We start from the raw sequence: 72,089 nt of genomic DNA, 5'->3' as shown, positions 1-72,089 counted from the left end.
GGTTGCTATGAGGGCACGAGGAGGTGCAACATCTCTTTCCAAACCAAGAGAGGACTAGAGACAGCAGGAGTGAGAGGTGTGTGTGTGTATGTGCACGTGCGTATATGCATGTGTGTAAAGATCACCCGTCCTCTTACGATCTGTGTCTAACGTGGCAGATGTTGGAGTGTAATATGAGAGGAGCACTGCGTTTCTCCCAGGGCTGCAGAGACGTGGGTCACAGTGGCAACAAGTCACATTGTGTGTGTGTGTGTGTGTGTGTGTGTGTGTGTGTGTGTGTGTTGTGTGTGTGTGTGTGTGTGTGTGTGTGTGTGTGTGTGTGTGTGTGTGTGTGTGTGTGAGTGAGTGAGTGAGTGAGTGAGTGAGAGAGAGAGAGACACTTGATAGGCGATTGGCCAGATGTCTGATTGAGACATGCCCAGTTGTCAGGGGATTCTCATGCCAATTCTTTAAATAAGGACCAGCTCAGCCAATGTTGTTGAATTCCTTGTGTTCTTCAATGAGCTTTACGTTACAGATTTTGTGAAACAATACACTTTCAAAGATACGGGCAAATAATGAAAAGGATGATGATGATGTTAATTAAAACAAAGTGGCAACAAAGTGACTCCCTTTTATTCATGCCACTCAAACATTATTTACAAACACGGTAGTGTGATAGTGAAAGCACGTGCTATACCCCCACCCCGCCCTAAAAAAAACACAACAGAACCACAACATCCCTCATTTTACCCTCCCCTGTGTATGCTGGCTGAGCACAAACGCCAGATCACACGTGAGCGACATACCGGCCCGGCCGCACAAACACGAGAACACACGCACACACCTGTGTGTCCTGCGAGGTCAGGTCACAAGACGGGGGAGATATAGAGAAACGTTTATGTTCACAACAGACCGACACGCTGACTGTTGCGCAAAATAGGACTTGTTATAAGGGAGGGTTGAGAGAGACATCAGAAAAATGACTTGGAGAGACAGGGAGAGGGAGAGGAGAGGGTTGAGGGAGAGAGTGAAGAGACAGAAAGAGAGAGTGTAACAGAAATAGCACTTCTTTAGCCCTGTCCGACAGTATATATAAATGTTTTTTTAAAGGCCTCATATATACTGTAAAGTCTTGAGATTTGGCCTAGGTGCCCTTAGCAGGGTCTGGGGTGTCCTCTCTCTGCCCTCCACTGTCCTAGCAGGGGGGTGTTCACCCGGATCCTTCAATCTACCCCCTATGGAGAGGGCAAATGTGAGGGTGCTATCTCCCCCAAACCATTCACCCCATTTTATCTGACCACCTCTCACCTCCTCCCTTCCAGCCTCACAGCCTGTCAGGCACGCAGACAAACTCCACACCTTTTGCATTAGCACAAGTCATGACCTGGGAAGTGCCGGTGGACCACATGTCACGTGTTGGACATTCGATACCGTACCACCCATAGCTTCTGGTGATGGGCTCATTCTCAGCCGGATTTGCCTTTGTGGTCTGTGATAGTCTGTAGTCGTTGCCACATGCGACCCGAGTCTGAGTTATCGAACAGCAGCTTTGAGTATTTTTTTCCGTCCTTAATGGATTTGAGGAGCTCGTTTCTGCTTGCTTTGTACGCACCGTGCGTCATCGAGTCATCAGGCTCTCAGCGGCACGGTATGTAGTAGGGTATGTTTGGATTGTTATTGTGGGTACAACATCATCAACACATTTCCTAATGAAGCCTGTGACTGACGACGTCAATTCCTCAATGATGTTGATGGATGAGTCCTGGGTGGATGAATCTTTGAACATTCAACGTCAGCAAAACCAAAGAGTTGACTGTTCACTTCAGGAAGCAGAAGAGGGAACATGCCCCGATCCACATAAACGGGGACCGCAGTCACAGGTTTTAAATTAACCGACGTCCACAACACCGAGGACTTGTCATGGACCAACAACACCGCCACTCTTGTCAAGCGGGGCGCAACAACGTCTCTACTTCCTAAGGCGGCTGAAGAAATTCAGCATGTCGCCCCGGATCCTCTCCAAATACTACCACTGCACCATCGAGAGCATCCTGACCGGTTGCATCATGGCCTGGTAAGGTAAATTGCTCCATCCACAACCGCAAGGCCCTCCAGTGGGTAATGAAGACGGCTCAGTACATCACTGAGACCGTGCTTCCACCTATCCAGAACATCTACTCGAAAACGATGCCTGAGGAAGGCACGCAGCACCACCAAGGACCCCACACACCCTAGACACAAGCCGTTCTCTTCCTTACCGGATATTTGAACTAGACTGACCACCTACTCTGATTCTCCGCACCTTAGCACACATGCACTCACTCATGTGCGCACGCACGCACGCACGCACGCACGCACGCACGCACGCACGCACACACACACACACACACACACACACACGTGAATATTCATGCTACACACACATAACAACTGTTGCTACCAGACTCTTATTATACTGCTCAGTTTATACACCCCCCCCCTCTTCCCCAATACACATGTAAATATATGTTGTGCCTTCCTGTATTATACTTATGCAAAAAAAAAGCTTTGTACTCTACTGCCATGTACTCTATGTTCTTATTCTTATACTTTCTTATTTATTACTGTTGTTTGCATTGTATAGAAGGAACCTGCAAGTAAGCATTTCATTGGACGATGTATACCATGTATATCCCGTACATACGACTAATAAAACTTGAAACTTCTCTGCGTTGACCAATCCATAGAATGTTCAGCACCAAGCCACACTCAGATACAGAGGGCTCCACCCTACTGAGAGACTGGTGGAAATATCCAGGAGCTTTCCCCTACTCTGCAAGTGGAAGACCCTTATTTGACTAATATAAAGCATACTGCTGGGAAGCATACTGCTTCTCCCCTCAATGTACCAAAGCCCAAGGGCAGTGTCACGCCCTGACCGTAGAGAGCCTTTTAATGTTTCTATTTGGTTTGGTCAGGGTGTGATTTGGGGTGGGCATTCTATGTTTCGTTTTCTATGATTTGGTGTTTCTATGTTTTGGCCGGGTATGGTTCTCAATCAGGGACAGCTGTCTATCGTTGTCTCTGATTGGGAACCATACTTAGGAAGCCCTTTTTCCATACTTTCTTTGTGGGAAGTTGACTTTGTTTAGGGCATATAGCCTTTGAGCTTCACGGTTTGTTTTTGTAGTGTTTATTGTTTTGTTCGGCGTCATTTTGATTAATAAAAAAAATATACGCTCACCACGCTGCACCTTGGTCCTCTCCTTTCAACAGCTGTGACAGATCTTCCCATCACCAAAGGACCGAGCAGCGTGGTAAGAAGGAGGACTGGACTTCGGAGGACATTTTAAATGGCAAGGGATCCTGGACTTGGGAGGAGATCCTGGCCGGGAAGGATCGCCTGCCCTGGGAGCAGGTAGAAGCAGAGAGGAAGGTGAAGGCAGCAGCTAAAGCGGAGCGGCAACGTTATGAGGGAACACGACTAGCAAGGAAGCCCGAGAGGCAGCCCCAAAACATTTTTTGGGGTGGGGGCACACGGGGAGTGTGCCAGAGTCAGGTAGGAGACCTGAGCCAACTCCCTGAGCTTACCGTGGCGGGCGTCGTATGGGTCAGACACCGTGTTATGCGGTAGAGTGCACGGTGTCTCCAGTACGCGTTTTTAGCCCGGTGCGCTTACATCCCAGCTCCCCGCATCTGCCGGGCTAGGGTGAGCATCCAGCCAGGACGGATGGTGCCAGCCCTGCTCTCCAGACCTCCAGTGCGTCTCCTCGGGCCAGGATATCCTGCACCGGCTCTGCGCACTGTGTCTCCAGCGCGTCTGCACAGCCCAGTGCGTCCTGTGCCTGCGCCCCGCACGTGCCGGGCCAAAGTCACCATCCAGCCAGGACGAGTTGTGCAGGCTCTTAGCTCGAGACCTCCAGTGCGCCTCCATGGACCAGTGTATCCGGTGCCTTGGCCAAGGACAAGGCCTCCTGTATGTCTCCCCAGCCTGGTGAGACCTGTGCCTCGGCCAAGAACTAATCCTCCTGTATGTCTCCCCAGCCTGGTGAGTCCTGTGCCTGCTCCCAGAGCCAGGCCTCCTGTGTGTCTCTCCACTCCAGTGATGATCCATGGCACGAAGCCTTCAGTGATGATCCATGACACGAAGCCTCCAGTGATGATTCATGGCACGAAGCCTCCAGTGATGATTCATGGCACGAAGCCTCCAGTGATGATCCATGGCAAGAAGCCTCCAGTGATGATCCATGGCAAGAAGCCTCCAGTGATGATCCATGGCAAGAAGCCTCCAGTGATGATCCATGGCACGAAGCATCCAGTGATGATCCATGGCAAGAAGCCTCCAGTGTTGATCCATGGCATGAAGGTTGTCGGGAGATTTACAATAATGTCCTCCCTGTCCCCTCTCACCCACCTCCTCTCTTTTCATCCCTCTCCCCGTAAGGAGAGCATCCTGCCCTACCCGTAAGGAGAGCTGTCCTGGGAGTCCGTCAGCGGGTCATCCTGCATCCCGTTATTATGTCATCCCTGAGCCCTCAGACCACAGCCCCAGGGGCATGTCAATCAACCAGTCATTTTTTTAAAACATTGAAAGTAATTTAGCAGACGCTCTTATCCAAAGCAACTTGCAGGAGCAATGTGGTTTAATTGCAACCTTTCGGTTACTGGCCCAATGCCCATGAAACAGGGTTTGTGCTGCCTCTACTTTTCCGTACAGACAAACACCCAGCCAGCCTAGTTAAAGCTTTGACAAGTATTCCTTTTGACAGAGAGTGCATTACTGAATATCTCCTATGTACAGCAGTCATTTTGGTTTGTTATAACCAAGCCCGAGGTGTATGAAACATTCCCCCACTGCCACAATGACAAACGTCCACACAAAGACCTCCCTACACAGAAACCTCCCCGCACAGAGTCCTCCCTACACAGAGACCTCCCTACACAGACCAGTACAGAGCCAAGATGGGTTAAGTGGCCATTTGGGTTCCATCCAAGCAGATGGCTGAGTAATGACACTGTCAACATGGCGCAGCATGCAGGTCTCCCTCTACAAACAGGCTCTTGAAAAAAAATCCTGTCTTTGTATTGGAGACACAAACAGAGTTCACCTGAGAAGTCAACCTGAAATGCACACATATCCCACTTTCCACCTCCCCTGGGGGGTTTATTTCCACCCAGAACTGACAACCAGACTCACAGTGTAATGCATACAAATGTGTTGGGTTCATCGTCTGTGTTTAAATTAGGACACAGTGTGTGAGTGTCTGTCGCCGTCTCTGGGGGTGTCTCGTTTGTTTATCTCTGTGTATTTATAAACGATATGAGTGTGTATTTCTGCTCTCTGACTGTGTGTGGGCGCGCGTGTGTATGTGTGTGTGTGAGGGGCAGCTGAGAGTGCTCTCATTATACCTGTTAGGGCATGAATAGTGTACCCACTGCATGACGTGCTTTAAATGTTGAATGCGTGTAGTGTGCTATATCCTAGAGCCATCTGTTTAGAAAATTGAGAAAACTGGAAACAATATGGGTTTTTATGTGTAGTGAATTGGACATGTGTACGGAATATTTAAATGTCTTTTTTGTGTTTTTTTGTGTGTGGGGGTTGGGTTGGGTGCATTGGGCATCGTTATGTTCTATGCGCTTAACAGACACTGAGTGGGGCAGTGAGAAGGGAGAGGTCAGGGGAAGGGAGTGGGCAGTAGGTTGACGAATGGCACACAGTGTCCTTCTGTCTCTCTGAAAGAGCCCTATTGACGGGAGGAATCATGGATGCAGATTAACATGGGGCCTTGCTCCGTCCGACATGTCGCTGCATGGAGTCACACTGCGCATCCAACGCCATCCCTGTCCCCGCCTCATCCCCTCCACTCTGTAGCTAGTTCCATAGCCCACCCCAAGACACCGCCCACCCAACAACCTCACCCAGCCTATTCATACCGGCCTACAGACACACAGACAAGCAACAGAGAGACGGATACACACAAGCAGAAAAACAAGTACACACACACACACACACACACACACACACACACACACACAGCAGACCTGCCCCCACTGGAGCATCGGTCTCTTCACCTGCCTCGTCACTCAACACACACACTGAGTGAATACGTTTTAAGCTAGAATCTGTATTTGGTGAAACAGTTCGCCCCCAGCACCTTTATTATTGTTTTTGTTCTGTTGGCGTAACGGAGGAGAGGAGCGATCGTCAGCGTGGTTAAAACCTTTTTGGAACAAAATAGCCTGCTGTTCTTTCTAGACCCACGTGTGTTTGACAGCAGCTGATAATGAGATACCAATGGCTGGAATCATCTCAATTGTGCATTAGATGAATCACTCTCAGGATTGGTGAGACCTAGTATGTTGATATTTGTTGCTCACTGAAATCGTTTTCACTAAACAGTACATTATCAATAGTATGCAGTATGATTAGTGCACAGTATGTTGTTTGAGTAAGTAGTAGGCAAGACCGATTTCAGACAAGGCCGTATGACTCTAATGCATGAGGTGCGTTACATACAGTTGAAGCCGGAAGTTTACATACACCTTAGCCAACTACATTTAAACTCAGTTTTTCACAATTCCTGAGTCAAAATTCCCTGTCTTAGGTCGGTTTGGATCACCACTTTATTTTAAGAATGTGAAATGTCAGAATAATAGTAGAGAGAATGATTTATTTCAGCTTGTATTTCTTTCATCACATTCACAGTGGGTCAGACGTTTACATATAGTAGTTTACAATTAGTATTTGGTAGCATTGCCTTTAAATGGTTTAACGTAGGTCAAACGTATCGGGTAGCCTTCCACAAGCCTCCCAGAGTAAATTGGATGAATTTTGGCCCATTCCTCCTGACAGAGCAGGTGTAACTGAGTCAGGTTTGTAGACGTCCTTGCTTGCACAAGATTTTTCAGTTCTGCCCACAAATTTTCTATGGGATTGAGGTCAGGGCTTTGTGATGGCCACTCCAATACCTTGACTTTGTTGTCCTTAAGCCATTTTGCCACAACTTTGGAAGTATGCTTGGGGTCATTGTCCATTTGGAAGACCCATTTGCGACCAAGCTTTAACCTCCTGACTGATGTCTTGAGATGTTGCTTCAATATATCCACAACATTTTCCTACCTCATGATGCCATTATATTTGTGAAGTGGACCAGCCCCTCCTGCAGCAAAGCACCCCCACAACATGATGCTGCCACCCCCGTGCTTCACGGTTGGGATAATGTTCTTTGGCTTGCAAGCCTCCCCCTTTTTCCATAACAATGGTCATTATGGCCAAACAGTTCTATTTTTGTTTCATCAGACTAGAGGACATTTCTCCAAAAAGTACGATCTTTGTCCCCATGTGCAGTTGCAAACCGAGGTATGGCATTTTTATGGTGGTTTTGGAGCAGTGGCTTCTCCCTTGCTGAGCAGCCTTTCAGGTTATGTCGATATAGGACTCGTTTTACTGTGGATATAGATTATTTTGTACCTGTTTCCTCCAGCGTCTTCACAAGGTCCTATGCTGTTGTACTGGGATTGATTTGCACTTTTCGCACCAAAGTATGTTCATCTCTAGGAGACAGAACGCGTTTCCTTCCTGGTAAGGGAATATTTATCATGTAATTTCTTGTTTATGTTGACGCCATCTTTGCGGCTGTGGTGTTTTTAGTTTTGAGCGCCGTCTCAGATTATTGCATGCTTTTCTTTTTCCGTAAAGTTTTTTTGAAATCTGACACAGCGGTTGCATTAAGGAGAGGTATATCTATAATTCCATGTGTATAACTTGTATTATCATCTACATTTATGATGAGTATTTCTGTTGAATGATGTGGCTATGCAAAATCACTTGATGTTTTGATGTAAACTCAGATTTTTTTTATATAAATATGAACTTTATCAAGCAAAACATGCATGTATTGTCTAACATGAAGTCCTATGAGTGTCATCTGATGAAGATAATTCAAGATTGGTGATTAATTTTATCTTAATTTCAGTTTTTTGTGAATGCTATATTTTGCTGGAAAATGGCTGTGCTTATTCTGTTTTGGTGGAGACCTAACATAATCGTTTGTAGTGCTTTCGCTGAAAAGCCTATTTGAAATCGGACACTTTGGTGGGATTAACAACGAGAATAGCTTTAAAAGGATATAAGACACATGTATGTTTTAGGAATTGTAATTATGAGATTTCTGTGGTTTGAATATGGCGCCCTCTATTTGCACTGGTAGTTGTCATATCGATCCCGATATCGGGATTGCAGCCATAACAGGTTTTAATGTGGAGTGGTTGAAAAACGAGTTTCAATGACTCCAACCTAAGTGTATGTACATTTTCGACTTTAAATGTACCTATTAAAATGTTCTACATGATTGGTAACAAATGTTGTAGATATTTGGGCATGTTTGCATGTGGCAGCTTGTATATTCAAAACCCCTCTACTCAACTCAGGGCCTGGATGGAGCAGACAGGTAGCGTGTACCTTTTCTGGTCAAAACCAACACATGTGGCATTAGAACAGCAAAAGGTTGTCAAGGTAGCCAATATAAAACTGGTTTTACTGTACTGTATTAATGTAATAAAATAAAATCATTAGCTGACAAGTCGAGGGTGTGTGTTTTATTGGACTCTGTACTGTACTGTATACTGTGTGTGTGTGTATTGTTAGATCAGCTGTTTTGGGAATGGAGACTGCACTGACAGTTATAAGGAGGCAGGGTATGTACAGGCCCTGAGTGATGTTAGGACCAGCTGGTGAATATAGTCACTGAGTAAACACACTGTCAGAGTCGGCCCAAATGAAAGGGAGAGATAGGGGGACGAGATTGTCAAAATAAGTGAAACGGTGGAGATTCCCCAAGACCAGCAGGATAACTGCTGTGGATCTACCGGTCAGCGAGGACACTGGATCATTGTCTTCCCAGGAGAGAGAGAGAGAGAGAGCGAGAGAGACAGAGAGTGACAGAAAGAGAGAGCGAGAGATGGATGTTGTGTACTATGGGGAACCTCCGGTGCTGAGACCGTGTTTGGGCTGGGCTGAAACACAAGGAAAGGATCACGGATGTCTCTTGACAGCTGGTCGTCTCATCACAGGGCAAAGGGAACCGATTTCTCTCTCAGCTGCTCTTCTTCCATTTCATGCTTACGAAGCCAGACACGAACCTCCAACTTCATGACATATGCACCCAATGGACCTCAGAGTCCAGCGAATCAAATAGAATAGAAGCACCGATGTAGAATGAGTAGTGAAGGACATAGACTGTTGCTCCAAGATGTCTTAATCATTGGCTCAAACCATCAGAGTAGTATCGAGCAAGCTTGAAAATAGTCTGTTTCAATGTATCAGATTTACGTCAGAGGGGTTACCATGAACCCACTCACAACAACATACAAGCGCACACACTGACCCATACACACACACACACACACACACACACAGGCACGCTCCTGTGCGCACACACACACACAGTCTCAGACGTACACAGCTGGCTTGACAGAGAGCCCAGTTGTTCCCCAGTTCCTCTCCTTTCCTCAAGTGAGACGCTGCAGGTTTACATTTCAACGGCCAAGGTCACGGTGGCCTGCATGTGTACACCAGGAAGTCAGACGCCAGGCCATAATGGGACCATAATGGGACCCGTGCCCCCTAATTGAGAGCAATTAGGGGGCACGGGTCCCATTATGCCTGGCAAAAACCAAACACTGCTTTCCACAGTAAGAACCTGATACCAACGGTCAAGCATGGTGGTGGTATTTCAATGGTTTGGGGATGCTTTGCCGCTCAGGACCTGGAAGACTTACCTTAATAGAAGGAACCATGAATTCTACTCTGTATTAGAGAATTCTACAGGTGATCTATTTCATCTGTCTTGTGACTGTCTCCAACCCCCACCAGGTTTCTCCCATTACCTCGTGTGTTTTTACACCTGCGTTTTCTGTTTGACTGTTGCCAGTTCGTCTTATCCCATCAAGTCCTGCCAGCGTGTTCCTGTGTTTCTTGTGCTCTAGTTTTAGCTTTTCCCAGTCTTCCCAGTTCTGACCTTTCTACCTGTCCTGACCCTGATCCTGCCTGCCATCCTGTACCTAGGAACGCGAAGCGAGGCGGCCATCTCTGTCGGCGACGGAAGTCAAATCAACAACATCTCCTCCCCGCTGATCCTCAACACTGGGGCCCCACAAGGGTGCGTTCTGAGCCCTCTCCTGTACTCCCTGTTCACCCACGACTGCGTGGCCACGCACGCCTCCAACTCAATCATCAAGTTTGCGGACGACACAACAGTGGTAGGCTTGATTACCAACAACGACGAGACGGCCTACAGGGAGGAGGTGAGGGCCCTCGGAGTGTGGTGTCAGGAAAATAACCTCACACTCAACGTCAACAAAACTAAGGAGATGATTGTGGACTTCAGGAAACAGCAGAGGGAACACCCCCCTATCCACATCAATGGAACAGTAGTGGAGAGGGTAGCAAGTTTTAAGTTCCTCGGCATACACATCACAGACAAACTGAATTGGTCCACTCACACAGACGGCATCGTGAAGAAGGCGCAGCAGCGCTCTTCAACCTCAGGAGGCTGAAGAAATTCGGCTTGTCACCAAAAGCACTCACAAACTTCTACAGATGCACAATCGAGAGCATCCTGGCGGGCTGTATCACCGCCTGGTACGGCAACTGCTCCGCCCTCAACCGTAAGGCTCTCCAGAGGGTAGTGAGGTCTGCACAACGCATCACCGGGGGCAAACTACCTGCCCTCCAGGACACCTACACCACCCGATGTTACAGGAAGGCCATAAAGATCATCAAGGACATCAACCACCCGAGCCACTGCCTGTTCACCCCGCTATCATCCAGAAGGCGAGATCAGTACAGGTGCATCAAAGCTGGGACCGAGAGACTGAAAAACAGCTTCTATCTCAAGGCCATCAGACTGTTAAACAGCCACCACTAACATTGAGTGGCTGCTGCCAACACACTGACACTGACTCAACTCCAGCCACTTTAATAATGGGAATTGATGGGAAATGATGTAAATATATCACTAGCCACTTTAAACAATGCTACCTTATATAATGTTACTTACCCTACATTATTCATCTCATATGCATACGTATATACTGTACTCTATATCATCAACTGCATCCTTATGTAATACATGTATCACTAGCCCCTTTAACTATGCCACTTGTTTACATACTCATCTCATATGTATATACTGTACTCGATACCATCTACTGTATCTTGCCTATGCTGCTCTGTACCATCACTCATTAATATATCCTTATGTACATATTCTTTATCCCCTTACATTGTGTATAAGACAGTAGTTTTGGAATTGTTAGTTAGATTACTTGTTGGTTATTACTGCATTGTCGGAACTTGAAGCACAAGCATTTCGCTACACTCGCATTAACATCTGCTAACCACGTGTATGTGACAAATAAAATTTGATTTGATTTGACCTACCTGACTCTGATTTGGATTACGACATTTTGCCTGCCTTGACCTACATATTGACTGCCCCTTGTACTGTAATATACTCTGAGACTTGTACTATCCGACCTCCTGTGTCTGCATCTGGGTCTTAGCCTGAGCCGTGATAGAACGAACTGGCCATAACTGTCCCAGCAGACTCAGACCAGCTCCACAGCGCTGCCTCCTCCCAAGGAGTGGAAAACACGAGGAGTTACTGTAAAGCCTTATGGAGGGACACCATACCCTGGCAGAATGCCATGACTATGTGTTCAATACATTTCTGGAGAAATTCTGCGGATTCCCAAATAGACAGCAAGCCACAATAGTAATCCCCCAGACTCTCAGCAACCCCGCCACCAGTGGCGTTTCTTCCCAGAATACCCCGGTGTCCCGAGAACCTCGCTTACCTCCTCCAGAGCGAGTTTCAAATTCTGGAACCTGCCGGGCGTTTCTCTCCCTGTGCTCCCTCATCTTCAAGCTGCAGCCTTCTTCGTTCCCCTCGGACTGCTCGAAGATAGCATACCTGATTACGCTGACGTCCGGGAGGGCACTCGCCTGGGTGACGGTGGTGCATGAACAACAATCCACCATTTGCCTCAGTCTGGAGGAGTTTGTGGCGGAGGAACAAAAAGTGTTTGACTTCCCGTAGTCCGGCCGGGAGACTGTTCATAAGCTGCTCCAACTATGTCAAGACTCCCGTCGTGTGGCAGACTACATGGTAGATTTTTGCACATTGGCGGCTGAGAGTGCCTGGAACCCAGAAGCCCTGTTTGACCATTTCCTTCACAGATTATTGGAGGTGATTAAAGACAAGCTTGCAGCCTGGTAGCTGCCCATGGACTTTGACTCCCTCATAGCCTTGACCATCCGGATTGATGGGCAGCTACAGGGACATAGGAGGGAGATGGAGTCTGTCCCCAATTGCACTCGCTCGTCCTCTAATTCCACTTAAACTCCCGAGGAATCCAGGAAATCCCAGAAGTCTACATTTCCGAGAGAATCCGGTGTCACCCGAGTTCCCTTGGAAATCACTGAGGGCTCTCGACTCGCCCTCTCCGGAGCCCATGCAACTGGGCAGGACTAGATTGTCTCCTGCTGAGTGCTTACGCAGACTGAACACCAAGAGCTGTCTGTATTGTGGAGCTACGGGACATTTCTTATCTACCTTCCCATTAAAGACCAGGCTCATCAGTATGTACGACTACACTGGTGAGCCGTACGGGGAGTTTCCAATCTCTCACTACACGTAACCCCCTCTATGCTACCCTGCTGTGGGGAGACCAGTCCAAATCCATCGGGGTGCTCATTGACTCTGGGCCAATGAGAGCTTTATGGACACTACCTTGGTGTTGGAGCTGGGCATCTCCACTCAACCCCTTTCCATTCTGATGGATGTCAGAGCGCTGGATGGGGCCTCTATTGGCAGAGTCACCCACAATACGGTTCATATCAACCTGCGAGTGTCAGGCAACCACAGTGAGTCTATGCAGTTTCTGCTCCTGGACTCACCTCATGTACCCATGATTTTGGGGTTTTCATGGCTCCAGAGGCACAACCCCCTAATCGACTGGGCTGCGGGTTCCATCATGGGTTGGAGTCTATTTTGCCATGCACATTGTTTGTGGTCGGTGCAGCCTGCCCCAGGACATCTCCCTGGGGGCTTGGGTAAAGCCTCAGATCTCTCCACCGTTCACGCGGAGTACCAGGACTTTTGGGAGGTTTTCAACTCTGCCCGCGCCACATCTCTTCCTCCGCATTGGCCCTATGACTTCTTATCGACCTTCTCCCGGGGCAACTTTATTCCCTGTTGGGTTCGGAGACCAAAGTGATGGAAGGGTACAAATCCAATCAAATTTTATTAGTCCCATACACATGATTATTGCGGGTGTAGCGAATATCTAACAAATAATATCTAACGAATCACACAACATATACCCAATAAACACAAATCTAAGTAGGAATGAATTAAGACTATATACACTTCCGTTCAAAAGTTTGGGGTCACTTAGAAATGTCCTTGTTTTCCACGAAAACAAGCTGGTCAAGCTGCTCCCACAACAGCTCAATAGGGTTGAGATCCGGTGACTGTGCTGGCCACTCCATTATAGACAGAATACCAGCTGACTGCTTCTTCCCTAAATAGTTTTTGCATAGTTTGGAGCTGTGCATTGGGTCATTGTCCTGTTGTAGGAGGAAATTGGCTCCAATTATTCGCCGTCCACAGGGTATGGCATGGCGTCAACTCTGCACTGTTGACATTGAGACTGGGGTTTTGCAGGTACTATTTAATGAAGCTGCCAGTTGAGGACTTGTGTGGTGTCCATTTCTCAAAATAGACACTAATGTACTTGTCTTCTTGCTCAGTTGTGCACCGGGGCCTCCCACTCCTCTTTCTATTCTGGTTAGAGCCAGTTTGCTCTGTTCTGTGAAGGGAGAAGTACACACTGTTGTACAAGATCTTCAGTTTCTTGACAATTTCTCGCATGAAATAGTCTTCATTTCTCAGAACAAGAATAGACTGACGATTTTCAGAAAAGGGTTCTTTCTTTCTGGCCATTTTGAGCCTGTAATCAAACCCACAAATGCTGATGCTCCAGATACTCAACTGGTCTAAAGAAGGCTTGTTTTATTGCTTCTTTAATCAGAAAAACAGTTTTCAGTTGTGCTAACACAATTGAAAAGGGTTTTCTAATGATCAATTAGCCTTTTAAAATGATCAACTTGAATTAGCTAACACAACGTGCCAATGGAACACAGGAGTGATGGTTGCGGATAATGGGCCTCTGTACTGCTATGTAGATATTTCATAAAAATTCTTCCGTTTCCAGCTACAATAGTCATGTAAAACATTAACAATGTCTACGCTGTATTTCTAATCAATTTGATGTTATTTTAATGGACAGAAAAATGTGCTTTTCTTTCAAAAACAAAGACATTTCTAAGTGACCCCAAACGTTTGAACGGTAGTGTACATAGAGTATATGGACGAGCACATTCAGTACATTGAGGACTCTCTCGCTGCATGGATTATGCATCCATCTGCTTCCCCTGCCGGCGCAGGGTTCGTCTTTGTGGAGAAGATGTGTATCGAGGGTCCGGGGTTTTAATGACCTGACAATTAAAAAATGTTACCTGCTACCACTCATCTCTCAGCTTTCAAGCCTCTCCAAGGGGTGGTAATCTTCTCCAAGTTGGACCTTCAGAACACCTACCATCTGGTTCGGACACGGGAAGGGGACGATTGGAAGACAGCCTTTAACACGGCTAGCGGGCACTACGAGTACCTGGTGATGCCGTTCAGCTGCCCAACGCTCCTGCAGTGTTCCAGGCCCTGGTCAATGATGTGCTCTGTGACATGTTGAACCGATTTGTGTTTGTCTACCTCAACAACATCCTCATTTATTCCCAGTCAGCTCAAGAGCATGTCCGACAGGCCCCCCAGCGTCTCCTGGATAACCAGCTTTTCATGAAGGCAGAGAAATGTGAGTTCCATCGCTCCACCATCTCCCTCCTAGGATACGTCATTGCTGCAAGGGATATTCAGATGGACCCTGACAAGGTGAGAGCAGTGTTGGATTGGCCTCAACCCACATCCAGAGTGCAGCTGCAGCGTTTCCTGGGTTTTGCTCATTTCTACCGTTATTTCATCTGGGGTTACAGCACCCTCCCTTACCCCCTGTCTGCGGAACCTCTTCCAGGGTTCCGTTCATCTGGGGTTACAGCACCCTCCCTTACCCCCTGTCTGCGGAACCTCTTCCAGGGTTCCGTTCATCTGGGGTTACAGCACCCTCCCTTACCCCCTGTCTGCGGAACCTCTTCCAGGGTTCCGTTCATCTGGGGTTACAGCACCCTCCCTTACCCCCTGTCTGCGGAACCTCTTCCAGGGTTCCGTTCATCTGGGGTTACAGCACCCTCCCTTACCCCCTGTCTGCGGAACCTCTTCCAGGGTTCCGTTCATCTGGGGTTACAGCAGCTGACTGGGCATTCTCAGACCTCAAGCAGCAATTCACGACAGCTCCCATCTTAATCCATCCGGACCTGTCCCGTCAGTTCGTGGTGGAGGTCAACAAATTTACATGAAAAATGTAATTTGAAGTTTTGGAATGCCCTAGTAAAAGTCCAGACCTAATCCCAATTAAGATGTGGCAGGACCTGAAACGAGCAGTTCATGCTTGAAAAACCAGCAAACGTCTCTGAATTACAGCTGTTCTGCATGAAAGAGTGGGCCAAAATCCCTCCACAGCGACGGGAGAGACTGATCAACAACTACAGGAAGCGATTGGTTGGAATCGTTGCAGCTGAAAGTGGCACAAGCAGTTATTGAGTGTAAGGGGCCAATTACTTGTTCACACGGGGGCATTGGGTGTTGCATAACTTCATTTCCGAAATAAATGAAATAGGTATGTAATTGTTGTGTTATTTGTTCACTCAGGTTCCCTTTATCTAATATTGAATTTGGTTGAAGATCTGATTGCATTCAGTATCAAAAATATGCAAAGTAAAGAAAATTAGAAAGGGGAAAAATACGTTTTCACCGCCACTGTACGCTGTGTGCTGCAATAATTGATTTGGTCTTTGTCTGTTCTCTCATCCAGCATGTTCATGTTTTGAACAAAACTTGACAGAAAAAAGAAAAAAAATCCTCTCTTTCTCCGTTCAAACTTTCCCTGTAAATTCTCACACTCTCGTTTGTTTCCATCTTTACTCGCCCTTCCGGTTAAAACCACACGAGCTTCACGTCATCGCATGTGAATTGTTGCAAAATCACATGTGACCTTCTGTGAAGTTCATGTTGTCGCGTGGCCACATGTGATGCAACGTGATAACATGAAAGGACACGTGATTTTCCACACGGGAAATCATGTGGTTTTCCTGTAAGGGCCCTCGTAGCCGGGCTACTCCATCTCTCCCCTGCCTCACTTTATCTTTCCCAGCACCTCGTTATCTCACTCGATTCTTCTCTAACTCCCTCTCAGTCTCTCACTCCCTTTATCGCCCTGCCTCTCTGTCTCATCCTCCCCTGACCCTTGTTCTGACCTGATTCAGGGAAACCATGCCATTTAGTCCATCGCTCACTGGCCATTCTTTACTGGTTTATGGAAAGAAAGAAAAAAACATCCCCATGGTAATCCTCTTAGGGGATCAACATTCAACAATTGCTCACCAAGAGAGGCCCAATGCAAACCCGAAGTGGAGAAAATACCGTTGTAACACACTAAAACGCGTCAGGGTTACTTACTGATTGAGACTGGGTGAAAATGTTTGCTCTACTGCTTCATGTGACTTGGGGTCAAAAAAATGAACTTTGCTGACACACATAATCCTGACCCCAAACCTTACTAACAACAACTTCACAGGCCCTGATGCTTTATCAGTCACACAATGGGAGCAAATGAAGTCAAAGGCATCAAAACCTTTTTTCTGCTATATATATATATAGAGAGAGAACCTGCTTTTCAATGGGCCATTGAAAGCAAATGGATGATATGGATTTGCATTGACCAGTGGCTTAACAGAGGGAGTTTGTTCTTCTATACTTTGCTGGCAATGACGCATTCACAAATAAAAGCTGGGGGGGAACGATGAAGAGGAGAAATGGAAAAGGATTGACAGGGAGTGAAAAGGGACATGACAAATGTCAGTGTCTAAACTACTTTAAGATTTAACCTCTGTCTAAAATGTATTTAAGGGGGCCATTTTCTTGGAAACCTGTGGAGTTGATGACAGCAACACAGTTGTAAAATCTCGTTGTCTGTTCCTCAAAGGAAGACCAACCCACCCTTGCAAGAGGCTGTTCAGCATCGGCTGTTCTGTACTGTTCTCATCATTTTGACAATAGCCTACAACCCCCATCGATTCTCACCAAGAGAATGCAACAAGTAGATTATTAGCAGACTGCAGGGACACGGTGCAGCTCTAAAAAGGACACACAGGGAGCTTTCAGATCGGTTTAGATTCAATATGGTTCTTAGTACAAATAATAGTTCAGGTCAATACGATTGTATTCATCTCAGGGGCTATTCAGATACACAGGGCTCATGGGGCCGGTAGTTCCCTGAAACTAAAGTTATGAGCACCTCATCACCTTACAGGATTGAGAGTCTGCAACGTTCTCATGGTAGAGTTCACCAACAACTGCCTTTCTGCAAACATAAACAATTCTCTGAAAACAGCCTGAGACCGAACCCTCCATCTCTGACTTGTCATGTTGTCCAGGTACAGACGCCAGGCCTGGACAGTGTCTGGGGTCAAGGCCCTCCAACAGAGCCTCCAGAGAGGGCACATCCTGTCCGAGGGGGGACCACGGGGAGCATCCCCAACCCCGGGAGGAGGGAGGGGTCAGGTCAGGGGTCAGGGCTACTCTCTCAGGTTTCAAAGCTGGCTGGGGGCTGTGGGGGTCAGAGGTGAGAAGAGGGGGTTCATATTGGGGTGTGTGTGTTTGGGGGTCAACTCTAGTTAAGGCTGCTGTGTCTTTGTGGAGCGAGGCAAGGCAGCGGACACACTAATGGCTTCCGCAATGAAACACTAAAAGTGGAAGCGATTAGCTCGTCCGCTTAAAGAGGCAACGAGTGCCTTGACGACTGCCGCATGGACCCAATCACCTCGTCTGTCCCCGAGAGCTCGTTACCCAGCATGCAGTGCATGCAGCGGGGCTTAACTGTGATTGAAGTTGGTCACCCAGAAATCAATCACTCAGGACCAGGGCACCTCTCCTATTGACCCCAGTATATAAACAAAGTCACTGTGTGAGCCCACTGACCGGGGAGAAAGGACTACTACCTATGGGATGTGTTTCAAAGGGGGCTAAAGAGTAATGACACTGTTCGCTTAGAGAGAGAGAGAGAGAGAGAGGTGGAGGGGCATTGTTTGGGAGAGAATGAGAATTGTTATTGTTGGAAGACTGGTAAAATACTTTAAGGAACAGATCAATCTGAGGGGGGGGGGGTGAATGGAGGATGAACAAAATTAAATAGAGAAAGAGAAGGTGTGACAGGTTAAAGGAAATATTCATAGCCTGTTATACATTAAAAAGTATTAGTAAGTTCATAGTATGTGAGGATCTTAAAACATCTAAGGTTAAAAAGATGCATTCGGTATTAGTTGATAGAGATTGATAACATTCATATAATTGTGTTAAAGTTCAAAATCTGTAAAAGGGTACGAATTGTGGGAGTAATGTGTAAACGTTATATTGATTACTTTATTTTGTGGTGCCTAAAAGTGTTAATCTGTGATCTACGAAATGCTCTTAATCTATGAGCCGGAGATCGATTGCTCTGGTCTCCACCCATATTCCTGGGGAAAATCGCGGTCTTTTCTCATTGAACTAAACATTGAATTGAGAATACAACACCTTATCACTCTCGTGATTATTTCTCCCCTGTTTTCAGGTACTTTATTGATTATAAAAATAGTAATTTAAATGTTATAACTCGCTAACATGTCAAGAGTGTTTAAGGTGTGTCTTAGTAACGTCTTGAGGAAGTTAGAGTTAAGTTTGAAGAGAGTAATATTAGCCCTGCTCGGTTGAAGTGAAAAATAGCATCATACTGAGAGTAGCTGCCATTTTATATCGATTGTGAACGAACATGTGCGTTGTTAATAAGATATTTTGCCGTGTTATTTGTATAATGGGTTTTCTGTTGTTTTGTAATGTGTTACTTTTGTGAAATGATTGAACTATACGTTGAATTGAGAATACAACACCGTATCACTCTCGTGATTATTTCTCCCCTGTTTTCAGGGGCGTAACAAAGGCAGAGAGAAAGCGAGTGAGAGGGGTAGGCATGGTTTGGTTTTGGAGGTCACTGGTCTGCAAACACTGAAAGAAATAACTCCAATTTCAATTGAGAAACTGAGGGCACATATTCAGGAGTGGGATAAAGGTCAAACCAGAGAGGGAGCGAGCGAGAGACAGAAAGAGAGATGCAGAGAGAGTGAGCGGGAGAGAAGGAGGGTAAAAAGGAAGAGAAAGGGAGTGAGAGAATAAGGACACGCAAAGAAGCAAAAGTAAGCAAAGTAAATGAAGTCAGTAAAAGAAAGAGGGAGGGGGAAGAGAAAAATAGGTTGAGCAGAAAGGGAGATAGACAGAAGCGGCGGAAAGAAGAGCAGAAAATCCCGGGAAACAGCGGCTTAACTGCCTTGCTCGGGGGCAGAACGACAGACGACCTTGTCAGCTCAGGGATTCGATCCAGCAACCTTTCGGTTACCGGCCTACTGTCAACACCTGAGTCTGGGCTTGCTGTAAACCTCCATGGGTCCACTGGCCAGACGTGCGTGTTTATTAAGAACATTAGAAACTGGGCTGAGAACAGACAGTCCCTGCATGTTCTTGGTCTTTATGCTGCCAAAGACAAACGTTGGGACACTGCTATAGAGGTAACTGAGGCAAAGGAAAGTGGTTGGGAGAATGAAGTCGTACAGGCGTAGAAACTCACCTCTCAACAAACATTAGTCCACCTGTTGATCATACGGTGTATTTGAAAACACACAGGGAATGAGCACGCAGTCTGAACCAAGGACTGTTTTGGAGCATCTATCACTAACACAGACATCTATTGATGATGTTTCCACAATACACACACGTACAGCTGACCGTTGGAACACAAACAACTGTGAAGGGGTTTACGGGAAATACTGTATGTGTGTTTGCACTGAGATTGATTCCGACCTATCTGGTCCCTGAGCAAGCAACACCTTATCATAAGAGTGAATACATACCTTCTAACAGTGACGTTATCGCCGACCAACAACTATGTTTACTGATTTCATCAATATGTGTTTTCTTTGTGAATGAAACTGCACTTCTGGCACAAACAGCCGTGAGATAATCTTTTCCCTTGAGCATGGGACGGATTAGCTGGGCAGTTGGTAAATGTTTAGCTTGCTTTAGTCCAAACAGACAGCCATGGCAACGGAGGATCAATACTAAGGCTTGGGAGGGAGGGAGGGTCGTTAGGTCGGGTTATTCACACACACACACACACACACACACACACACACACACACACACACACACACACACACACACACACACACACACACACACACAGGGAGAACTTATCTGTCCCATGTGAGAGATCAAAGAGCAAGACCATCAAACAAAGAAGCGGGAACGCCAACAAAACCAACTGCCGTAGAGATACAGGTAGAGAAGGAGTGAGAGAAACTGAGAGAGAGAGAGACAGTGGAGAGAGTAGAGAGGGAAAGAGAGAGAGAGAGAGAAAAAAAACTTGACGGCATGGCTAAAAAGAGATGAGGTCACCCCACCCACCCAGGCCTGATAGGTTGAACGCTGAAAACCACTGTTCGATGACCAGCTCATCCTGAGTGTTTCGACCAATGGAGGTGGAGGATGGGACGTCATCGGTGAGGCCGCCTCTTGGTTGCGCGGCCGTGAGAGTTGTGATGGTGGTTTCCATGGTTACGAGGGACTCAGGTTCAGGGGGCGGTGATGCCGCTGAGAAACAGAACACAAGGTCATTGTGATGATGTCATTACCCAGCATCGAGTTATTCTACAACCAGGTTGCATTAGATTAACTAGAAGTGTAATTTATCAAACGATGTCATTATTTAGCCTCACCTACTTTACAATGAACAGTGATTTAGAAATCTTATAGCCATGCTGTCCAGGGAGTCTAAAGCACAGTGGTGTTTGACTTCGTCTGTGGTCATGGTGTGTCATGGTGTGTCACTCACTCACTCACTCACTCACTCACACACTCACACACTCACACACTCACACACTCAGACAGACAGACAGACAGACAGACAGACAGACAGACAGACAGACAGACAGACAGACAGACAGACAGACACACAGACAGACACACACACACACACAGGGAGAATGTATCTGTCCCATGTGAGAGATCAAAGAGCAAGACCATCAAACAAAGAAGGGGGAATGCCAACAAACTGCTGTAGAGATACAGGTAGAGAAGGAGGGAGAGAGAAACTGAGTAAGATAAAGAGAGAGAGAGACAGTGGAGAGAGTGGAGAGTGGGAGAGAGAGAGAGAGAGAGAGAGTGGGAGAGAGAGAGAGAGTAGAGAGTGGAGTGTGGAGAGTGTGAGAGAGAGAGAGAGAGAGACAGAGTGGAGAGAGTGGAGAGAGAGAGTGGAGAGCGAGTGGAGAGAGAGAGTGGAGAGAGAGAGTTGAGAGAGAGAGTGGAGAGAGAGAGAGAGAGTGGAGAGAGAGAGAGAGAGAGAGAGTGGAGAGAGAGTGGAGAGAGAGAGAGAGAGAGTGGAGAGAGAGTGGAGAGAGAGAGTGGAGAGAGAGCAAGAGAGAGAGAGAGAAAAAACTTGACGGCATGGCTAAAAAGAGATGAGGTCACCACACCCACCCAGTCAACGCACAAAAAAAAAAACAATGTACGTCCCAAAAGGCCAATCAGATAACCATATCCAAGTGGGCGGCTGCCGTCAGCCAATCATACATTCCGGTTGTGACTTATGAAGCACAGCTGGATTCAGAGCAATAAATATGTTGGAGAGCAAAACAATCCAAAGAGTTCCTCTTGGAAATCACAACCTTATTGAATTAGGCCCCAGAGCCTCTCTGGCTCCGGTTTCACCAGCCATTTCGCTAACCAGAAATGAGACGAGAGCGCGCGCGAGAGAGAGAGAGAACTTTTCATGCCCCAGATACAATTTGGCACCATGGACCGAAACTAACTATAGTTCAGGCAATTCGAGAAGAGGCTCAAACTGTTCTCATCAGGAAGCACATGTGGAACTCGAAACACACAACAGCATTGTATCTAAACGCTCATGTTTATTACTCAACTTTGAGGGCCAGTTGGGCAACATCAGAAGAGTTCTCACCTCCAGGTGATAAGCAGACAATCATTAACTTAGATTCACAATGCAGGGACGTTTCTACTGTCAATAACAGCCAGGATAAGGCTGAGATATTGGCCCACTTCCGTCAGATGGTCTATTTTAAACAGCACAGCATGAATTGCCTTTTCAGCCCGGTGAGCTGTAGCTTACACACTGGGATTATGTCTCCTCCTATTCAAAGGTGATAGAGAACAATATAAAGGCCACACATGACCAGCATTCACATGATAGCATACTGTTTGCGTGCAAATTCGAAGAACCACTGGTATGACAACAGACGGTCCCAGCTGAGTTTCCATACAAACACATACAGACGCAAACGTGTACAGACAAACATGCACGAACACACACACACGTGCACACAAACAGCGACACATGGTACGCAGACCAGCGACCAGCTGGTCCAGAGTCAGAGATAGCTCTTTTGATGGCCTATCAACCAGAGGCTCAGAGGCTGTTTAAGAACTGAGTCACTGACCTGGGAAAGTGAGAAGAGCTCATTTAGCCCTCTCTAACCAGACAGAGGGGGACATCTATGAAAGGTAACAACCAACGAGCCCGGAGCTGACCTGACCAGGAGCACAACAGTGTTGCTTCACGTCGGCTGTATGACGCCGTCCACGGGGACTTTATCTGTCTTTCTGGCAGTGACGGTGAGAAGTGCTGGAGACACGGCGGTCATAAAGACGGCGTAGCTCTCTGTGAGAGAAACCAAGCCGTCTGGGCCCATCGACCTCACCGTACACTCACTAGCTCAAGGCCATTCGATTGTGTGAGAACCCCTCCCTTCATACACGTAGTAAGGCTTTCTAGTGAGAGAGGAGCGAGAGCTGCAAGACCCCTAGGCCTTCAACATACTTTGAAAGGAGTTTTGTGTCAGGAACAATGTACCAAAGTTGAATCAGACCGCTGTGAAATCCTGCAGCCAAGGCTTTCCATTAGTCCCAGACACATTGCATCACATTACAAGTGCTTGGGTAATGCTAATCCCAAAGACAACGCCTGACTAAGCGGACCACAGTGGGGCGAGACCGCCTGAGATCAGCCCGAGTCCCAACGTTCATGACAAAGTCTCTGTTCAACTGTAATCCTGTTCCCATAGGCTCATGTCTAATGATTCTGGTCATAGTCATGTAAGGAGGGCAAGATAAATCCTTCGCCAACTTTAAGCCATCCAAACTTATCATGGAACAACTCTTTCATGTGGAGTCAGAGTTCATCTGTTACCTAAACGTTTCCCAGAACGTCACAGAAGCAGTAGGGAGAAGGTTGAAGGTTCCTTTTCTGAACCTAACCGTGCTGCAAAGCTGCTGTAGACTTGAACTGGGCAGGCTATCCACTTCGTGTGATTGCTCACAGAACACAGGCTCCTGTACCACAAGGTCACATATGCTGATTGCTTTACTCTACTTTTAGTTTTTTTTGGACCACAGTCTGCTTATGAAACTATTTCAGCGTAGGCCCGTAGTCCAGAAGATGTACAGTGCCTTCGGAAAGTATTCAGACCCCTTGACTTTTTCCACATTTTGTCACGTTACAGCCTTATTCTAAAATTGATAAAACCGTTTTTTCCCCTCATCAATCTACACACAATTCCCCATGACAAAACAGAAACTGTTTTTTAAAATTATTTTTGCTAATATATAAAAATGTCAAACCTGAAATAGCACATTTACATAAGTATTCAGACCCTTTACTTTGTACTTTGTTGAAGCACCTTTGGCAGGCATTACAGCATTGAGTCTTCTTGGGTATGACACTACATCTTTGGCACCCCATTCTTCTCTGCAGATCCTCTCAAGCTCTGTGAGGTTGGATGGAGAGCGTTGCTGCACAGCTATTTTCAGGTTTCTCCACAGATGTTTGATTGGGTTCAAGTCCAGGGTCTGGCTGGGCCACTCAAGGGCATTCAGAGGCTTGTCCCGAAGTCACTCCTGTATGGTCTTGGCTGTGTGCTTAGGGTCGTTGTCCTGTTGGAAGGTGAACCTTCACCCCAGTCTGAGGTCCTGAGTGCTCTGGAGCAGGTTTTCATCAAGGATCTCTCTGTTCTTCATCTTTCTCATGGTCTGAGAGTCTTTAGGTGCCTTTTGGAAAACTCCAAGCGGGCTGTCATTTGCCTTTTACTGAGGATTGGCTTCAGTTTGGCCACTCTACCATAATGGCCTGATTGGTGGAGTGCTGCAGAGATGGTTGTCCTTCTGGAAGGTTATCCCATCTCCACAGAGGATCTCGATCAGAGTGAACATCAGGTTCTTGGTCACCACCTTGACCAAGGCCCTTCTCCCCCGATTGCTCAGTTTGGCTGGGCGGCCAGCTCTAGGAAGAGTCTTGGTGGTTATAAACGTCTTCCATTTAAGAATGATGGAGTTCACTGTGTTCTTGGTGGACCTTCAATGCTGGAGAAATGTTTTGGTACCCTTCCCCAGATCTGTGCCTCGACACAATCCTGCCTCAGAGCTCTACGGACAATTCCTTCAACCTCATGGCTTGGTTTTTGCTCTGACGTGCACTGTCAACTGTGGGACCTTATGTAGACAGGTGTGTGCCTTTCCAAATCAAATCAAAGTTTATTTGTCACGTGCGCTGAATACAACAGGTGTAGGTAGACCTTACAGTGAAATGCTTACTTACAGGCTCTAACAAATAGTGCAAAAAAAGGTGTTAGGTGAACAATAGGTAAGTAAAGAAATAAAACAACAGTAAAAAGACAGGCTATATACAGTAGCAAGGCTACATACATACACCGGTTAGTCGGGCTGATTGAGGTAGTATGTACATATAGATATGGTTAAAGTGACTATGCATATATGATGAACAGAGAGTAGCAGTAGTGTAAAAGAGGGGTTGGTGGGTGGTGGTTGGCTGGACACAATGCAGATAGCCCGGTTAGCCAATGTGCGGGAGCACTGGTTGGTCGGCCCAATTGAGGTTGTATGTACATGAATGTCCAATCAACTGAATTTACCACAGGTGCTCCAATCAAGTTTTAGAAACATCTCAAGGAGGATCAATGGAAACAGGATGCACCTGAGCTCAATTTAGAGTCTCATTGCAAAGGGTCTGAATATTACGTAAATAATGCATTTCTGTTTTAGGTTTTTTATACATACATTGCAAAAATGTTTTCTCATTATAGGGTATTGTGTGTAATTTGCTGATAATTGTTATATTTCATCCATTTTAGAATAAGGCCGTAACGTAACAAATTGTGGAAAAAGTCAAGGGGTCTGAATTACGTTCCGAAGGCACTGTACATGGCCTTTTATGACGTCTGACTTATTGATATTCCAGATGGCACCGAACATGTTTTCTCCTCTCACAATACTTCAGAGGTCTTCTAAATCGGACAGTTGCTCACCATCAGTCAACAACAGTCAAATCTGAAAACAGAAAGGGTGTTTCATCTTGCGCTGTAAATCTTTTTCCTTTTTCTTTCTTCGCTGTGACCGTCACTTGGATTCAGGATTCCGATCTGAAAAGGCCTAGCTATACAGTATATCCCAAAGGTAGATTTTTTACAGCTAGGTATAAGTACTGCCTTGTCTCTACCATACTGCTTATCACCATTACCAAAGGCTGGACACAATGCAATGGCTCCTTCTGAGAGAGACAAAAAACAACAGCTTTGTGTCAAACTACCAGTGCAGCTCCCAGGAAACCATTGTAACCATTATAATTAAACCACTGGCCCAACGCCTACCTCCGTTTTACCCACACCGTCACCACTCTGTGCGCACACCCAACTGCCGTCCACACACACAACAACTCTCAAGATATCATTACAGCTTAACAACAGACTCTAACCAGCTGTAATTGTCGACCCATTATCTCCACCGTGGCGACGAGAAGGAAGACGTTCTCTTCTTGCAATTCTCCGTTTATAGACGCGTAACAAAAACACTGATATGACTACCAACTGTTCAGTTGCATTGATGGATTGTCATGGATAACATTGTAGAGTTTTTAGACACGATTGTCAATGATCATCCACCACAACTCGAGCACATTCTTGAAACAGAGAGGGTGCGATGGGGTTGACGAACACAATGTTCCTCAACACACATTTACATAGTGTTTTTTACCTTTGACCTCACACGGAGCGTCACCAGCATTCATTTTAGACTCAACGGGAGATAGGATTCATTGAATCCCTCACACACTCCACACGGGGTAAAAGATAGCATATCTCTCTGCAAACGCATAGAAACACAGATACACGGCACGTTTTTTGTTAAGATTTCACATTTATTTAGATCTCTGTTGCTTTTATAAACAGTCCTTGACAGTATCAGACCGCAAGTGAAACACTTCTGTCTCATTCGCCACCATTTAGGGTGTTTAGGGATAGTTTTGTGATGGAAACAGAACAAAATGTACACAAAATTACCTTGCAAAAAAAACAACATTGTTAGACAAAATATACATTTAATTTCTCATACATTTGCTTGTAGGGTTGATCAGTGGCTGTGCATTTTATAGTTGATGCCCCAAATAAAGGGATACACACAGAGAGCATACAGACAGGCTTCTGAAAAATAAGAAGCAAATACAATTGGTTTCGTTGGCGATTCGCTCCGTTTATCGTGAGGTTGCTGGAGAGGAGAACGAGTGCCAGTGAACTCAATATAGTTCTGTAATTACAAAAATGTAGTGATCAACAGCGGAGTGAAAACCTTGCGACTCTCACGGAAGGGTGAAAATCAAACGTTTCAAATGACAAAGAGAGGCATCAGACCCTGTGCAGTACCAAAGGCCATTGCATGGCATCATTGGCACGACTCCAACAAAGTATTTGGGTTAAGCGTGATAAGTGCAATTTACAGTGGCACCACTCGATGACCTTGTGTTCCTCAATCTAATCTCCTCACTCCGGCAGAGTGAGACAACGCTCTCAACAGTTTACAGACTCCCATCAGTTGAGGAGTGGCTATTGGATGGAAACCGCCGAGTTCTCCAGTTAAAGTAGGTTGAGTGGAGTATTGTTGAGAGAGCTCTTTAAGGTCTGACCATTAATGTGTATTGATGAGGAGCTCTTTTCTGTCTGGGGAGCCCAGTCCCTCACTGTGTGGTCTGACAGCTGTATCAACAGACACTTACAATGTAGCGCTGCAGCAGACAGACAGACACAACCTGGGCTAGGGACCTCAGACGGTCATGTGGTTAAACACACACATAAATATGCACCCCCTAAACACACGCACCAGGCTTAACCCTCCACCCCCTGGCTTTTACTGGCAATGACAGAGTGACCACCACCAGAGGACCATGGGGCCAGGTCATGCTGCTGACAGTGATGACTAGGGCCAGGTGGAATCGGTGGAAAAGTCCCTTATCAATACCCCTAAAGTCTTGTCTGTAAATGCAATTGGTACGATTGTAGATATGAATGTATTGTAGCTGTATTCGTATCGTAGTGCCATTTGGTTTGAGTTTGAGTTGAATGCCATGTTAGTCCCTCAGTTTGTTTCCGTCTAGCTCTACCAATGAGATCTATCGGCTGTTTGATTACAGAGTCATGTGGATCGCATAAAAGATGTGAACATATATCGGGTATGATGATGGGGGGGATCCCTACTTTATGCAGCACATCATGATATAGTATTTAAATCATTTTTTAAAGGGTGGCGTATAAGAGCACATCCCAGTCTTTTCCCCTCCCCACCCATCAGTTCATATAAAAGTCCTTATTGCTCCGAGTTCAACTCGCTCTTTGCTCCATTGCATTGTCAATCATGTTGATGGTTTTACACCTTGATCTTCTGTGATAGCACTCTGCTCAAAGGTTAGAGTTCAGACCAGCTCAAGCAGACAGGGAGTGGTTGGAGCACAGTCCTGTCAGTCTCTTTGCAATCAACCAATCAGTGGATCTCCTCCAACTTGAGACACTCTCACTCCCCAGTCCATCCCCTCACTCCATTCATTTTGACTAGGGTTGCAGAATTCCCTGAACTTTTAATAAATTCCCTGATTTTCCAGAAATCCTAATTGGAAGATTCTGGATTCCCTGCTTATTCCCTTCTGATTTCGGGAATCCTCCAAATGGGATTTCGGGAAAACCAGGGGATTTATTGAAAGTTCCCGGTAATTTTGAAAACGTGGGGTCATCTGAGAGGAGCTAAGACAGAAGTCCTTCAATCTATATGAACAACATAGGCTCATCTGAACACGTTTCCAGTCCCAGTTTCATAGTCCTAGTCGATATCCCTCTCCTCTTCCTCTCTCTACTGGATACAGACGTACTTCTTCCACCACGACTTGGACAGTGTCTTCATCTTATCGGCCGTGCTGCGCACCTTCCTCTCCCGCCGCGCCCTCCTATCGGCGTGCTTCATCCCCACGGCGATGGCCGCGTCAAACACCTCCTTCAGGTTCTTCTGGGTGAGCGCCGAGCACTCCACGTACGCCACGGCGCCCACTTTGTCCGCCAGGGCGCGAGCGTCCACCTCGGCCACGGGCCTCTCCCTCCGCCGGGCCAGCTCGATCAGCACCTTGACGTCCTCGCGCAGGTCACACTGGGTTCCCACCAGCAGCATGGGCGTGAGCGGGCAGCGCCGGCGGATCTCTGGGACCCACTTCTCCCAGACGTTCTGGAAGGAGGCAGGGCTGACCACGCTGAAGCAGAGGAGGAGGGCGTCGGTGCGCGAGTAGCAAAAGTGACGGAGCTTATCGAATTCATCCTGAGGAGAGAGAGAGAGAAAGATGATGTTATATAAAATCCATCAAGGTCTAATCCCTAGGTAGTAGAGTTTTACCAACGCCACTGTCTGATGTATTTCACTTCAAGGTTCACACACAAACAAACCAGCTTCACACCAACACATTGCAGTAATCGCTCTATAGGTCAATGCAAAACAAGCAGGCAGAATGTCAGTGGAAATAAATGGTGGTGATAATCTCTCCATAACAAACCGTGTGAGAGAAGTCTGTTTATGTTGAGCAGTAACCTCCTCTTTCATTATCACACTGATCTCCCAAATGAACACCGTAGAGCCACAGAGCCTTGGGTAACAAGGGCCTCTCACATCCTTGATTACACAGATTAAGGCTGGCAGAAACTTGACACAAATCCCTCTCTCTTTAACCCTTTTCAGAAGCCTAACAGGGAAAGCTACTTTTTTATATTCAGTAGCCTCTGAGTGGAATAGTCTTTTCCCACACTTTTCTTTTCCAAATCATACTTTCAAATTTAGTGTTACCAAACTGAGGTGACGGCGCAGAGATATTGGCTAACATACAAAATGCATCAATCTTGCTGAGCGGGGAGTGACTTTTTTTAATTAACAAGGTAATTCTCAGGAAACCAGTTATAAAATGTCTGTAGCAAATTGAGTTAAATAACCATGATGCATCTGCAGAAATCAACTATCAATCTGCAAAAATAAACTATCATTCTGAGGACTAAGATGTTTTGTTTTTGGAAACATGTCTTATTATAAAATACATTTTTAATTTCTGCCGGATTTGTTTTTTTAAATTCACCCCAATTCCACATTACCGAAATGCGTCCAGATGAAATTTTTTGGGGTAATGTTATTAAAAAATATATTTAGAAAAACCTAACTTATTTGAATAAAACAAAATATGTTGTTGTAGTTTGTCAATAAATCATAGAAATTGTATACTAGTTGAAGTTTACATCAAAGTATCATATTTATTACATACAAACAGTGTCTCATTACCGTACTACCCTGTAAAAACTACAATCAGTTTTGAATAAATAACGTTTTATTCACCCATGGTGGATCATATAGAGGAGTGGTCCTTAGCTGAGCACAAGTTAAGTTAATGTATTCGCTTATATGCTTTCATAAAAGGTTATTATTCTCAAACACCCCCTTTACCCCACTTGGCTTTCTCATTATCGAAATGGTTAAAGAGCTCAAATTGTATAATTTCATTAGACATATTTTTATTTTCAGTGTTATGTTTAACTAACCTTTATTTTCATTAGGGGGGGGAGCAATGTAAACAAAAAAATATTAGAAATATAGATTTCTTTATTACTTTTTGGAACTTCGAAAACTGTTACGGTAATGAGAATTTTGTGAATTTGTTGGTAAAATGCATATCTGATCAAAAAACATAATAATTATGCAATAGATAAGTACAGATCCTAATCTCAGTGATTCAAGAAGGCATTTTGTGATTTTTTATTTTATATATATATATTTTTTTACAGTTTTATGAGAATGACCTAACAGCCATAGCAGCAGTTGCTATCGTATATCTCAGGCGTTCTCAGGGTGCGGTATCTGTTCTCCTGCTATGATAGTGCATATATGTACAGTAAGTGTTTGTTCGACTTTGCATGTGTTTGCCCCAGCTTTCTGTGGCTGAGAGAGTGGAGGATTTAGATGTTGTGTACAAAGTAAACAGATCCATTCAGCCCTAAGACGACTGTGAGGAGTTCACTACAGTGCATGTACGCTGAGAAGTGTTTGGGCCTTGTGTTCATTCCAATAGTTGTGAACTCTACACTCAACCAAACACAGTCGAGTTTTCTTTGGAAAAACAACTTGGATGTTGTGATTGTGTTTACGGTACTGGCAGTGCCCTGCGGTGCTAGTGAACTTCACTTTTATATATATAGGGAAGGGCACTCAACTTGTACTGCACTGACTCAGATGACTGATGATTGGCTAAAATAAATGGCTAATAAGATGATAGTTGGAGCTGTATTGTTAGATTTCAGTGCAGACTTTGGTGTTATTGATCATAATTTGTTATTGAAAAAAACTCACTTGTTATGGCTTTACATCACCTGCTGTCACATGGTTGGAGAGTTACTTATCAAATAGAACTTAGCGAGTATTCTTCAATGGAAGATTCTCTAACATCAGATATGTACAGTGCGGTATCCCTCAGGGCAGTTGACTTGGGCCACTGCTCTTCTCTATTTCTACAAATGATTTGCCACTTGTCTTACAAAAGTTAAAATGACTATGTCTGCTGATGATTGCACCCTCTACACATCAGCACCTACAGCCAGTGAGCTCACTGAGACTCTTAAAGAGGACTTAACTTATTGTCAGAATGGGTGATTAACAATAAACTGGTCTTAAATACATCTAAAACCAAAAGTAACGCATTTGGTTAAAAGCATTCTCTTAGACCTAAACCTCAACTGGAGTGGTGCATAAACCTGAACTCCTAGGAGTAACATTGGATGATCAGTTGTCATGGTCAAGTCATATTGACAAAATTGTAGTGAAGATGGGAAGAGGAATGTCTCTTATAAAAAGATGTTCTGCGTTTTTTATACAAATATCAACTATACTAGTTGTTCAGGCTTTGATTCTTGTCCCATCTTGATTACTGTCCGTTAATATGGTTAGGTGATGCAAAGAAGCTGCAGCTGTCTCAAAACAAAGCAGCACGCCTTGCCCTTAACTGCACCCACAGAACTAACAGTTGAAGATGGAAGTTTACATACACTTAGGTTGGAATCATTAAAACTTGTTTTTCAACCACTCCACAAATTTCTTGTTAATTAACAAACTATAGTTTTGGCAAGTTGGTTAGGACATCTACTTTATGCATGACACAAGTCATTTTTCCAACAATTGTTTACAGACAGATTATTTCATTTATAATTCACTGTATCACAATTCCAGGGGGTCAAAAGTTTACATACAATAAGTTGACTGTTCCTTTAAACAGCTTGGAACATTCCCGAGAATGATGTCATGGCTTTAGAAGCTTCTGATAGGCTAATCGACATAATTTGAGTCAATTGGAGGTGTACCTGTGGATGTATTTCAAGTCCTACCTTCAAACTCAGTGCCACTTTGCTTGACATCAAGGAAAAATCAAAAGAAATCAGCCAAGACCTTAGATTTTTTTTTTTTGTAGACCTCCATAAGTCTGGTTCATCCTTGAGAGCAATTTCCAAATGCCTGAAGGTACCACGTTCATCTGTACAAACAATAGTACGCAAGTATAAACACCATGGGACCACGCAGCCATCATACCGCTCAGGAAGGAGACGCGTTCTGTCTCCTAGAGATAAAAGTACATTGGTGCCGAAAAGTGCAAATCAATCACAGAACAACAGCAAAGGACCTTGTGAAGATGCTGGAGGAAACAGGTACAAAAGTATCTATATCCACAGTAAAACGAGTCCTATATCGACATAACCTGAAAGGCCGCTGAGCAAGGAAGAAGCCACGCCATAAAAAAGCCAGACTACAGTTTGCAACTGCACATGGGGACTAAGATCGTACATTTTGGAGAAATGTCCTCTGATCTGATGAAACAAAAATAGAACTGTTTGGCCATAATGACCATCATTATGTTTGGAGGGAAAAGGAGAGCCTTGCAAGCCGAAGAACACCATCCCAACCGTGAAGCACGGGGGTGGCAACATCATGTTGTGGGGGTTTGCTGCAGGAGGGGATGGTGCACTTCACAACATAGATTGCATCATGAGGGAGGAAAAGTATCTGGATATATAGAAGCAACATCTCAAGACATCAGTCAGGAAGTTAAAGCTTGGTCGCAAATGGGTCTTCCAAATGCACAATGACCCCAAGCATACTTCCAAAGTTGTGGCAAAATGGCTTAAGGACAACAAAGTCAAGGTATTGGAGTGGCCATCACAAAGCCCTGACCTCAATTCTATAGAAAATGTGTGGGCAAAACTGAAAATGCGTGTGCGAGCGAGGAGGTCTACAAACCTGACTCAGTTACACCAGCTCTATCAGGAGGAATGGGCCAAAATTCACCCAACTTATTATAGGAAGCTTATGGAAGGCTACCCAAAACGTTTGACCCAAGTTAAACAATTTAAAGCCAAGTACTAATTGAGTGTATGTAAACTTCTGACCCACTGGGAATGTGATGAAAGAAATACAAGCTGAAATAAATCATTCTCTCTACTATTATTTTGACATTTCACATTCTTAAAATAAAATGGTGACCCTAACTGACCTAAGACAGGGAATTTTTACTAGGATTAAACGTCAGGAATTTTGAAAAGCTGAATTGAAATGTATTTGGCTAAGGTGTATGTAAACTTCTGACTTCAACTGTACATGAACAACATGCATGATAGTCTTTCATGGTTGAGGGTTGAGGAGAAATGTACTAATTCTCTGCTAGTCTTTTTAAGAAACATTTGTGTGTTGAAAATGCCTAACCACTTGTCAAATCTACACGCCACTATGTGATTCTTCACGGTACCCAAACCAAAACCAGATTTAATGCGTCACTCATGTCATCGTGGAATGCTCTGCCACAAGAGGATACTCAGGCAAAAAGCTAATTTAGCTTTAAAAAAACAGATAAAAAAACGATTTATCACAGTGCCTATCTTTATAAAGATCATATTTAACTGTACTGTATGTAAGAATATGCATATATTAAGTGTGTAAATAGTATATTTGTTGTCTCTTGGTGTCTCTCCTATAAAAAACATTTAATGTAATATGTTACGTTGTTCTTGTCTTTTACTGTTCTGTACTTTGTCATGTATTCATATGTTATATGTGGACCCCAGGAAGAGTAGCTGCTGCATGTGCAGTAGCTAACGGGGATCCTAATAAACTAAACTATGCTCTCTGGGCTGGGTTGTAGCTATAGAAGTGAAATTACGACACCACCCATGCCCAGAGAGAAAACACCAGGGCTTTCACAACCTGTTCTCTTTCTAGAACAATCTAACCATGTTAAAAAGGCTTAGCATGACGCTCAGAGCTCAGGCGCACAACTCTCATTTACACCAACCGCGCCTGCCTATGCCTGCAGAACTACAGAGAAAGGGGGCGGGGGAAAAGAGGAAGAGAGCAGAACGAGATTTAAAAAAAACATGCATTAACAGCTACTTTCTGCGATTGCGTCGTCTCCCTCCCTCCTAGCGGTTGCCTCACAATGTGGCTTCAACCCAGATCTGTTCTGTTCTAATGAGTTCCCGCCGTTCTAACGCCTCTAACCATTCCCAAATCCCCCCTCCCAACCCCCATCCCCAAAAGCTATGCCAATGGATTTGCCTGGATCCCACTTCAGATGTAGAGTGGCAGCAAAGCCCAGGAATTCATTTCTCTCTAGGGGGGGGGGGGTGTTAGAGAGACATTCTCAGGAGAACCAGCGGGCCCCACAGCTGCCACAGAGTAGTGGTAGAGCCTGGGAAATAAGACGGTGGCCCAGAATGCTGCCTTGAGCACTACCCACCAGCAAAGACGACATGCAAGACAAAAACCAACACCGTCTCTGACTCTAAAAATCATGTAACATGTATGAGAACCAAGCAGAAGAAGGAGAATGGCCGTTGGGGAAGTTCAGTGGTGCTCAGCATCATTTTTCCTCTGGGCACAGAGAGCGGTGAACGCAGCACCAATAGGTTGAAGCATGCTGTGTGTAGTATGTGGAGTGTTGCTAGGGTTCTCACCTGTCCAGCAGTGTCACAGAGCTGTAGCCTCACAGGGTGTCCATCCACCTGCACCACCGCTGTTGGGGGGGCGAGTGAGAGAGAGCGAGAGAGAGCGAGGTAGAGAGAGAGAGAGAGAGAGAGAGAGAGAGAAAATAATCAGCGCGGGGCTATAGTCCCATCTGCCTCCACATTACTCCATCTGACACTTTAAACAAACATACACACACACAGAAAGGAAGAGACCCCTGGCAGATGAGGCCCACCCACCAAAAATATCCTCTGGGAAAAACAAAGGCAAGCCGGTTTGACGTACTTCATACCCCCTGGACACAGTGAACAGAAAGCTCACCCATCCCCCCCTAACTCAGAGTGGCGGTCTTGTCTCGCCCACCCACTCGCCCAGTTAAAGTAAAGGCAATAACTTCTCTCTTTCATACCATATTCTGTTCTTTCAAGCTTTGAAAGCCCTGCCAAGCTGTCTACAGAGGAAACCAAAGCGGATTTGTTTGTTTAGTGACTCTCCCAATAGCTCTCTCCAGATTGGAAGAGTGCTATGAGTCAGTTTCATTATAGGCCATGTTTCAAAAGAGCCCAATGTGGTGAAGCTTATGGAAGTGTTTACAAGGCGCCCAGGATATATGGTCACATCACCTGATCAAAGAGCTGTGGGGACTAGTCCGCAGCAGCATCGGACTACTCCTCATTAAACCCAGCGCCTATTGTGCAATCATTCCCCAATCCCTGACATATGATCTGCCTCGTATTCTACTTGGGCCCAAAACTCTCTGCCCTCCCTCTCTCTCTCTCCATCCCTTCCTCCCTCTATTTCCTCTACCCCAAGTGTCACCTGTGGAATTGCATAACTGCCCAGAAATCAGCTTTCAAAAGAGGGCTCTGATTCCAGGAACGGATAAATGACATCATCAAATGGGGCCCCAAACTGCACAATCCCTCTCTGTCATGAGGGAGAAAGACAATCTCTGCTCAGAGCCATTGCAACAGATGTGTCCATTCCATCATAGCAGAGAGACGGCTTTCAGGTCAAGGCTGACAACAATGGCCAGAGTTGTGCAATCCAAAACCATGCCTGCCTGCTGAGAAGCATGTTCAACAAGAATGTTCTGTTCATTTTAGGCCTTATAACTTGGATTTCTGGGGGCAGTGGGAGAGGGATGAATACTAAGGATATTCGTGTGTATACGCCTATTAAAATATGTAATAGTCTCATTCAAAACCTTCCATAGCGGTTGGCATAAGTATAATTAGGTGTTTAGAATGATAGAATGGTTATAATAGATGTATATTCCTGATAAACGGATAGGTAAGGGCAGCTGTGTCTATCATTTTGAATGGCCATAAAGACGGTGTCACATTTTCCTAATCAAGCCTTCCCTAGACTCCTAAAGTTATAATGTCATGCAAGTTTAGATTAATTCAGACATTGCGTTTTGGTGGAGGTTTCCTGAGATCAAAGTTTCATGCGATAACTTCAAAAGGAAGAATAGGCCTCTCCTGAGATAATGACGCGCTAACGTCAGTGTGTGCGGGCGGGCGTTGTCATCACTTGCCAACTGAGGTTAGTTTCAACAAGTATGCCGTTTAAGTTTTCAACCATTCGGTACGTTAGACAAACATTTGCTGGTGGCTACGTTTTGGAAAATGGAATTCTGCCAACTGGAAATTAGAACAGGCCCGGGCGTATAAAATGACCAGGGCGCATAATTTGTGTGCAATAATACAAATATCTGCAGACAGACGGTCGCTGCTGTTAGCCTCGAGGGCAGCAAAATGACACAAGAAAAGTTGGGTGATTCGTTCCGCAGAATGGGTGGCTGCAAGACAGAGCCAGCACATTTCCCCGTTACAATGTAACAGATGTCCACTATGGTCAATTAAGGCTTTGTTACAATGTAGCAATGTGCAATATATGGGTGTTGGCCCATAGTCAAAATCAAAACGTAGCAATGTGCAACAGAAAACATGTTTTATGTTTATTTTATCTGGCTGGGAAGTTGCAGATTTGATGTCTGTAGGAGACTAATCTATCATTATTTTTTTTTTCCAAGAATAGTGCCACAATAAATGGTTTTAACTGGCTCACCTGAAAAGTCATCAAAAGCAGTGGGGACGTACTTCGTTGGATAGCCATTCGTTGTGTAGCTGACAACTAGGCTGGTCTTCCCAACCGCTCCATCGCCGAGCAGTACGCACTTCAACACCCGCTCCTGAGCCTCGAGTGGCCGGGTCGTTTTGGGCTTGTGCGGCGGCACTGGAGGAGCCATGGCCTGGTTATAATCCATTGGAACTGGAGGTGACATCCAGCACTGGTTACGAGCACCTTTTCCTTACTCCAGTAGGAGCAAATAAAGAGAGCACCATGAAAATGTGTTCTGTAGCCTGTAATATATTTGTCAATTAGACAGGTTGGTCTATAGCCGTTTTTTTTGTTGTTGTTAGAATTCAAAGCAGTAGTCTTGTGCTCTCCAAAGAACTAATACTCGGTATGTGTAAAAAGTTGAAAACAGGCACTTCTCTCAGGTTTTGAATACTCCAATCTGTTACACGTTGGAGGAGGGTCTGCTTTATAAGTTCAAGCATGATTTGACTATTCCCTCCCCTCTTCCACCACTGCGCTTTGAAAGGAAGCGAGTTGATGGGCACGCCTTCTGTCAGTGGCAAAATGAACATATTCATGTTCCTGTAGGTTTATGTACTGCAGGGGTCCCCAATTACATTCAGCCCTGGGCAGATTTTTCCTTGAGCGGATGGTCGGGACCTGAACATAGTTATAAATAAATTGGGAACAGATTTCCTAAATTAAAATAACTTTGTGCTGATTTAATGAGGATTTTAGTCTTTTATGTCCAACAGCGAAAATGATCAAATATATATACGTGTGTTTTTTTGCTCAGAATTGGAGAACCCTGGTGTTCTGTCTTCAAATGTAGTATATTGAACACCTCACATAATTAATAGACATGCATTTGTGTAGCCCACCATTCCCTGTTCCTATTCATTTTAGAATAACAGGAAGAGAAAAACTTGAAAGGCAACCCTTGGAGAACTTTGACATGCATTGCCCCTTTGGGAATTTACCTGCTAACTATTTCAAAGGAGGGCAAGTAACTCAAAACATAATTCTACAAAAAAAATGTTGGCCCTACCCTTCAACTGTTCATGGCTAATTGGCGTTGTCAAGCAGCTAGTTGTGAAAGGAGACATTTCTTTGACACCCTACCTACTCAACATGTTTGACAGTGAGTGTGGCACACCTTTGACAGATTTAGGCTGATACAATATTATTTCAATGGCCGACATTGAGAACAGTTTCAACAGAAAGACAAACGCCTATGTGCCTACAAACTAGGCCTAATACACATTAATAACATCTCGTTTGAGGTCAGGGCATGTCGAGACTTGTCAAGGTAAGCCCAGTTTAAAAGACCCAATATCCTTCTGTCACTTGGCAACCTTTAAATAAAGTACAAACTGAAACTCCAGTGAGGCCCATGGTCGAGTTTGGACTAGGCCCATAAATTATGTCGCCTACAGCGCTATATTTGAGCCTTGAGCAGGCAGTACTGCATTTGCCGTCGATTCCGTCATTTCTGTTTAACTTTACCATTGGGGTTTCCCTTTACCAATTCTAAAGATATCTCAGCCTCGTGGATCTCTGCATATTCAATTCTGCAGAGTCACTGTCAAGGCGCCAATCAAGGCGACTTCACAGTATCCCAACTGGCTGTCCATCAAGTGTAAGTGTCGTGTTCAAAACATCAATCAAAATGGAGTGACACCCTCACGATGAATCTGTGACACAGTATGACTGTTGCAGTACATGCGTTAACTTTTGTCGCCTCCCTGTGGTAAAAAAGCTAGTCATCAAAATGCTCTACCTCTTTTTATTTCCTTTTAGTTGAGCTTTTAAACGTTTACATTAAAAAACTCGGTCTTCTCTCTCACACACACACACACACGCACACGCACGCACGCACACAGACACACACACACACACACACACACACACGGTGGTGTGAAACGCAGAAAGGAATCAAACACTAGACTCCCGTCAAAATGTTGATTTATTTTTCAAGATTTTGCCTAATATATATATATATATATTATTGCAAGATTCAATGTTTGGAGACCCATTTGTTTTTTGATCATACAAAATTATTCATGTTGGTCTATGCATAATACAAGTAATGACATTTAATTTGAGGTTTGTTAAAACTTGCTCTCGTGTCCTTGCCTCTTCTAAGGGGTCGTGTAATAAAGTCTTCCTGCGAACCATAACCCATCTCACCACTCATCTTCCAATTCACCATCTACCAATCTACCAAGGGTTCAACTCTGTCGTGGGCTTCCGGCATCCCTAGTCCCGTCTAGTGAGATCAGTGCAACATACTATAGGAGGGAGACATCAAGTGTTGGCGAACAGGCCAGATCATCGAACCACGTCCTAGGATAAAGTTCATTCTAACTCTTACAATTAAGAGCTGTGGCACACAGTCAAAACATACAATAATAATAAGGCAGGGGGAAATGTACCCTTCAAAACCAGGTCTCGGGTTATTACTAAAGCACACTGCCAGGCTGTGTGTGGTGAGGACCCGAAGGCAATAGATGTAAGGAGGTGGGAATTTCTGTGGCCGCATAATCTGAAGTGTTTCTTTGTACTGAAATGGTAGTGATGACGACGATGATTGTAAATGATTGTGAAATGACTCTAAAAGAATAAAAGCCTTGGTTTCAGTCCGACGTGAATGGCCTGTTCCAGAAGACGTCTAGGAGCAGTTATCTAGCTAGTCATTCATTCCCGGACGACTCCAACGGCATTGTTCCACTGCTCTATGTTCGCCACATACTTCGCTCTGAGACCGCCGTCGTTTAAATCGTTTGTTGGGACGTTTGGTTAGCCAGGGAAAATCATTCAGTTCATGCACTAATGGGACTGTTGATAGAAAGGCACGCATTGAGTCATCGCTCTCAGAACACCCTTTCAGGCTAGACGTAATCTCAGAAACACTAAAACAGAAACCCCAAAACTGCATCAGATGCTCATTTAGGTTCTTGGGTGAGATGTATGAGAAAAAGATACTAATAAGTCTCCACCCCCCTAAACTGAAACGCTCAGCCCAAACATGGGCCAAATGTTCCCTCCCCTTCTGAAATTTGAAAGACACAAACACCTGTGAAATCTTGATTTGTCAGGTGATATTTAAAAAAAAATCAAAATCGGCACACTGGAGCAAAGTTCCTCGTTTGTCGTCGCATTCCAAAGTCTGTTGGCAGACTCAACCATACCGTCCTACATTTGCGTGCATCTGTCCACGAGAGATTAGGCTCGAGGGTACCCTCTGTGTGGGTGATTGGGGTTCAACGTTTGGGTAACAGTACCCCCCTCCATAGATCTTCAAATGGTCCATCTAGCCCTTTTATTTTTTCAACTCCTTTGCATGAACACTTTCGATGCATTTCCAGAAGGACATGTGTGTGCCTCTGTTTCCATAACAATTGTCCTGTCATTATCAAACCATATTCTGGTTGGCAATGAAGGAGATTAATAGAACTGTTTCAATACTCCAACATCAGATGTCTGGTTTAACCGTCAATACTCAGTACTTTATTACCCAGATTCATTTGACCTCAATCTCAGATGAAATCCTAATTTCCCCCAATTCCATTCTCACGGATATTTGGATCTTTAAAAGTCATACGGTGTACATTTTTGATCATTGTCTTCTCGACTGTGAATTCAGAAAATGCATTTCGAGGCCTGGTTCTGACTGTGCTGTTGCATCCTGCAGCTGAAGGCCATTTTTAGAAACCTCACTGGTTGTACAGTCTGTTGAAACAAGAACGGAAGACGCTCAACGTCGATGAACACCAAATGTTGTGGGGATGATCACGTGGGCAAAAAGAAACAGAACATTTGAAATGAAAAGAACTGTTGTGGTTTTAATAGTTCTCAGGTAACAGGTTCAGATCAGCGAGCTGCATGTCAACTCACACATACTGTGTACACACACACACACACACACACACACACACACACACACACACACACACACACACACACACACACACTCGTCATGAGCACAAAAGTGCCATCATTCCCTCACACAGACTCTACCACACACACATCCTGATTCCAAGTGTTAGGCTGCTATGAATAATGGTGAACTCCGGTTTGGTGAACTCCAATTTCTGACCCCGTCCTAGCTCCTGGTGAACTCCAGTCCTGCTGGACTCTATACTGAAGTTTTTACTTCCCTCTGTTCAGATATACAACTGTCAATAAGGAACCCACAGGTCTCCTAGAATCAGAGGTTCCAATCAGTCTTATTATTTTACTGGACTGCAGCTGTCTGTACCATTCAAGCCACAATCCCCCATGTAGGCAATGCCTTAAATCTCCCTTTGAAACAGCAACAACTCTCGTCCAGATATCACTTCCGTTCCCTCATCCTCACCCAGTAGCAACCTACCCTATCCCACCATAACAGTATCATCGTGTCCCAACCCCATGCTTCGACTCCCCACACAACCTGCCCAATCTCAGAAGCTCCGCCTTCTGGAGCTCTGAGCAGACTGCCGAGTAAGACATCTGAGTGACAGCCTGTAACTCCTCCTCTTCTCTGCTCCTCATCCTCCTCTCCTGTCCGCCGTTACTCCTCATTGTGTTTTGGGCTTCGCACCGCCAGGGGTTGGGTCAGGGGTGGGGCCACCACCTTGGGCAATTCTGTGGAGACTGTATTATTAAAGAGAGGGGTCAATGTCACATGATCTCATTTACATTTGGTCATTGACAAAGGTTATATGCTTTTTCCATACCCTTTCTCCAATACTGCCAGCTATTACAAATTGAGTAAATGTCACAGTGATTCAGAATTCAGTTCAGGGTCTGCAGAGCTGCAATGGAAAACTACAGGAAGGAGAGAGGAATGTTTCATTCCACTGTCGTGCCACAAGATGGCGCTATACTCACATGTCCTTGACGTTGTCAATCTTTGCCTGAATTCCTGAAAAGAAGCCGTCCACTTTTGCCTGGAACATCAAAAGAGGTATTGGTGAGAAACACACGTCATTTGAACAATTGACAGAAGTACCTCCTTTTGCTGAATTAATCAGGAGAGCAGCTGTCCGCAGCGTGAGTGAGATTTTACCTGGTGCTGCCTGTAGAACAGTGGTAGAGAGAAGACAGTGATCACAGCTGGAGAAGAAGACAGAAGGGGAGGAGTGAGCATGTGTCGAGCCTTCTGATTGAGTACACAGCTCCTTCAGGCTAACAACGTGGCCCGCGCCCTTTCATTCAAATCAAACAACAATATACAGTGAGCGCCGTCTTCAACTGAAATACTAGAAGTACAATCTGCGACAACGTCAGCATTCGTCAACCGATGGTGTCCGCCTCTACAGGACAAACGGGACGTCGTGATTATTGAATGGCAAGACAATAAAGTTATTCAAATGCTGATTCTAACGGTGTCTGTGATTCTCACCAATGATGAGCACTGTAAGGCCGTTACACAGGACTCCCAGGAAAGTCACCAGGTACATCAGAGCCAGGAGCTGAGAAGAACGGGAGGAAACACACAGTGAGCTCCACATAGACAATTGAATGTACTCTTTGCATGAAGCAATGGCAAATCCCATCAAAATGTAAACCTATTTAGCGGACGACTTTAGCCATTGCAACTTAGTCATGCGTGCGTACATTTGAAGTGTGGGTGGTTGTCCCACCTATCTATCTTAAGATGAAAGCACTGAACTGTAAGTCGCTCTGGATAAGCGCGTCTGCCGAATGACTCAAACGTAATATGTAAATGAATGCATGCATCATATGTTCAAATTGCACATGGTCCCTGACAAATGAATGAGTACATGTTTCCCCAGATCATCCGCCACAACCCTGCTGGAGTTGGTGCAATACAGCTCAGTGGGTTGTCACTTACCCCCATCCTGAAATGTGACCCCCCCAACCTCTCGGAGAAGACGAAACTCCTCTCGTACCCTGTAACTGGGTGAACAGCCACCTGTGTCCCATGTCACATACCGGCCAGGTCAGGGTTGAGACCGCGGGACTCAGGGGCTTCTGGGGCTCAGGCTCAAGGCTACGTGGCACAGTCACACTGGCTCTCACTAAATCGAGATAAGTCACACTAAGTACTCCTGCTGCTAATTTACATTTAACCCTTGAAGCATTTATGGTGCAACCAATATGACTGTTGTTGATTCAACGTGCCAAATGTTTTAGCTCTACTTTCCTGGTAAACTGGAGACAAAATGAATGAAGTCTAAAAGGAAGGTTTCTAGCAGAAACGCTTTATCATTTGGCAACGAATTGAGCTTTAGATTTTGTCATTAGCCGGAGGTTTGCAAGCATACAACATCTGCTGTATGTTTTGCCTTACTATGACAAGGGAGCATGCTTCACCGATATGTCGGGACTGACCCTCTGTAGAAAAGGTTCTACATGGAACTCAGAAGGGTTCGACCTGCAACCAAAAAGGGTTCTTCAAAGGGTTATCCTATGGGAACAGCCGAAGAACCCTCTCAGGTTCTAGATAGCACCTTTTTTTTCATGTTCTGTATGAAACGCATACATAGGATGGGGAGAAGGAAAGGACAAGAGCCTTTGAATGGCCTCGGCAAAATGTTGAAAGTAACCTTCGCATGAGCACTATGTTGTTTTAGCCTCCATAAAAAAACGACACCACCGCAATGCTTGGAGAGCACTCACGGACACTTGTAAAGGGAAGATGTTTCTTATTGTTACCCTTGCCAGTTTGCTGCAAAATTGAATACAAAAAGTTCAAAATCATTGTGCTTTTTGATGGCAAAAGCAAAATCATTTTTTGATAGGATGTTTTCTGTGATTCTTAATGTCAACATGTAGGGCAGTAGTGTATCTGTACAGGCACTCCAGTTATCAGTTCCTTCATAACACCGCAGCAGTGTGATGGCTCTCCAGGCCCGCTACTGCATTGCAAACCCAATAAAAGTTTACCTGTAGTGACTTTGGGTAAGAAAAGGCTGTACTAAATGGATGCCACTCCGATGCGACCGAAAACAAGGACACATTTCAAGCTGCGGGACTGTATGTACATGATTATCACAATCGTATGAGCCACAGTGAGTTGTGGGTATGACAACAGCTGTCTCTGATAGCGGCGTTGTTCGGAAACACAGTCGTCATTTGGCGACGGAAGGCATAACAACGTCGTCGTCTCCAGTGAACGGGAAGGCAGGCTGATGCCAGTACAGAACAGAACAGAGAAAGAGAAAAAGATGGATAGAGAAAGGGGAGGGAGGGATGCCTGCTCGAATGAAAGAGAGAAGAGCCCAGACAGCTAGATGTAGTAATGGTGAAGTAAATCCGCAATGACAAGATGGCCTCCTGTAAACACGATAGTGGACAGGGTTCAAAAGACAAGGAGAAGGGAAGGAGATTAAAAGACAGACAAAGAGAGGGAGAGAGAGAGAGAGAGAGAGCGAGAGCAAGACAGAGAGAGAGAGAGAAAGAGCAAGACAGAGAGAGAGAGAGAGAGCGAGAGAGCAAGACAGAGAGAGAGAGAGAGGCGTATTTTTAGGGACTAAAGGTCTATGCCATTCTGAAGGACTTCCTTGTGTAAAAAGTTACTTGAACCTTAAGTGAACGAACTAGAGATCGAGAGGAGCCGTCGAAAGGGGAGCATATAAAAAAGTTACACAGTCATATTCTGGCCAATTCCAGATGAAGATCGATGAGATCCAACACCCAGGCAGTCTCACCTTGAGAGAGTCAAAGAGGTTTCCAACCAGGAAGAGATTCTTGAGTGAGTTAGCAGCAGAGACGACTGTGACGATGGTCTTCTGCGTGTATTGGTCCGCCAGCTCCCCACTGAAACTGATGTCCAGGTCCAGATACGCCCTGAGGAGAGAAAGAGAGGGGGGTCGAAAAGGAGGGCTCAGTATAGAGGTGGAGTGATGGAGATAGAGTCCAGGGTCAAGGAAGCAGGGAAGAGGGTGTTGATTAGAAAATGAGTGGTCGTCGCCACCAACACACCCGGATGCATGCACAGTTTGTTGTCTCATGCCTCGGTTATTTCCAGCAGCGCAGATACTAAAGTAAAACGTTCCTTTCAGATCCTGATGGATGAAGTCTATCGACTGTTTTTCATCAAACAGCAGTGGTTAGCCTAAACAAATCATAAAACACACTGTCGTTTTTCTTTTTAAAGGCAAAGCCCACTGTACTGTGAGCCCAGGCAGGATTTATTTTGGGAGGGGAGGGGAATCCAGCCAATTAAGAAACTATTCCTGAATTCCACTCCCACTGCATCATTGGAGAAGAGAGGAAATAAATAAGAGTGGAAGGGAGTGGGGGGTGAGAGAAAAGAGGAGAGGACTGGCGAGTCACTCACTTGAAAGGGTGCACTCCGTCTCCCATGTTGAGCACTTGCAGGATTTTATAGTAGAGGCTGACTGAGACGGTGAAGCACAGGGCGCCCAGGGAGATGGTGGAGATGACTGTGATGATGCTGAGCTGGAACAAGGACAGCAGGCCAACCACCAGCCCTGTGAATACCATGCCTGTACGCTCTGTGTCCTTCCAGTAGATCAGATCCATCACTGAGGAGAGGAGGAGGGAGAAAGGAGGATAATAGATGGTAACAGAGGGATGGGGAGGGGAATTGACAAGAGAGGGAGAAAAGGTGGAGAAATAAGAACGTTTCATAGTCTACATGTTCTCTTCACATATAAACCAATGAGGAACAGAGTGGAAGCTAACATGGACTCAGAGAAGTCTTCATTGAAGCAGGGTGGGGGAGGGGACAAAGCCCATTGCATTTGACACGTCCTCTATTTTAGTTGGTTTGCGAAAGGCAGCAAGGACAGTCACAGCTGCAAGTCTCTCCTCCTCACTGTTCCTGCCTATGTGCTTTTAACAAAAACCCCACAGCATCACCAGCCAGTCAGTCCCTGTTTGGCTCTGACTCTCCAGTGTTCGGTGGGCCAGAAGGCCTTTCAGCTGTGCGTAGGCAGAGCAGAGGGACAGTGATCACCAGGCAGAGAGAAAACACACACAGGGGCAGGGGGAGACGTCAAGCCTAACCTGGGCTTAATATAGCCTGCACTCTGTATAGAGCAGGGGTGGGCAACTCCAGTCCTCCAGGGCCTGAGTGGTGTCACACTTTTTCTCCATCCCTAGCAAACACACCTGATTAATCAAATTGCATTCTAAACTGAAGATCATGATTAGTTGATTGTTGGAGTCAGGTGTGTTAGCTGGGGCAAAACTGTGACACCAATCAGGCTCCAGAGGACTGGAGTTGCCCACCCCTGGTATAGAGGAAGGGCGAGAGAAGAGTAAAGAAAATAGGAGAGGAGAGGGGGACTTTGCAGGAACCCTGAATTTAAATGTTGACTCGGAGAGCACCTGCTGACAGTCTTCAAGCCCGCTACCACCCCCTCTCTGCACCCTGTCCGTCTCCCTCGATCAGTCACCCAGCAACTGGAGCCGCTGCGACTGGGCCCTCTCAGTGTCAAAATGGAGGCTCCCCTGGCCTAACCCCTCCATGGAATAGTTAAAAGTAGCTACAAACAAAACAAACATTACAACCAAAACACTGATAGCACAGTGTAATAAAGCTGAACACCAGCAGCTCGCTAACCCTCGGACGTGGTAAACTGCAGTGACAAAGGCATGTGGTCATTACTCCATGGCTATTAGTGTATGAGTGAGCCTGGGAATTAGAATAGAGTGCACTGATATATCTGACCAGCAGGAGGACTATTTATAAACATTACCACATACTTTTAATACCCACAAAGCCTCCAGCACACACACACCTGTCCATTGTCCCAACAGGTGGAACTGTAGCAAACAGCCCTCTTTGATGTGTTGGCACTTTGCGACATTGACCAGCACGTGGTAAGACCGTTCAATGCACAGACTAAGTGCACTAAGAAAAGGAAGAAATACCACAGCAAGTTAGACTACGGTCCAATGGGTTGCCTCTATACTAAGCCATGACTATATTGGTTGATGTTAATATAGTGATATAATGAACTCTCTGAGAAGAGTACAGAGACAACATGAAGCGGGAAGGGGGAGGGGGGAATACAACACACACACACACACACACACACATACGCAGTACAGACAACATGAAGCGGGAAGGGGGAGGGGGAAATACACCCACACACACACACACACATACGCAGTACAGACAACATGAAGCGGGAAGGGGGGGGAATACACCCCACACACACACACACACACAGATCAAAATGAAAGCTGCATTTGCCATAATCTTAGTGAAACCTCTCTATCTGTGCCAACGCAGCACTCTGACTGAACTAACCAACACAGAGCTGAGCACTGACTGCCTGACCGTGAATGACTCAATCGTTACATCAACATGAGACATTACCAGTCAACCAATTGGCAGCCTGACCTGGCATTACTTACCACCACAACTATAACCACCACCCAGCCATTGTAACACTACGGTGTGCGTGCGGGAAGTCCCAGAGTGACCATGTGAAACACCTTGGCTCTGCCAACCCTGCTGCCCAAAGAGGTAACCCTGTCAAATGGGGGCACAGATCAGCTGATCACGCTACTAGCCTCTTACATACAGAAACAAGCACACAGATGGCCCCTACATGCTGTAACAAAGCTATAACACAACTCCGGATGGTCACCTCTAGGGATGGGATGAGCAGATTTTTAATGGACCAAAAAGTGTTGTTTTTGCCATGGAAAAAAAACATTGCGATACTGGTCCCATTGCTAAGCAGGCAGACCCACACAACTCTGCACAGTTGGTACGGTCTCAAACACTCCTGGTCAGTGAGTGGTCAAAATCCCCCCTAAAGACCCATGGCTGTAGCTGGTCTCCTGACGTTCAGACTCCTCTCCAAACTCACGGTCACTAAATGCACGGCTCTGCAGTGGACAGACAGTCAGTCCCCACATGTGGAAACGCCCCGACGGCTGAGGACGACAGGCACTGGAACTCTAACCGTGCCCTGATCCTGCCGGTGTCTGAAAAGAGACACTGCTTTGCCCATTCAATAGGTCCCTTGCCTCCCCGCCTAGTCAACTCACTGATAGATCTAAGTGTGCCGACTGCCACCGTCTCATATTGTCTCCATCTTGTCTCTCTGAGGCCAGGGTCTTACCATTAATGTTGGCCATTTTGGTTGCTGCTCGGGCGATCCCCCTTCTCTCGCTTTGACTCTCACACAGTCCCCCTGCTCTCTCTCTGCCACTCGGAGCTGTTTTTGGCCTCCCCTGCCCCGTCAGCAGTACAGAGACCTTTCAGCCAAAAATAATCTGCCCAACAGGGCCCGCCCCCTCAAGACTCATGGAGACTCCAATGTAGATAGACAGATAGATATAGAGATACTGTAAGATAAGATACCCAGTACATTCACTTATTCACACATTTAGTACATGCACAGACAGAGACAAACCTTGAGAGAGAGAAACATGTTGGTATACACATAGATAGCCACAGCTGGATAACATAGAGGGCATACAAACCACTAGAGACCCAAAGAGACATAACCACAGACATTCAGAGAGAAACACTCACATGGAAACGGACATAGACACAGACATAGAATTACACAAAACACTTACGTAAGCAGAGATCGAACAGGCAACAGCTAACAAAGGAGCAGGCATAGAAGTAAATGCACATTATTGTGCCATACATACGGTACCGTGCTACCCGTAAGTACACACTCTTAGAAAGGGTTCTTTGACTGTCCTCATGGGAGAACCCTTTTTGGGTCCAAGTAGAACCCTCTATGGAATGGTTCTACCTTGAACAAAAAAGGGTTGTTCAAAGGGTTCTCCTATGGGGACAGCCAAAGAACCCTTTCAGGTTCTAGATCGCACCTTTTTTTGTAAGAGTGCAGACAATAGCTCAAATAGCCTCAATTTTTTCAGATGCACATAAGGGTAGTCTAACCTGTAACCGGCTAGTCCAACCTCACAATAAACATGGGGAGTAAAACATGTTCTGACACATTCAGCCCCATTCTGATGCAGAAACCAGATGGTTTGCTTTACATGATATCTAGAAACCCTTCAAGCCTGTCAACAGCTTGACCAGCCATTAATCACCCAGGGTCAGTGTGAGGGGGAGTGGACAGTACAGTACACCCAGCCCCCAGTCCACCCAGCCCCCGGGCCAGCCACCCCCCAGTCCACCCACTATAATAAGATTGGAAGACATGCCAGAGGTCCATATTGAGTGGCGCCCCCCTTGAAGAGTGATCCATATCGACCATGGAGTCCGGAGAAGATAGATTTCATCTGTCTCACCCCTGCTCTCTCTCTCTCTCTCTCTCTCTCTCTCTCTCTCTCTCTCTCTCTCTCTCTCAATTTCAATTTAAGGGGCCTTATTGGCATGGGAAACATATGTTTACATTGCCAAAGCACGTGAAATAAATACTAAACCAAATTGAAATAAACAACAAAAAATTAACAGTAAACATGACTCATGAAAGTTCCAAAAGAATAGACATTTCCTCTCTCTCTCTCTCCTTCACTGCTCTGTCTCACATTCGCTTTATCATGTGTACAGTGATCCAAGGGAAGCGGAAAGATTGGGGTGTCAGCGTGCATGTACGAGCAGACATACATACAGACAAACCAGGAAAACAGACAGATTTTTTGTTTGTTTGTTGCACAAGTAGCCCATTAGCTCTCGGGAATCCCAAGGGAATGTTGCCATGGAGACACAATGGAACACTCAGCGCTCACCGCGGAATTACATTCCAGGGTCCGTGTTGCTCAAGCAGTGAGAGGGTTATCTTTATTTCCAGTGTGGTTTGAAAAGGATTGATTGAGGAAGGCTTTGTGCTCTCAGCAACGTATCGAGGAAGGGGTTGGGAGTGAGGTATCAGGGTAGGGGTTGGGAGTGAGGTATCAGGGTAGGGGTTGGGAGTGAGGTATCAGGGTAGGGGTTGGGAGTGAGTTATCAGGGTAGGGGTTGGGAGTGAGGTATCAGGGTAGGGGTTAGGAGTGAGGTATCAGGGTAGGGGTTGGGAGTGAGGTATCAGGGTAGGGGTTGGGAGTGAGGTATCAGGGTAGGGGTTGTGAGTGAGGTATCAGGGTAGGGGTTGGGAGTGAGGTATCAGGGTAGGGGTTGGGAGTGAGGTATCAGGGTAGGGGTTGGGAGTGAGGTATCAGGGTAGGGGTTCGGAGTGAGGTATCAGGGTTAGGGGTTAGGGGGGAGTGAGGTATCAGGGTAGGGGTTGGGAGTGAGGTATCAGGGTAGGGGTTGGGAGTGAGGTATCAGGTTAGGGGTTGGGAGTGAGGTATCAGGGTAGGGGTTGGGAGTGAGGTATCAGGATAGGGGTTGGGAGTGAGGTATCAGGGTAGGGGTCATTGTCTTCCGACAGATGGCGTCATTCTAGCACAACCGCGTTGCCAGACTTGCTATGTGACGTAAGATAATGTAGTAGAAGCCAAAATAGATTGATTTGGGCAAAGGCAAGGGGATGGTAGATGTTCAAAATGTAAAAAGTAGATCCAAGATAGGAAAGTCACATAGAAATAGACAAGATGTGCTACAAATGTTACCTGCTACGTGGATGCATAACGCGGGGCCTGATAGGCTGAACGCTGAAAACCACTGTTCGCTGACCAGCTCTTCCTGAGTGTTTCGACCAGTGGAGGAAGCGGATGGCACGTCATCGGTGAGGCCGCCTCTTGGTCGCGCGGCCGTGAGCGTTGTGACGGTGGTTTCCATGGTTACGAGAGACTCAGGTTCAGGGGGCGGTGATGCCGCTGAGAAACAGAACACAAGGTCATTGTGATGATGTCATCACTCAGCATCAAGTTATTCTACAACCAGGTTGCATTAGATTAACTAGAAGTGTAATTTATCAAACGATGTCATTATTTAGCCTCACCTACTTTACAATGAACAGTGATTTAGAAATCTTATAACCAAACACGCTCATTTTGACCCTACAGAACAGGAGAGAGCATGCTGCCCAGGGAATCTTAAGCACAGTGGTATCTGACTTCGTCTGTGGTCATGGTGTGACAGACAGACAGACAGACAGACAGACAGACTGAGACAGACAGACTGAGAGACACACACACACACACACACACACACACACACACACACACACACACACACACAGTATTAGCTCAACTCGGTTGTGTTGTGTGTAAGCCATGTTATGTACCATCAAATGGGACACGTCACCCATTTTCAAACATAGAGTTTACACCCATTTACCCTCGAGCAGTATCCTCGCCAACTGTGTGATTTCAATGGCTAGAAAGCCTGAAAAGATGCAGTAGCTTCTGCTTTTATCTGTAGCTTCATGTAGCTCCATGCAGGTCTATCTACCCTGATCCCATCTACCCTCCATCTAGATTGCCCCATCCCATCCCCACTGCCCCATAGTGAGCTCACCCTGGGGGCTCTCTGAGGGACTGTAGTGCCGGGGCTCCAGGGGCTCTGTCTCCCCTCTCTGGGTCTCTGTGTCCCTCTCCTGAGGTTCAATCTCAGTATCTAGGAGAGATGCATGGACTGTCTCAGTCTGTCTGTGGACCTCCCTCTCCCTTTCCTCCTGCTCCCTCTCCTCCTCCTCTCGGGCGAGGAAGGCGTGGGGGTCCCACTCCACGTCGGGGGAGTCCAGGGGGAGGAGCGTTTCCACTGTGTCCGTGCGGCTCAGGGAGGTGCGGCCTCCCCTGGCCCCGCTCCTCCGCCGGCTCCCTGACGATGAGTCACGATGATGTCGTGAGGATCCGCCTGCCTCGGCCTCGGCGATGGCGATGTAGGAGAAGGTGGGCTCGAAGGAGTTCTGTCTCGGGGTCCCCCAAATGGAGGGGGATGAAGCTCCACCGTCATCATCCTCCGGACCCCCATCTTCTTCGTCAGACCACTCCCTGGCCGTCTGCAGGTCGTACAGCTCAGACTCCTCATTCCCACCTGGAGAGAACAGGCACAGGAAAAGCCTTAAAGCAAAACCTATATTGCTTTAAGTATTTTTGTATTTCTTACATTTGTTATTCTGTCCTTTATCCATGTTATACATTGAAATTGTATACGTTTTTTGTTAAGCTATAAACTTAGCTAAAAACTTCAAGCATTACATTGGAAACTTTCATCCTGGGAGGTAAAGCTATGCAAGCACGCAATATCATTCCAAAACCATATCCCATGTTCTGTGACTTTAATGTCTATGGAGCAGCCGTTTGATGTTGCTTACTCATCGACACGTCCTCTGATGTTTTTGAGCGCTGAGCAACATCCAAAGATGCAAAACACATTTGATTGGGAGTAATGTTTCCAGATTCAAACGAACAAATCGACACAATCAATCTCAGGCTACACCTATAGACTTTGTGGACATGTCATAGTATGATTTTCTTTTCTCCCATATTATGATTCTCCCATATTGAAGTTCAATCATTCACACGGTCCATTTCTAAACGTGTACAGTGTGTATGCCTTGTGTGATGTTACCTTCAGTGCAGGGAGATGTTGAATCAGGTGTGGAGGAGACAGAACCATATTCCTCTGGAAGAAAAATAACCAGATTCATCAGAGACGTGTTTATTACCATTGGCTGGGGAACTATACAGTATCAAACAGACAATTTTTTTTATCTTAAATAACTACTGATTTACAACTGATGGCCGCTTGGCCAAACTGGAGGCTGTTCCATACCGTGCATGTCTACAACTCCTCTCTTCCTTCTATTTCGATGTCTGCATCTTTTAGCCAAGGCCTATTTGCGTATACGCCTAGAGAGAGGACACTATCAAGATAACAGTTTTCCTCTCAACATCACCTACTAAAGCATTGTATCACATTCAAAAGCAGTACATTGCGCAGAAAAGCGTCATACCACACAGCCTATTCTCAGATGACCTGCTGTATTTCAATAGTGTCTCGATACATTGAGATGAGACTGAGAGAGCAAATGAAAGGTTTTCATTTCGATTTTTGTTAGGAGAATCCATGGCTCGAATCCAGGCATTTGAGGAGCCTTTTTCCAAGACGCAGTATTTAAAAGAAATGTCATTAGTGTTTGCATATATAATGCTAACAGCTAACTGCAGTATGTTCCCCCTCGGACAGCACAGATCAGCTCTGGCAAAGCAGCCAGGCGAGAGGCCTACATTAGCAAGCCTCCTGCCTCAGATCACCCAATAGATCAGGCAGCCCTGGCTAAAATGAAGACAGCAAAACAACACACAGCTTTTTTTCATCCTCATCTATCTCAAACACACACACACACAAACACACATAATACCAGACACAAACACACACACATAACCAGTGCTCAGCCAATGAGAACACACACACACATAGCCGACACATCCTGAGAACACACATACACAACTGCAATGGTCTCCACAAAAGAGAAGAAAGAGGTGTGTCTGCCACTGCACTGCATCCATCCATCAATCCTTTCAACCATGTGTTTATCAAGGGAGGAAGCTAGAGAAAGTGAAGGAGGGAGAGAAAGAGAGGGGAGAGTGATGGCCATGCACATGGCTAGTACAGATGCTATACAGATAGATTGGGATGCGAAAGACAGACAGACAGACAGACAAAAACCGACACACTCACTGCAGCGGGAGAATCCTAGAACCTGGCCCATGCTCCATTAAGGCACCGCTGGGCCCATCCAGTCTGGAAGCCCCCCTCTCTTCCTCTGGATCTCTCTCTCTCTCTCTCTCTCTCTCTCTCGTGCTTTATCCCTATTCCACCTCCCTCCCACTCTTTCTTGTTCCACCGATGCAGCACTGCTGTTGTCTCTGGCTCTCCCTCTATTTACCGTCCGCTTCCTCCTTTCGCTCACGGGCCCCTCCCTACCTCCCTCTCCTGCTCTCTCTTTTCCCCTCCCTCCCTCCCTCTCTTGCTCTCACGTCACCATGACAGCAGGAGAGCAGCACAGGCAGAGCCAGAGAAAGAGTGTGTGTGTGCGTGTGCGTGTGTGTGTCCTTCTTTCCATTCATGTCTAATCATTTGTGTGTGCATCCAGCCGAGCGGAGCATATCTCTGCTTTTGTAAATTCACATAAGCACCTTACGGGGCTTTGCCTTGTTGCATGCACATAACAAAGGGAAATAATCGAGCTCATTAAAAATACATGTCCTTTTGCACCCTCCCACACAGAGACAGACGTACTAGGTGTTTCGTATAACCCACGTGTGAGACTGCTAGACACAGCAGAAGGGTACATTTGTAGATTGTCTGGCGGCGGTAAGCAGGAGTAGCAGCAGCAGCAGCAGCACAGACTGTAGTCCAGCCCGTTGTAGCTCTGGTGTGCTGCCTGAAGCTACTTCTGCCAATCAAATCAAATCCCATTTTATTTGTCACATGAGCCGAATATAACAGGAGTAGACCTTACCGTGAAATGCGAGGCTATGAACAGATGGTACTGGTACCGAGTCAATGTGCGGAGGTACAGGTTAGTTGAGGTAATTTGTACATGTAGGTAGGGGTAAAGTGACTATGCATGGCTAATAAACAGAGCGTAGCAGCAGTGTAAAAACATTGAGTGTCTTATGGCTTCGGGGTAGAAGCTGTTAAGGAGCCTTTTGGACCTAGACTTTGCGCTCCGGTACCGCTTACTGTGCAGTAGCTGAGAGAACAGTCTATGACTTGGGTGACTGGAGTCCTGGACAAGTTTCCGGGCCTTCCTCTGAGTGATCACATAATGTGTCAGCTAAATCATCCTGCTCATGTACGTCACTGACTGCACTGACTCACAGTTCAGACTTCGACAATATATAAGGGGGAAATTATATGAAATATTGAAGGGAGGTAATACATTCAGCAATGTAAAATGACATCTGGCCAACTACTCAAATTATGGCATGCTCATGTAAATAGGATATTAAAAACAGAATGCATTGGATTCCTCATGTTTAATGGATAAATTTACTCACCCATTTGGCCAAAACAATTCTCACAATTTTCTCAGTTCAATTGCTAAATATTCAACTGATTTCCAAGAACTGCTCATAAAGGGAAGTTGCCATGGACACATTGGGATTACAATAAGAGGCTACTGTAGCTTTCGCCACTCGCCTTACCTGTGTATCCTGTTAATTAAAAGCTGGGGGATCACTCATCTAGTGGAGCGGGATTACAAAAGCTCTGAGGGTGTGATACCAACACATGCAGACACGCTGATCTTGACAACCGAAACAAACTCCAAATGCATCCCACAAGTTTGTAGAGTCACAAGCTTGACGTGGTCATTGTGTGCTATGAATATGGGACCAAATACTAAAGCTTTGACTACTTTAACTTGTTATGGCTGGGGGGCAGTATTGAGTAGCTCGGATGAATAAGTTGCCCAGAGTAAACTGTCTGCTACTCAGGCCCAGTCGCTAATATATGCATATTTGGATAGGAACCACTCTGAAGTTTCTAAAACTGTCTGTGAGTACAACAGAACTCATATGGCAGGCAAAAACCTGAGAAAAAAATCCAACCAGGAAGTGGGAAATCTGAGGTTTGTAGTTTTTCAACTCCTTCTCTATCAAACGCACAGTGTCTATGGGGTCAAATTGCACTTCCCAAGGCTTCCACTAGATGTCAACAGTCTTTAGAACCGTGTTTGATGCTTCTCCTGTGAAGTGGGGGAGAATGAGAGGGGAATGAGTCAGAGGTCTGCCAGAGAGGCATGAGCTGACCACGCGCGTTCACATGATAGTTAACTTGAGTTCCATTGCAAGTCTACAGACAAAGGAATTCTGCAGTTGGAACATAACTTTTTTTTGTAACAGTATTTTTATTGGAATTTCACAATTTTCACACATATTAAGAGATAAAACAACAGAGACAAAGCACACAGAACAAAAACAAGAAAAACAGCCCCCACTTACCCATATCTACGTGCATATATATATACATACATACATACACACATATACATATACCCATGCATATACACACACATATGCATACATACACGCACGCACACATACACATATGCACACCCATACATACGTACACCATTTTCCTCTTCCTGCTCGGTGCTTCTCTCACCCCATCACCATCATTGCGTCTCTCAATACATACATTTTAAACAAACTTACAAACAGTAATTAAACAAAAAAGCTCAGTTTAAACCAAGTGGTTAGGTTCCACACATGGAACGTATAGTGTAGTTCTGAAATACATAGATCCCCGCCATTCTAAGAGAATCCTTGCAGCATAATAGCTGATACCTCAGGTTCTAGATCATTTAGATAAGGTTCCCATACTTTGTAGAACTGGTCTGTTTTAGAATGCAATGTACATGTCAGATATTCCAGAGGCACCCATTCAAATAGTATCTTATGCCAATCTTTAATAGAAGGAACCTTATCACTAATCCACTGTAAAAGGATGTTTTTCCTCGCTGCGAAGGTAAGGATGTTGTAAAGCCTCCTTTTACAGACAGAAGTAACATGCCTACTAGGGACACCTAACAGTAAAGAAACTGGGTCCAATTCTAGATCGACCCCTAGGATCTTTTCAATTTCTTGCAGGACACCCGACCAGTATCTTTGTATTTTGGTACATGACCATAAACAATGTGTTAGGGTGCCTGTATCAGTTTTGCATTTAAGACACTGAGGGGAAGAGGAAGTGGGGCTAAAAGCATGTCTGCGATTTGGGGATATATGCAATCTGTGTATTATTCTTAATTGGATTGCTCTAGTACGGTTACATATAGATATTGTTTTTGCATATCTCCAAATGTCCTCCCACATCTCTTCGTCAATAGTAACAGACAATTCTTTCTCCCACACTTGTTTCACCCTCTGTGTGTTGACAGCAGAAAAGGACCTTAAACTATCATAAAACAGACTTACAGACATTTTCCTTTGTGGGAAAAAAAAGCATTATTTCAATGACAGACACATCAGGGTTACCAATTAAGGTGGTGCTCTCCAGAATATAATGTCTTACTTGTAGGAAGCGGAAAAAGTCCTGCTTTGGGAGTCGATATTTCTCGACCATTTGAAGCCAGTTTGGTCTCCTTTCACAATTAGTGGCAGTAAGTCCTCTAATCTTGTGGCTAGAATTTTAGAAAGCAATTTTCTATCCACATTCAGAAGGGAAATTGGTCTGTACGAGGAACAAGACTCTGGACATTTTCCCTTTTTGAGAATAAGTGAAATGTTGGCTTCTCTCAGCGTTTGAGGGAGTTGGTCATTTGAAAATGAGTGGTTAAACATATCACGCAATGGCTCAAAGATCAGGCCATGGAACTCTTTATAGAACTCACTACAAAACCCGTCTGGTCGTGGGGCCTTACCGTTTTGCAGATTCTTAATTGCGAACATTATCTCTTCCTTGGTAATAGGGGCATTAAGGAGGGACCTCTGTTCTTCGGAGATAGTAGGGAGCTCAATCTTACAAAATAAGTTCTCCATTAATTTGGGTGCATCCTTTGGCAGTTCTGAGGCATAAAGGTTTGTATAAAATTTCTTAAATGAGTCACTTATCAATTTATTTTTATATAAATGATTACCATCAGAATCAGTAATGGTAGCAATTGACTGAGAGTCAGCCCTCTTTTTAGCTAGGTATGCCAAGTACTTTCCTGGCTTATCGCCATGTTCATATAGCTTTTGCCTGACAAATCTAATTTTCTTTTCAGCGTCCTGTGTTAGGAGAGAGTCTAACGTTGATCTAATGACTGATATTTCCTTTAATAGTGCAGGAGTGGGCGTTTTAATGTAGTCCTTCTCTTTAGTTCCTAATTCCCCCTCTGACATTTTTTGCTTTTCCCGCTTTTTCCGTCTCTTAGTAGCTGTGTATGACATAATCAGACCCCTGGCATACGCTTTACAGGTCTCCCAAAGGAGCCAGGGGTTATCTGTTGATTGAGAGTTAACCTCTTCAGTCGACCCTCTACTTTTTTGAACATTTTGTTAAAAATCGCGCAACATTTCAGCGCCCTGCTACTCATGCCAGGAATATAGTACGTTCATATGGTTAGAATGTGTGGATAGGAAAGCCTCGGACGTTTTGAAAACTGGTTAAATCACGATTGTGGCTATTACATAACGTGCGTTACATCGGAAAGCGCAGGAAAACCTGATCACAGAAAATGGAAATAAATATCCTTGCGCCACTTCCAGCAATTGTTAACAGTGAGCCGAATTAGATAAGACCGAGCATTCAACTCCCACAGCATCCCCATGTTGTCTAGAGCCTTGTGAATTGAATCCTCTTTGATTCTTGGTTGAACCGAAAGAGGGGCACGACTTACCTCCGGTCTCCGCCCAGATCATTCCGGAAGAGCTCTCTCCTGAAATTTTTTCCAAGACGACAGCTAATGATATTTACATCGACTACGGATGATTTTTATCGCTTATTAACGTTTACTAATACCTAAAGTAGCATTACAAACGTATTTCGAAGTGTTTTGTGAAAGTTTATCGTCTACTTTTTGAATTAAAAAAAATGACGTTACGTTGTGAAATCGCTGTTTTTTTCGTTTATCACACAGTCTACATATAACGATATCTTGGCTTTATATGGCCCGATTTAATCGAAATAAAGACCCAATAGTGTTTATGGGACATCTAGGAGTGCCAACAAAGAAGATGGTGAAAGGTAATGACTGTTTTCTATTTTATTGTGCGGTTTGTGTAACGCCGAAATGCTAATTATTTTGTTTACGTCCCCTGCTGTGCTTTTCTGTTGTAGTGTATTGGTGCATGCTATCAGATAATAGCTTCTCATGCTGTCGCCGAAAAGCATTTTAAAAATCGGACTTGTTGCCTGGATTCACAACGAGTGTAGCTTTAATTTGATACCCTGCATGTGTATTTTAATGAACTTTTGAGTTTTAACTAATACTATTAGCATTTAGCGTAGCGCATTTGCATTTCCAGAGCTCTAGTTGGGACGCAAGCGTCCCAAGTAGAGGCAACAGGTTAATAGAGAAAAATGCTTTAAACTCTGTAATAAAATATGATGTGAATGTATGGTCTTTAAGAATGGTTGTGTTCAACCTCCAATGTCTTGACCGATTGAATGTCCCGTTGAGTTTTATGTCCAGGATCACCTCAGCATGATCAGATATGACTATGCTTCCTATCCTAGCAGATAAAACAGACTGCAAAGACGTCTTGGGCATAAAAAAATAATCTATTCTAGTCTGACATCCATGAGGTGCAGAGAAAAAAGTGAACTCTCTGTTGGAGGGATGGAAAGCTCTCCAGACATCCGCATACCCCAGATCATCACAAATAATTTTAAGTGACTTAGCTTGAGGAGAGAGTGAAGCTATACCGCTGGGAAACTTATCAATAAGGGGGTTCAACAAGCAGTTAAAATCTCCTCCAACCACTGCAGTGTCTGAGTTTAATTCTGAAAAGTCTAGAAATGCCTTAGTGAGGAAATCAGTGGGGTGAGCAGGGGGGAGGTAAATATTCATTATGGAAATGTTCTGCCCTTGTAAAGTACCATTAATTATAACAAAGCGACCAAATTTATCTTTCACACAATTCAAGACTTTAAGTGGTAAGTTCTTTTTCACCAGAATTGCTACACCTCTACTTCTGGATGTAAATGATGAGAAAAACACTTGACCAAACCCTCCTTGTTGTAATTTCAGGTGCTCCTTATCATCCAAATGGGTTTCTTGCAACAGGGCAATATCAATATTTTATTTTTTCAAAAAAGACAGTACTTTCTTCCTCTTAATGGGGTTATGGCTCCCTCTAATGTTCCACGTACATACACGCAGTCTGTTATCTGCCATTGTATCTTGACCATATTCAGACTGGATCCTACTGTAAAAGTGGGGTGGTACCTTTTTCCATGTGTTGAACTCTCCTCTATCTCACTGAGCATAAACACAAAATATGAACCCTGAACTCGAACTATACTAAACCCAAAAATTAAACATGTAAAAATCCAAAAGGGGGTTTTCCCACTAGCTAACATGCAGGGGATTTCAACTCTCCAATGTAGACTCTTAAGTCCGCATTGCCGCTCAATAGCCTCATCCTTTATATATATGGAAAAGAAAATCAATAGAAGAAGATTGAGGCTCTTCCACCTAAAACTAAGCCTAGGCACCAATATGGATTCACACATATCTCAGCCTGAGCTATAGCGGCTATTACTTTAGCAAGAAAAATAATAAAGATACGAATATTACTGAGCCGGAGTACGTGAGGACTCACACCACTGTTTCATGATCAGATTCAACCAAAAATAAACAAAGTTATTCAATGCTGTGGAGGTGCAGCTTAAAGTTATTTACCCGAGAGAGTCAATAAACGCAGCAGCCTCTTCAGGTGTGTAGAGCTTTTTAGGTGATCCGTTGACCATAATCTTCAATGTGGCCGGGTACAACAGTGCGTAGTCCATCTTCATTCTCCTGAGTCGAGCCTTCGCCTCATCAAACGCTTTGCGTCTTCGTACAACCGCTGTGGAATAATCATTGAAGAATGAGACCTTTGGACCTTTATGTTGACTACCATCAGAGCCGATGTTTCTAGCCTCATCCATGACGCGCTGCTTGTCGGTGAAGTTGTGGAACTTTATACACGACCAGCCTTAGTGTCCATTTGTAGGTAGCCAGGGATCCATTCCTCAAAGAATTTTACTGAACGTGTCCCTTCAGAATTCTCCGGGAGTCCCACAACACGAATATTGCATCTGCGTCCTCGATTATCCAAGTCGTCAATGTGCTCCGCCATTTCGTGCACCTGTTTCTCAAGTGCTTTTATCTTAGCGTCCATAGATGTAGTTGAAGTTTCCACTGCAGCAATTCTTCCTTCCGCCTCAACAACGCTCTGTATTTCAGCTGAATGGCCTGCTATTGCTTCCAAGACCGTTCTTATCTTAGCATCGATCACTTTAGTAATGTTATCAGTCATCTTTTGAATCATCAGGTCCATTGTGCCTGGGTCCGCAATGGTGTTAGCTTCGCTAACGTTAGCTAGCTCCTCATGCACATCCACAGGGGTGGTGGTTTTGGTCGACTTCTTAGTAGTTCTATTGGGCATGTTGTCGGAGATTTTTGCGAAATAGTCGTCAAGACTCATTATATGGTAACTTATTTGGCCAATTCTACCACTTTTTCAAGCTAGGAGATTAATGTAAGAATATAAATTTACGAATGCCACGAGAGCTCGCTGAAACACCGTGTTCTCTCTACGGCGCCATTTTGTCCCCCAGTTGGAACATTACTGAAGATTTATGTTAAAAACATCCTAAAGATTGATTCTATACATCGTTTGACATGTTACTAGGCTAAACACGTGAACAAAAGGGAGGTATTTGGACATAAATTATGGACATTATCGAACAAAACAAACATTTATTGTGGAACTGGGATTCCTGGGAGTGCATTCTGATGAAGATCATCAAAGGTAGGTGAATATTTATAATGCTATTTCTGACTTCTGTTGACTACAGAACATGGCGGATATCTGTTTGGGTTGTTTTGGTCTCTGAGCGCTGTACTCAGATTATTGCATGCTGACACAGTGTAAAGATCGTCTGCTGAAGAAGGTGTGGACCAAAGCACCGCGTGGTAAGTGTTCATACTTTTATTTCAACTGAACACTCAATAACAAAAGTAACAAAGAGAATGAACAAAAACCGGAACAGTCCTGTCAGGTGCAGAAACACAAAACAGAAAATAACTACCCACAAAAACCCTGTGGGAAAAAGCTACCTAAGTATAGTTCCCAATCAGAGACAACGATAGACAGCTGTCCTGATTGAGAACCATACCCGTCCAAAACAAAGAAATACAAAAACATAGAAAAAGGAACATAGAATGCCCACCCAAATCACACCCTGACCAAACCAAAACAGAGACATACAAATCTCTAAGGTCAGGGCGTGACACACAGCTGTTGCATTAAGGAGAAGTGTATCTATAATTCCTTGCATAATAGTTGTATCTTTTATCAATGTTTATTATGAGTATTTCTGTAAATTGATGTGGCTCTGCAAAATCACCGGATGTTTTGGAACTACTGAACATAACGGAACTACTGAACCTGTATACTGAGATTTTTTGATATAAATATGAACTTTATCGAACAAAACATACATGAATTGTCTAACATGAAGTCCTATGAGTGTCATCTGATGAAGATCATCAAAGGTTAGTGATTAATTTATCTCTATTTCTGCTTTTTGTGATTCCTCTCTTTGGCTGGAAAAATGGCTGTGTTTTCTGTGACTAGGCACTCACCTAACATAATCGTTTGGTTTGCTTTCGTCGTAAAGCCTTTTTGAAATCGGACACTGTGGTGGGATTAACAAGAAGTGCATCTTTAAAATGGTGTCAAATACTTGTATGTTTGAGGAATTTTAATTTTGGGATTTCTGTTGTTTTGAATTTGGCACCCTGCACTTTCACTGGCTGTTGTCATATCGATCCCGTTAGCGGGATCTCAGCCCAAAGTGAATTTGTCCAAATACTTTATAAAATAAAAAAAACGGATTCAAATGAAGGGACTAGATACATCCTAAAGATGACACTGGGAGTCAGGAAGCAGGTGGCGAGTTTAATAATAAAGAACATAGAGTAATACTAAACCAGAGAAACATCTGGACATGAACACAGAACTAATACTACATTAAGAGTGAGGCTAGGGAGTGCTAGATAAAGGGGGGTAATCAGGATAGTGATGAAGTTCAGGTGTGCCTCATGATGGTACACAAGTGTGCGTAATGAGGGTTACCAGGTGTGCGAATGTTGGGTTTCCAGGACCTGTGGCGATCCGCCTGCTCCTTCTGGCGGCGGATGGCACACTGGAGCCTCACGTGGGCATAGTTCCAAACCTCTTCTGTACACCTGAACCAATCATCCACCACAGGAGCTTAGGTCTGGCTCGGGGTCCACAGAGCCAGGGCAGATTGATAACTTAGAACACATTGGAAGGGAGTCAGCCCGGTGGAAGAGTAACAAAATATATTCTGGGTGTACTCTGCCCATGGAAGGAATCTGGTGACTCCCCCTGCCGGTCCTGACAGTGACTCCTCAGGAACCTCCCCAGCTCCTGGTTCATCCTCTCCACCTGCCAGTTAGACTGAGGCCGGTACCCGGAAGTGAAGCTGACCGTGACCCCCAGCTTCTCCATGAAAGCTTTTCATACCTGTGACATAAATTGGGGGCCACGGTTGGAGACGATGTCCTCCGTAAGGCCATAGTGTCGGAAGACCTGCTGGAACAGTGCCTCAGCATCCTGGAGAGCGGTAGGGAGACCAGAGAGAGGGATAAAACGGCAGGATTTTGAGAATCTGTCCACTACAACCATAATAGTGGTGAAACTATCAGACGGAGGGAGATCAGTCACAAAATCTATGGACTGATGCAACCAAGGCCGCTGGCCCCCCTGCCAGAGTTGGAGTAGTTGCTCTCCTCCCGCACTGACCTGCGTTGAATGGTCGAAGACCGCCCATGAACAGAGCCATGAACCCCTCTTTGGAACCCAGCTCTTCCTCTCCTCTTTTCCAGACGGCTGTGATCCACTCCAACGCCTGCCCGGGTCAGCAGGGAAATGACCATGGCAACCTTGGACCTCTCGGTGGTGGGGTGAAATAGGGGGAGCACTGGAGTAGGAAGCCACGGCATTTGGAACGAGTCCCGTCATACTTGGGCATAGTTGGGCATCGCTGACCTGGGCGGACTGCTGGGTAGGATGGGGGACTGTCTCGCTGGGACAACTCGAGGTAGAAGGTCCTCCGGTATTTGAAGGTGAATCCTCTCGGGTAGTGTCGAGGCGGTGGAGGACACGGAGGACCTCATCCATAGTCGCACTCAGTTGCGCCAACTGATTGTGGTGTTGGCTGAGTGGGTGTCTCTGTTCGTCGATCGTCTAGAAGATGTCTTTCTCGTCTGCTGCTTCCATATTGAGGCAGTATTCTGTAAAGATGACACTGGGAGTCAGGAAGCGGGTGGTGAGTTTAATAATAAAAACAGTACGATACAAAACAAGAGCAACGTCTGGACATGAACACAGAACTAATAATGCCTGAAGAGTGATGCTAGGGAGTGCTAGATAAAGGGGGAGTAATCAGGATAGTGATGAAGTCCAGGTGTGCCTCATGATGGTGCGCAGGTGTGTGTAATTATCAGGAATGAAGGGAAGACCCAGACCACGTCTAATAAATAATGCTTTAATGTTCCAACATACGCAAGCAGTAGACAGGTCAAGGCAGGCAGGGCAGAGTTACAGGTCGGCAGGCAGGCTCAAGGGCAGGCAGGGTCAAAACCGGGAGGCCAAGAAAAGAGAGACTAGAAAAAGCAGGAGCCGAGAAACAAAAAGCTGGTTGACTCGAACAAACAAGATGAACTGGCAACAGACAGACAGAACACAGGTATAAATACACAGGGGGTACCGGGGAAGATGGGCGACACCTGGAGGGCGGTGGAGACAATAACAAGGACAGGGGAAAAAGATCAGGGTGTGACAGTAATGAGGGTTGCCAGGTGCATGTAATGATGGGTTGCCAGGTCTGGTGGTTAGTCAACCTGCAACGTCTAGAGCCGGAGCAAGAGTAGGCATACATAAGGTGCTTTCATTTCTAATTTCATATATTTATGAAAATACCCTCAAATAAAAGGTGACATTATGTACTGTCACCTCATCTGAAACATTTGATCTCAAATCCAAATGCACACATTTTAACTTCACTGTCCAAATAAATACAGAGGGGAGTGTATGTGTAGGTTACTTATCACTTCCTTATCTGACCACCATATAGTGGGTCCCATCCCCAACCTAAACCCATAACTCAACCTATAACAGGCTCTATAGATATCTGGATCAGCTCCCAACCTCACGTATACACCATTTTAAGTCCAGCAATCTACTAGACCACCCCAGAATGACTGAATCTAAAATAGGCCAAGGGCTGCAAATACACACCAGGTAATTTGCTTAAGAGAAACAGTAGAGACGGAAAAGGAACACCTAGGCCTATACTGTAGCTAGGGGACCTCTGATGATGAGGATCCCACATGTGGTTGAGCCAGAATTTCCTCTTATGCTTCCATTATATCAGTAATGAGGTAAACCGGCTCACACGTGTTAAACTGGTTGAACTGTTTAACTGGTTCAACCATGACACGCATGTATAACAACCTGGGTCCGCCGTATCAGTTAGATGTGACACTGATTGGCTAATGCGTACTAATGTGCGCGTGTGTGTTGTGTGTGAGAATGTGTGTGGCACAGTGCTAAAGAGAAAAGGAGAATGAGAGAAAAAGGGAAAGTGAGTGGGCGCACAAAGGTGGGCTACATTCAGTGAATCATTGCTAACAGGTCCTAAAGTGTTCTGAAGATAAACTACAGAGGTCCAGTTACACAGAGTTGGAGAGCTCATTCCGTCTGTCCACCGTGCTGCTATGAAACGCTGACAGGCTCATAATCCATATGGTACACTCGCTCATACAGTACTAATCTAAGATCCCTCGCAGGTTGGAGATGAACTAGTAGCATTAAGAGAGAGAGAGAGAGAGAGAGAGAGAGAGAGAGAGAGAGAGAGAGAGAGAGAGAGAGAGAGAGAGAGGAGAGGAGTGATCATGCTGAGGGTTAAGTCGACAGAAATAGATACAGGCCACTAGCATATCAATGCAAACACTGCCCAGGGACAGGAGAGAAAGAGGAGGAGAAAGACAGAGAAGGAGATAGAGTGGGCACCATACAGCCACATACACTCCACATAAAGACATTGAGACAAATGCTAGGAATCCAGAAACCACGCCAACGAGCCAGGTTTACAAAGACAAGGATGACCGCAGCGATTTCTGCCCGTATCTAGTGAAGCCCACCTAACCTCTGAAGCCCACCTAAACACAACTCTACAGACCGGAGTCGACACATTTTCCACCTGCTCAGCGTGTCCAGCTAAACCCACTCCCCTAGACCTGCTGCGTGGGACACAGACTGGGAGAAGGAGGAGAGAGGGGAAGAGGAAGACCAGCGGCAGGTCAGGAAAGAGACTTGAGCGGCGCCTCCGAGGAGCCATGAGGACGGCCAGGCGGGCCAGCACCGTGGAGGTGCCCTCCTTCCTCCGCCAGCTGGCCAAGGAGACAGAGAAGATGGTCACCTTCTTCTTTAAGGGGGGACAGAGAGATGGCCAGGAGGGGAGCGAAGAGGACTCCAGTGATGAGGATAACGGGCCAAGTGTCTACCTGGACCGGCCCATCATGGAGAAACACGCGACCGAGGGAGGGTCTCAGTGGGGGTTGAACTATGCAACGGCCAGCATGCAGGGCTGGAGGGCGCAGATGGAGGACGCCCACGCCTGCATGCCGGAGATGGGAGGGGAGCTGGCGGAGTGGGGCTACTATGCAGTGTTTGATGGACACGCTGGCAACACGGTGGCACAGTACTGCTCCCGCAATCTGCTGCAACACATCCTCGCTACAGGTACCAAATTGGGCCGCACACTTATATGTGGGCCAGTAGGGAAGCATTTTACAACACCTGTTTCCGGTATGTGTCCCACAGACATAGCTACAGACAGTTGTTGTTTGATAGATCAATGAAGAACTTCTTTGTCTTGGGCATGGGTGTCTTCCATTGGAGCAATGACAAGGTGCCGTTGTGCAGTAGGCTTTGTGTATGGTGTTCTTGATCTAAAGTTGTAACTTGAACACCAAAGACAATATCACCCTTGGTTTTATGTATCATTCCTAAACATTAACATGGTAGCGCAACATGGCTGACAGATGTTGTTGTTGAAAACCTCTTGATCCTTGTTCTTGGCCCGAAGTATGAGATACTAAATCTGACACTTGTGCCTACAGTGTCTGCTACTTAACTCAAGACAAACTTTAATCCTAACCTACAATGCATTAATTAATCATTTAATACCACAAGCAAGACAGACAGACAGTGACCTCAGAGGAATACAACAACGTGACCTGAGCTCTGAGATTTGTGCTCTGGCATGGCACCAACAGTGGGCATTTGTCCCTTGGAACCAAGCTAGCAAGGCTGGGGGTCAAAGAATTGTATTGTAACTATGTGTAGTTATCCTGTAGTTGGCCCCACTGTAGTTAACTTCTGTGTGTCGATTTTAGGCAGAGCGACCTGATATGAATTAGAACCAAATTATGTGTATTTATCAGCTATAGACCAGGTCGTTAACCCGTATTGATCTCTCCTGCCTCCAGGGCGCGTAAAGGCAGAGGAGAACCCTGATGACGTGAAGGAGGGGATCATCGAGGGCTTCCTGGCCATTGACAGCCACATGCACACGCTGACGCGCCAGGAATGCTGGGAGCGCAGCGGCTCCACGGCGGCCGTCGTCATGCTCTCGCCGCAGTACGTCTACTTCGTCAACTGTGGCGACTCGCGGACGCTCCTCTGCCGTGACGGCCACGTCATCTTCTACACGGAGGACCACAAGCCCGTCAACCCCAGGGAGAAGGAGCGAATACAGAACGCGGGCGGCTCGGTGACCCAGCATAGGGTGAACGGCTCCCTGGCCATGTCCAGGTCCCTGGGAGACTTTGACTTTAAGGAGGTGGAGTGGAGGTCCCAGACTGAGCAGCTGGTTTCCCCAGAGCCAGAGGTGTATGAGCTGGAGAGGTCCCCGCAAGACGAGTTCCTCATAGTGGCTTGTGATGGCGTGTGGGACGCCATCGGCAACGAGGATCTGTGTGCATTCGTCCGCAGCCGCCTGCAGGTGTGCAATGACCTGAGGGAGATCTGCAACCAGGTCATTGACCTCTGCCTCTATAAGGTCAGTGTGTAAATGATCAGATCACACTACATGCAGAATCACAATGATCCTAAACCTCTGCCTCCTCTATGGGTACATATGCAGGACCAGAGTATAAACTTGAAAAGGGGTACAATCACACTCACTAATTGCCAAAGTGAGTAAATTGTAATGATAACTGGACATTGTATGGAAAGTCAGAAGGTGCCGGGGCTGAGAGGGTTTAGAGTACTTTGACAGTATCTTCAGGCAATGATATCATCTCAAGGTCTTGTCTGCCCTCTCCCCTCCTGGAGTCTTGGAGACTAATACTCAATGTTCGGATGAGTCAGAGGATTTAACAGCAGGACACAGCCAGGTCGGAACAGCCAGGTGACTTACACTGCACTGCAAGGAGTCTGCTCCATAGCCAATGGCCATTTTCTAAATACATTTTTTTATCAGGGAGTCACACTGAGACCAAGGTCTATTTTACAGATGAGCCCTGAATTACATACATTACACAAAATACACACATCCAAATATAAATGCAAAATGCATGAAGAAAGAGAAACACGGTCATAAAAAACAAAGACATTCATCACTAATAAGATCCTAAATCAGCTTTATGAATTTCCCCCGAGGCTCCCAAAATTCTAATTTAAGGAATTTTAGAAAGATTCTTCCACAAACAAGGTGCACGAAAACTAAAAGCTGATTTACCTAACTCTGTAGAGACCAAAGGAATTTCCAGTTAGCCATCCCTGAGACCAGGTGTGATAACTCGTATGTCTAAAACATAGCAATGTATCAACCAACGTGACATCAAAGAGGTCCAACCAACTTTCTGGTAGATAATGCAGTGATGAGTACTAAAATTGTTGCCCCGTAATAAAGCGCAGTGCACTATGGTAAACTGCATCTAACGAAGTAGCAGCTGCGTTCATAGCTGCTGTCGCCATAGTCTAGGACCGATAGGAACGTCGACTGAATAATCTACCTTCTTACTATTTAGTGAGAGAGAAGAGGCCCATTTTCATTCTCAGCTACTTAACTAACTCATCAATATTCTTTTTAAATGACAGCCTTTCATCTATCCAGATGCTCAAATATTTATGGCGGTCTGGCGGTCACAAGTCACGAAGGCAGTCAAATTCAACGTGTCCGTTTAGTCACGGTAATTAGGCTTCTCCAAGCTCTGATGCTGCTGATGGTCATTAGTAGACTACCAAACTTGCTAACTGCCTGGTACTCAGCACACTATTGTCCCTCTAATCACTCTGACATCAATGCAAATGTGTTAGAAATCTAATCAAACACTTCATGAGAGCCCATGAGCTCATGTTGCGCAACATTTCTATAGGCCATGCAATTGCACAAGAAAACAGAGTGATGGGCTCTATTAAAAAGAGGAGGATTCCATCAGCTTTCTATAGGCTAGGCCTGCTATATTTACTTCTCAACTTCCCTAATATTGAGCACATTGCTTATCTTTACAACAGGAGTATAGCCTACTTGGCTGGCATGAAAATGAACCAAGGGAAAAGCATCCTCCATTTGCTTTTTAAGTGAATAGATGACATCCCTGTTTCGAGACATGGTCCATTCTAAATAAAACAATTCAAACATATTATTTATTATATGTAAAGAAAATTAAATCAAGAATAGTCTGATGGGTGACAATATTAGCCTATCACTTCTGAATTATATATTTTCACACAGCGTAAGGCAAGAAACAATGCCTTTTTTATGACTTTTTCAAATCATAGTCGCACACATCATGTAGCCTAGCCCATATGCCTATATGCCTCACAACCAAAGTGGCCAAATAACTTCTTAAAATTGTGCACATTACTACGTTTTACAAGAGGTAAAGAGACTAACTGGCAGACATAAGCAGCGCGTGCATTTCAAGTTTGGGGAAGATAATTTTCATCATAAAAATGCACCTTTACAATAAAAGCATCACATCAAATCAAATCAAATTTTATTTGTCACATACACATGGTTAGCAGATGTTAATGCGAGTGTAGCGAAATGCTTGTGCTTCTAGTTCCGACAATGCAGTGATAACCAACAAGTAATCTAACTAACAATTCCAAAACTACTGTCTTATACACAGTGTAAGGGGATAAGGAATATGTACATAAGGATATATGAATGAGTGATGGTACAGAGCAGCATACAGTAGATGGTATCGAGTACAGTATATACATATGAGATGAGTATGTAGACAAAGTAAACAAAGTGGCATAGTTAAAGTGGCTAGTGACATAAGAATGCAGTCGATGATCTAGAGTACAGTATATACATATGCATATGAGATGAATAGTGTAGGGTAAGTAACATTATATAAGGTAGCATTGTTTAAAGTGGCTAGTGATATATTTACATCATTTCCCATCAATTCCCATTATTAAAGTGGCTGGAGTTGGGTCAGTGTCAATGACAGTGTGTTGGCAGCAGCCACTCAATGTTAGTGATTGCTGTTTAACAGTCTGATGGCCTTGAGATAGAAGCTGTTTTTCAGTCTCTCGGTCCCAGCTTTGATGCACCTGTACTGACCTCGCCTTCTGGATGATAGCGGGGTGAACAGGCAGTGGTTTGGGTGGTTGATGTCCTTGATGATCTTTATGGCCTTCCTGTAACATCGGGTGGTGTAGGTGTCCTGGAGGGCAGGTAGTTTGCCCCGGTGATGCGTTGTGCAGACCTCACTACCCTCTGGAGAGCCTTACGGTTGAGGGCGGAGCAGTTGCCGTACCAGGCGGTGATACAGCCCGCCAGGATGCTCTCGATTGTGCATCTGTAGAAGTTTGTGAGTGCTTTTGGTGACAAGCCGAATTTCTTCAGCCTCCTGAGGTTGAAGAGGCGCTGCTGCGCCTTCTTCACGACGCTGTCAGTGTGAGTGGACCAATTCAGTTTGTCTGTGATGTGTATGCAGAGGAACTTAAAACTTGCTACCCTCTCCACTACTGATCCATCGATGTGGATAGGGGGTGTTCCCTCTGCTGTTTCCTGAAGTCCACAATCATCTCCTTAGTTTTGTTGACGTTGAGTGTGAGGTTATTTTCCTGACACCACACTCCGAGGGCCCTCACCTCCTCCCTGTAGGCCGTCTCGTCGTTGTTGGTAATCAAGCCTACCACTGTTGTGTCGTCCGCAAACTTGATGATTGAGTTGGAGGCGTGCATGGCCACGCAGTCGTGGGTGAACAGGGAGTACAGGAGAGGGCTCAGAACGCACCCTTGTGGGGCCCCGTGTTGAGGATCAGCGGGGAGGAGATGTTGTTGCCTACCCTCACCACCTGTGGGCGGCCCGTCAGGAAGTCCAGTACCCAGTTGCACAGGGCAGGGTCGAGACCCAGGGTCTCGAGCTTGATGACGAGCTTGGAGGGTACTATGGTATTGAATGCCGAGCTGTAGTCGATGAACAGCATTCTCACATAGGTATTCCTCTTGTCCAGGTGGGTTAGGGCAGTGTGCAGTGTGGTTGAGATTGCATCGTCTGTGGACCTATTTGGGCGGTAAGCAAATTGGAGTGGGTCTAGGGTGTCAGGTAGGGTGGAGGTGATATGGTCCTTGACTAGTCTCTCAAAGCACTTCATGATGACGGAAGTGAGTGCTACGGGGCGGTAGTCGTTTAGCTCAGTTACCTTAGCTTTCTTGGGAACAGGAACAATGGTGGCCCTCTTGAAGCATGTGGGAACAGCAGACTGGTATAGGGATTGATTGAATATGTCCGTAAACACACCAGCCAGCTGGTCTGCGCATGCTCTGAGGGCGCGGCTGGGGATGCCGTCTGGGCCTGCAGCCTTGCGAGGGTTAACACGTTTAAATGTCTTACTCACCTCGGCTGCAGTGAAGGAGAGACCGCATGTTTTCGTTGCAGGCCGTGTCAGTGGCACTGTATTGTCCTCAAAGCGGGCAAAAAGTGATTTAGTCTGCCTGGGAGCAAGACATCCTGGTCCGTGACTGGGCTGGGTTTCTTCTTGTAGTCCGTGATTGACTGTAGACCCTGCCACATGCCTCTTGTGTCTGAGCCATTGAATTGAGATTCCACTTTGTCTCTGTACTGACGCTTAGCTTGTTTAATAGCCTTGCGGAGGGAATAGCTGCATTGTTTATATTCGGACATATTACCAGACACCTTGCCCTGATTAAAAGCAGTGGTTCGCGCTTTCAGTTTCACGCGAATGCTGCCATCAATCCACGGTTTCTGGTTTGGGAATGTTTTTATCGTTGCTATGGGAACGACATCTTCGACGCATGTTCTAATGAACTCGCACACCGAATCAGCGTATTCGTCAATATTTCCATCTGACGCAATACGAAACATGTCCCAGTCCACGTGATGGAAGCAGTCTTGGAGTGTGGAGTCAGCTTGGTCTGACCAGCGTTGGACAGACCTCAGCGTGGGAGCCTCTTGTTTTAGTTTCTGCCTGTAGGCAGGGATCAGCAAAATGGAGTCGTGGTCAGCTTTTCCGAAAGGGGGCGGGGCAGGGCCTTATATGCGTCGCGGAAGTTAGAGTAACAATGATCCAAGGTTTTACCACCCCTGGTTGCGCAATCGATATGCTGGTAAAATTTAGGGAGTCTTGTTTTCAGATTAGCTTTGTTAAAATCCCCAGCTACAATGAATGCAGCCTCCGGATAAATGGTTTCCAGTTTGCAAAGAGTTAAATAAAGTTCGTTCAGAGCCATCGATGTGTCTGCTTGGGGGGGATATATACGGCTGTGATTATAATCGAGGAGAATTCTCTTGGAAGATAATGCGGT

The 72,089-nt window shown here is 45.4% G+C and overlaps 3 protein-coding genes across 5 annotated transcripts in view; 1 reads left to right on the top strand and 2 right to left on the bottom strand.

Moving 5' to 3' along the window:
* Positions 1-26,490: 26,490 nt before the first annotated feature.
* LOC115141451 (rho-related GTP-binding protein RhoU-like) lies at positions 26,491-37,208 on the bottom strand. Its single transcript, XM_029680331.2, has 3 exons — positions 36,729-37,208; positions 34,646-34,704; positions 26,491-28,937 (listed from the first exon to the last, which is right to left on the bottom strand). Exons 1-3 carry the CDS (start codon positions 36,943-36,945, stop codon positions 28,482-28,484), a joined length of 732 nt encoding a protein of 243 aa, XP_029536191.1. The 5' UTR covers positions 36,946-37,208; the 3' UTR covers positions 26,491-28,481.
* Positions 37,209-40,568: 3,360 nt separating this feature from the next.
* LOC115141452 (reticulon-2-like) lies at positions 40,569-53,364 on the bottom strand. 3 transcript variants are annotated; one of them, XM_029680332.2, is made up of 10 exons: positions 53,239-53,364; positions 52,126-52,179; positions 51,070-51,588; positions 50,220-50,426; positions 45,037-45,244; positions 44,405-44,543; positions 42,133-42,202; positions 41,797-41,843; positions 41,619-41,677; positions 40,569-41,381 (listed from the first exon to the last, which is right to left on the bottom strand). In XM_029680332.2, exons 1-10 carry the CDS (start codon positions 53,267-53,269, stop codon positions 41,306-41,308), a joined length of 1,410 nt encoding a protein of 469 aa, XP_029536192.1. In that variant the 5' UTR covers positions 53,270-53,364; the 3' UTR covers positions 40,569-41,305. The 3 variants fall into 3 exon arrangements, with proteins under 3 accessions (XP_029536192.1, XP_029536193.1, XP_064856271.1); XM_029680333.2 differs by lacking the exons at positions 50,220-50,426; positions 51,070-51,588; positions 52,126-52,179; positions 53,239-53,364 and adding an exon at positions 47,804-47,919; XM_065000199.1 differs by lacking the exons at positions 50,220-50,426; positions 51,070-51,588; positions 52,126-52,179; positions 53,239-53,364 and adding an exon at positions 47,730-47,750.
* An 11,852-nt stretch (positions 53,365-65,216) lies between these two features.
* Positions 65,217-72,089, top strand: part of LOC115141454 (protein phosphatase 1A-like) — a 13,433-nt gene continuing 6,560 nt past the window's right edge. Inside the window, exons 1-2 of the mRNA XM_029680334.2 lie at positions 65,217-66,035; positions 66,785-67,356. Of these exons, the coding sequence (XP_029536194.1) occupies positions 65,630-66,035; positions 66,785-67,356 (978 nt within the window). The 5' untranslated portion in view covers positions 65,217-65,629. The remainder of the gene's footprint in view (positions 66,036-66,784; positions 67,357-72,089) is intronic.

Source organism: Oncorhynchus nerka, linkage group LG14, assembly GCF_034236695.1.
Source record: "Oncorhynchus nerka isolate Pitt River linkage group LG14, Oner_Uvic_2.0, whole genome shotgun sequence".
Taxonomy (NCBI): Eukaryota; Metazoa; Chordata; class Actinopteri; order Salmoniformes; family Salmonidae; genus Oncorhynchus; species Oncorhynchus nerka.
The sequence above is the reverse complement of the archived record's forward strand: the minus strand, read 5'-3'. Positions and strand labels throughout refer to the sequence as shown.

Excerpts from the sequence above, each read along its gene's own strand:
- LOC115141451 (XM_029680331.2), bottom strand. The coding sequence starts at position 36,945 with ATGTCACCTCCAGTTCCAATGGATTATAACCAGGCCATGGCTCCTCCA. Across the intron at positions 34,705-36,728 it reads TGCTTTTGATGACTTTTCAG|CGGTGGTGCAGGTGGATGGA; the intron begins GTGAGCCAGTTA and ends CCCCCCCAACAG. Across the intron at positions 28,938-34,645 it reads TCTGTGACACTGCTGGACAG|GATGAATTCGATAAGCTCCG; the intron begins GTGAGAACCCTA and ends CTCTCTCCTCAG.
- LOC115141452 (XM_029680332.2), bottom strand. The coding sequence starts at position 53,269 with ATGGGCCAGGTTCTAGGATTCTCCCGCTGCA. Across the intron at positions 50,427-51,069 it reads TCCCTCAGAGAGCCCCCAGG|CGGCATCACCGCCCCCTGAA; the intron begins GTGAGCTCACTA and ends TCTGTTTCTCAG. Across the intron at positions 44,544-45,036 it reads GACGGAGTGCACCCTTTCAA|GGCGTATCTGGACCTGGACA; the intron begins GTGAGTGACTCG and ends TTCTCTCCTCAG.